A 72,089-nucleotide genomic window follows, 5' to 3' on the forward strand; every position below is an offset into this window, starting at 1 on the left:
TATCTTCAGGCAATCATCATGTCTACTGTTTCCTATTGTCTGCCTGTTTGGTGATTTACAACAAATAAAAGGTGTGAACCACTGAGCCTCAGGTCCATCCTGGACTCCTGGGCTGGATTCACTGCTGCTCTGTGTTTTCACTGTTGAATGCTTTATCGTTTCAGAATGATACAATAAGCCACAGACTCAAAGTGTGCTACCAAGTTTTAAATGGACACACTTCAGCAGCACTCACTGCAATGGCTCTAAAACTCAACCACAACTGGACTCTTGGCTTTACCAGCATTTAGGAACTGCTACAAACAGAAATCCCTCCTTTTTGTGTTCACCTAAACCTGGAATGAACTCCTGCAAGTCATCAGGACTCCAACATCACTAATATGAGGTTCCGTTTGTGCCAAAAATCTGTTTTTGTGTCGACTGTGTACGTCTTTGGTCCACAGTCTGTGTCTACTGACTGAGTTCATTGAACATTGGTCCATGCGTTATGTGTAAAACTTTGCATTTGTCTTTGTTACACCCTGTGTCGTCTGACTTTGTCGTCAGGAAAGTCCTTAGCAACCGTTGCTATTGTCGTTAGCTACGATGTTTCCCCGTGTCTTGTCGTTAGATCTTGTTGTTGTTCAAATTTTGCCAAAGTCGTCAGAAAAGTCCTTTGTACGGCCAGGTAAATTTTTTCCTGTACTACCTCGGAACGAAAAAATAAATGTTTATTAAAGCCGGCGCTAGGGTTAACCATGACAAACACATTTTTTAAAATGACCTTTATTGCCAGAAAGAGGGGGGGTCGCATGCATACAACACTTTCACGTTCCCGCGACTCTTGCTAATTGTTTCAAGTTCGTTAGAGTCTGGCTTCAATTAAATTTTGAGATGAAACTACTATTTAAGTCTTTTAAAAAATAACTGATCTTTATCAAAAATGTCGTCACAAATCGGGTGGATAAACGAGGAGCAGACGGGCCAAAATCTTTGACTGGATTTTGATCTTTTCTTTTCAATCTGTTATGTATTTATATGACCATGAGGTGGCGCTCTCGGGACCAGTATAATGCTCTTGGGCGCCTCTGCTCATCGTTTATCCATCAGATTTGTAAGAACATGTTGGATAAAGATCAGTTACTTTTCAAAAGAAGTTTAAATAATAGTTTCATCACCGGATTTAACTGAAGACATACTCTAAATAACTTAATACTAAATAACTTAAAACGGGAACATGAAACCGTTGTACGCATGCACTCCCCCCCCCCCCCCCTTTCTGGCAGTGTGCGTTTGCAGGAATATCAATAAAGTTTTGTTTTTTTAAACGTGTTTTGTTCCGTGGTAGTACAGGAAACAACTTTCTGACAACTTTGACATGACATGGTGAGACGACATAGCTAACGTCACTAGCAACGGTTGCTAAGGACTTTCCTGACGCCGTAGTGCAGTGGCGGTTTTTGATATGGGCGATGTGGGCGGTCGCACAGGGCGGCACTTCATAGGGGGCGTGTCCGATGAGTAATGTGCTACATACAATATTCAAAGAGGTAGCTTGAAGTTTTAATTTGCAATTACTTCAGCAGCCGACACTTAATACTTTTATGTTGACACATCAGACTCTTAAGAATGTCTTCCTCCTATTTGCTCTTCACACTTATGGTGCAAAAAAAAAAAAAAAAAAAAAAAAAAAGAATAACTCAGAGTGAAACAACGTAAAACAGGCACATGAAAAGGAATTAGGTAGAACAAACATCCGTGCTCAACCCAATTTCGAAAAAAGCAGGCAATGGAGATTATTTCCCACAATTCTTTGCTCCGACACAGCAGACCCGATGCGCACGTGACCACCGCCCTCTGCTGCAAGACGCTTGCGGCCACACCTCTTTGCGCTAGTCTTTGGAACACAAGTCAAAAAACTCGAGAGGGGAGCGCAACTCGCCGGTGGCTGGCTGAATCACACTAACAGGTGATTGGGAGTCTTTTTCTATCTGACAATCAACTCTGGGCCGCAGCTGCGCCTCCCGTCATAGAGACGGAGCCGCGTGTGAGAGGGAAGGGGAAGGGGGGGGGGGGGGGGGGGGGGGAGCGCAGACCATTTTATATGGATTGAGGTTTTTTGGAGGATTTCTACTGTTGGTGTTGCACAAATTTAGGGAAATGCCAAACATTTTTGGAGTAATCCCACTGATGAGTTCTAAGATTTAGTCTTTAATGTTTTATAAGACCTAAACATATTAATCACAATAAGTTTTATTTTTTAGATCTAATCCCTCTGATATGTTTTACAAAGACACACACAGGACGTCACTCATTAAGAAATTATTGCTAAAAATGAAGCAGGAGTCCAGCTCTAAAAAAATGCTCTAAAGAAGGATGAAAGAGCATAAAAATGGAATTATTTGATATGTAATTTCTTATTATTATTTCCAGGCTTTCTTTGTTTTGTCCTGCAGCATGTTCATATTTGTATAATTTTGACAGAATATATTTCTATGGAGAACAAAATATTTCAAATTATTTAAGGTTTAACTGGAGTTATTCTGGATTAATGTTCCTGTTTTTATTCATATTTATGTTCAAAAAGTTCAGTTTAAAAGGTTTAAAAGTTTAGGTTTAGTGTGTTCAGTAAACATTTATCTTCTTCGGCCCAAAACCTTAAGCGTGTTTTTAACTTAGGCCCCTGTGTGACTGAGTTTGACCCCCCTGTAATACGAGTCTAGAAAATTCATGCATATTTTGAGTAAAATGGCTAAATAGAAGATAGGGAACACAGCAGGATGTTGTCAAATTTTGTGTGCGGGGAGGGGGGGGGGCGCTGGTGGGGTTACTCGCCCAGGGAGTAAGTTAGTGTAGAACCGCCACTGCCGTAGTGAGATGACATGGGGTAAGGACAAAGACAAATGCAAAGTTTTAAGCATAAAGCAAGCATATACATCACAAAGTAAAAACAAAGTATTAATCAAAGAAGCATGGGCATGCAGAGGATATTGCTTAGTAGTACATAGACATGAACCAAAGACATAACAGTGGACGCAAAAACCCATTTTGATATTTTTGGCACAAACAGAACCTCATACACTAAGACTATTTCTACTTTGTTTGAAGGAAATCCAGCTGCAACCACTGACGTTGCTTCTAACTGCCCCTCATGCTGTCTCTTCTTGAACTGTTTATGATTGTAGGATTGTTCTGTTTTGTCTTGGTATGTGTGATGAATGAACATTTTCTCTCTATCCAGCACTCTAAACCCCAAACTTTTTACTTTGCTAACAACCTACATGTAACTTTACAGATATTTTTTAAACGTTAAAACTTGATTTTTCATTTTTTTTAAAGAACCACACGTGGCTCCGGAGCCTCAGGGTGCAGACCCCTGAGTCAAATGATCCTCTCCATGACTTTTATGCACAAGAATTAAACATTTCTGTGTATTTGGCATTTTAATGCATTGCATCAGAAAGAGACACAGAGTGCTGAGGATCAAACAACACATCTCACATATAGATTATCTTGTGTGAGGGGAATCAGCGTTTCAATATTCTGCAGCTAAAATCTGGAACAGCTTCCCTGAAGTCGTAAGACAGGCCTCTTCTGTGTTCATGTTCAAATCTAGACTTAAAACATTTCTGTTTAGCCGTGTATCTGACTGAAAGGTCCTATCTGCAGTTTTCTTTCCTTTACTTCCTTTATTTTTAAATCAATTTTCAAATTTTTTCTTTTCTTTTAAAATAAATTTTACGTTGATTATTTCTATGATGTATTGTGATTTTAATACATTTTTCTGTTTTGTGAAGCACCTTGAATTACTTTGTGTACGAATTGTGCTATACAAATAAACTTGCCTTGCCTTGTACAGTCCATTATTACTAAAATGCAGTTTTCCCTGTTTTTTTCCTTCCTGGAATAAACCAGACTAATTTGGTTTGCCTTTTTGCTTTTCCTCTTCCAGGTTTGCTTTCCGTCTGTGCTGACCTGTGGCCTCTCTCAGAAATGTTTGGAGTTATGAATTTGTTTTCTTCCCCAAGTGTTTTCTAGAGGAGAGACTTGCTGATGTCAAGCAAAACCCCAACAAGATAATCCTTCTCAGTCTGTGGTCCGGCCTCACGCAGTCCTTCACTTTCTCTCCCTTGGACTCCTGCTGCCATGAGCGTCCCTCACACAACAAAGTCAGCCCCCCTGTCACTATCCACTGTCATGGTTGGACATATTAGAACTGACTTCTCTAATGCAAACTGCTGCTCCACCTGCTGGTCTATGACAGTGTTGCTCCCAGAGGCTCCTTTTTCTCATGGTGACCTCTGTCAGGTTGCAGACCCCTGAGTCAAAAACTAAAAGTCAGAATGGTTAAAAGTTGTTGAAGGCTTTTGTGCGGCCAACAGCAATACTAAAGGGCATTTTCCCAACAGAATGAACAGAGCAAAAGCTATTCCACTGTATGAGTTTGAGGATGAGCACAGCGTCACAAATCACAGACCTGTCTCTACACTGCAACAACATTTGAACATTTTAGAGAAACTTTAGACATTTATGAGGTTCTAACTGACTGACAAGAGATCTGAAAAGATAAAACTAGAGCTAAGTTCAAAGAGAAATAAGCAGTGGGGATGATGACAATGATGGAAAATTCTTTAATGGATTTATGCGGAACGTGCATTTTTTTCCCATCCTTTTTATTGTAATAAAAATTAGCATATCTGCAGGCTCATACTTAGACATATGAGAGATCGAGAATTATAATTAATTAAGATGGAAAAAATATTAATTGAATTGGAGTAATATGACATTTAGTTAGATAAATACATAAATTTGAGTTGTATAAACAATTACTGAGTTTTATAGACGTAAGAAATTAGGTTGAATAAATTTAACTCAATTATCTGTTACCAATAGAAGTAATTCATTTACGTTGGCAAAATTGGATAAGTTATATATATATGCGTCACAAGGAAAATGGAAATAAGATCAGAAACTTGTGCGTTTACTTTCTCTGTTCTTCTACTGCAAGCAGAAACTCTTTCTTTTGCTGATGCAGCCGTATTACTTTTTGATAGACGTATAATCTTCATACGTCGTCATTAAAAGCTCAGACTCCGTCTCACTGAATTATAGCGCTCTCTTTTTTCTCTCCACGCGTTTCCATGGTGACTCCGGAAATCGGGGATCCATTGAGAATGTCTTTATGTACCTTCTGTGCACGTGCAATAACCCAGGGTTACCAAGTCGAGCGTAATTACGCCAACTCATATCCGGTCTTTTGGAACCGACATACCCAGAGTAAGCAAGTTCAGGCGGATTTCAGCCAGAGTTCAGGCTTAAAGTCAGGCTAGTTTAAACATGCTTCCTGGAATACCCCATGGGCTGGATTCACAGCTGCTCTGTGTTTTCACTGTTGAATGCTTTAAAGCAGGGGTCGGGAACCTATGGCTCGCGAGCCATGTATGGCTCTTTTGATGGTCACATGTGGCTCGCAGACAAATCTTTAATTATACTTTTTTTTTTCTTTTTTTCATTAGACCAGTCCTTCTCGGGCGCGATGCGATGCCAGAGGCGCGCAGTAGTAGCGGTGCTTGGAGAGAAAACTATCAGTTTACTGTTATCTATTATTTCACAGAGTTTGTACCACCCGGAAACCTGTGAATTGCCGTGCCTAAAACTGCGCGCTCCCGTCTCTGAGAAAGAGCGCGCAGTTGTGTGAGGAAGAAACCAGAGGGTGGGGGTGGGGGTGGAGTTGTGGGCACAGGTAGCAGGTGAATCGCGCAGGGATTGTAATAACGTAAAACCCGCTACCCGTCACTCACTGCAGCGTGGGTGGGTGTGTTTGGCTCCACGTCTGCATGTGAGCAGTCTTTCTCACATCTACAGAACATTCAGACCAACCTACGATCACGTTTAAAGTCTCAACGCCTCATTTATCAGCAAAAGCATAACAATATTATTAAAAAGAATCCACAGACTTATTGTACTTTAAAAATGTTGAAATTACATCAAATGCACACATTCACTTGTATATTTAGTTTTAAACATATCGTTGCTTACTGATTTGGACTGGGTGGCTGTTGGGCCGCGTTAAAAGTTCTGGAGTTCATTGAACGCATCAAGCAGAGATCTGATTGGCCCTCAGTTCTGTCGCTCAGCCTGTTAGGTAATTTGGACCAATGGGGTTCAGCTATGGGCCGAATAAGGGAAATGGGAGGGCTGGAGCGGGAGGGGGGGGAATATAAAGTTGGGAGAAGCGCTCTTGTCTCGCTGGAGAGAATAAGGATTTGCTGAATTAATTGTACGGCGTTTGTTGCGGTCTGCAGTAACCAGAATAAAGAACCTTAAAAGAGGTTACGTCTCAGTGCCTCAGTATGGGAAAGGAACACTACGGCTGTGTCCGAATTACCGCCCTAACCCCTAACTACTAAAACCCTATATAGTGCGGCACTATATAGTTCTCTATATAGTTCTCTGAATTTTCAAAGCAATTCGGACACCCGTGCTCACTAGTTTTCTCTTTCGGGTGTTTTCAAATGGCGCTCGGCACGAAAACAAAGTGGCGCATTACCGCCACCACCTGGTCTGGAGGGGAACTACTTCTATTTAACGGCGAGAATGACACCCATTTGTCAAAGTAAAAATATAATAAATATAAACATTTTATGAAGACTATTTATGAATCTGCTGTGTTCTGATCATGGAAAACGTGGCTGATTTATAAATAATAAAATTACAAACAAATTGGTGTAGATTTAATGTATTAGTTGATAAATAATCCCTCAAGTCATTAGTCCATGGCAATATTTATTTTTGTGGCGCTGAACAATTTACGGGCTCTTGCGAGGAAGCATTTTTTTTCTGTAGTTTTATCTTCTACGTTACTGAAAATAGCTTTATATATGAATCTGTCCGTGTTCCTGGCAATAATTCAACCGTTTTTCGTGAGATCAAACCAAAACGAGCAGATATGCAGCATCACAGGACAGCAAGGAGGAGAAGCAGATGTCTCAGAAGATTTCCTCTGGATGCCCCTGACCAGACATGAACAACTTGTGTGTTAAACTTAAAGTTTTTTTATTAGTTCAATTTAAGCATTTGTTACCAATTGTGCTCAAGGTTACACAGTCTGCTGGGTAAGACTTTTTAACATTATTTTTCAACACTGGGCTATGAACTGTATAGTCTAACTACATGAAACACTTGTGAGATCAAAGTTTAGTATTTTTTATTCAGAGTCAAACCATATCACTTGTTTTAAACAAAAATACTTTAATTTTTAAATATTTATATAAAAATCCAAAAACCCAGCCAAAAAAAACCCACGAGATTTTCCAGCATTTATAAATACGTCATAAACTAAAATGTAAGACATCAGAATAAAATGAAACATTAAAAAAAATCAGATTTAATTTTCTCAATGAAATAATTATTTTTCTATTTTACAGGGTCTTCCATGACTCTACTGCTTTGCCAACATAAAGGTGTCTGTCGTGGCCCCTCACACTGATGGTCAGTCCGACACAAAACCAGATCGGCAGACCCGCAGATCGGCTGACCCGCAGGACCATTGAGCATCTGGTGGAGCAGCTTCGGGTTCCTCACACCCTGGGAGGGGGGGGGGGGCAGGTACAGGAGACTGAGGTCCTGGTGTTTCTTTTCTGGCTGGCGTGTGGCACATCTTACGGTGTGGTAAACAGAGCCTTTGACATGCCACGGTCCACTGTGAGCGACATTGTCCACAGGACGGCAGACCGCATCCTCCAGCTGATGAGCAGGGTCACCCAGCATCCAGTGGGAATGAACTGCCATTAGTCACATCTGGTTTTTTAGCAGCTCGCTTGGTCTTCCACCTTCCAAAAGGTCGTAGGGAACACTGATGGCTGCCACTTAAGAATAAAGGTCCTAAAAGAAAATGCAGCTTGTTATTTTAACAGGAAGCTTTTTTATTCCATTCAACTGCAGGCTGTACCTGACTAATGCCAAATTTAGAGATATTTTTGTTGGGAATCAAGGATCAGTCCACAGTTCACAGGTTCTACGTAAAAGCCCAATTTATGTAAATAAAACATTACCCACCTGAAGGATCCTTTTGGGTGATGGTGGGTATCCCTGCATTCTTCATCCCATCGTGCTGCTGACACCCTACAGGGAACCCATGAGGAATGCGGTTCAGGCCCGTTAAAACCAGCACCACGCCAAGGCATGCTCTGTGGTGGAGAGAGCATTTGGCATTATGAAGATGAGGAGGAGAGCAATATTTCTGGGGGCACTGGAAGTAAAACCAACCTTTGCAATGAGAATCATTGCCTGCAGTTCAGTTCTGCACAATCTGTGCATCAGCGAAGGGGACTGCTGGGAGCCACAGATGTTGAGCCACACCAGGAACCAGTAGGACGGGTAAAGTGGCGTCTGTCTGCGAGGACAAATCTCTGCTTTCCTTTCAGCTCCAACTGTGACACACATGACTCTACAAGACCAGGATTATTGTTAAGATGTATAAAAATAAATGTTAACATATAAAACGAAAATGTAAATATGTACATTTGATATTTATATGAAAATTCTTTTGAGATTGTTAAAAATGGCTCAGATTTAAATAATACATGTAAATAATTCATTTTTGTTACCGCATTTATTAAACAAATGGCAAAAACAACGACAACGTTACATTTTGTGAACAATATTTTAAACTCAGGTAAGCTTAACAGACTCTCCTGTCACTCTTTGTCCCTTCGTGCTCTTTCCTCCTCTCCTCTTTCAACAACAACCTTTACCCCAACATGACAACGATTACAGTTTAATGATAAATAAATACAAATCTGATCAAGTGTCTCTTACTCCCATCCGGCACGAGCTTGCCTTAAACAAACAGGCTATCTTTCTCCATCCACAGATGGATCACATTTTCTTTATCCTCGTCAGTCCCTACATATATAAACACATTTAAAAAATGTGTTAATAACTTATTACTACGGTTAGAACTCACTGCTTTTTTTATGTAATATCAACAGCGTTTGTTTTTAGCATTCGGCGCTAATTCGCGCTAGCGTTAGCTTTAGCATTACCGAAATTGATGAGCTTCCAAACAATGTAGATAGTCGATTGAGGAATATAACATATTAAACACATCATCTTACGTATTTACAAATATATTTTACAACAGATACTTGATACTTTTAAATATACTTACATTTTTGAGTCCTCTTTCTCGCGCAACCGTCCGCCATCTTCGAATAATTCAAGCGCAGTGTATTGTGGGTCACACGCAATGCATTCTGGTATGAACGCAGTGCATTCTGGGCAATATTCGCCGATCGAGTGAGCATCGATCCACACTGGTTTTTCGTAGAGAATTCTGGGAAATTTCTAGTGCACATGATTTTTGAACTGTAGATTCGGACAACACTACAAAATGGCGACCGCACTATATAGTGCACTATATAGGGGTTAGGGCGGTAATTCGGACACAGCCTACATTATTGTATGGCTCTTTTGAAATTACATTTCAAAATATGTGGCGTTTATGGCTCTCTTGGCCAAAAAGGTTCCCGACCCCTGCTTTAACGTTTCAGAATGATACAATTGTCACGGCGCCTGTCAGTCACCCCCCCCCCCCCCCCCCTGCATCTGCTCCTGCTCTGCTTCGAACCCAGAGAGGGGCATCCCGAGTGAGCCCCGCCAGCCAGGGGTATGCTGGCGGGGCTCACTGGGGATGCCCCTCTCTGGGTTCGCGTTGGCACCCGCCCTCCACCCCGCTTTTTACTTGCATATTAGACACTGATTCATCTAGGGCCTTGTGGAGAGGGTCTGGTGGAGGGGGCACGGTGAAACATCCGTGCTCACCTTTCGCTGGCCCCCCCCACAATTTTAACTTCCTCTGTAGACACACACACTGCATGCTAGGAGCACACACACAGCAAATACACACCACTCACAGAGGGAGTGGGGGGCTCTGCGGCTTAGCAGCTTAGTGGCCCCCCACACTGGAGACCTCCTATTTTACCTGCAGCACACACACAGCACTCCCACACCTCCATACATGGGTAGGGTCGGGGGGGGCGGCCGGTCTTCACCCGCCTGGTCCTCTCAGGGCGGCCGGGCTTATGGGTATCCTGTCGGCTGCGGAATAGTCGGGCATACGGCGCTGGGAGTTGGCCGGCTGGGGGGGGGGAGGGTAACCAGATGATTGTGAGTACGTGTGCGTGAGTCCATGGGTGGGACGGACCTGGGGGCTGGCTCGCTGGGCCCCTCTGGGGCTTTCCCTCCCCATCACAGAGAGGGGAGGGCACTGAGAGGGTTGGGAGGGGGGCTCAGATATTATGGCGGGGGGGGGGGGGGGGGGGGTTGTAGTGTGTAGGGTTGTAGGGTTATGGGGGGTGGCTGTGGGTGCGTGGCGATCCTTGGGTTGCTCAGGTCGCTTGCCTGGGCTGGCTTGCGTAGACAGGGTAGACAGGGCGCCGGTCGGGTGGTGGACGGCTCATGGGTTCTGGGGGCCCTGGCTTCGTCCTTGGCCCTTGTCTCGGTGTCCGGCTGCCGCCTGGTACGGCTAAGCGCTCCTGTCCTGTGGCCTGGGGGCCGGACACTGGGTTCACTTATGCCTCTGGGCATTGGGGGGGGGCCCTGTAGGGGGGTCCTCTCTGTGCCTGGCCGGTGGGGTGGGCGGTCCCTTCCCCCCCCCATCCCAGGCTGCCTGGGTCCGGATGCTGGGGGGGCTCCTGGCCTGTGGGGCTCTCCTCCCATCTCCTGGTCTGGCTGGGTAGGTTCCCCTTATGAACACACGGTTCACGTCGGCAGCATGCATGTATCTCCACCCCCACGTGCACGTGCACACTGCTCCCTGTCTGCTTCATCCCTCCTCCTTACCCACAGTGTATTGATGGACATGTTTTTTTCGCTCATCTTAGTGTCAGATTTTCACCTTTGATGTAATATTTGTCTTTCCAGCAGATCTGGTATAATTGTTACAGCTTAAAATAATAACTTATTCAAATCAGTGTTTGTATCCCCCACCTTTTCACCTTTCTTCCTTTTACTCTCTTCCACCCCCCCTCACATTCTTCCCCTCTCCCTCCCCACACACACTAAATGTAACAAATAAATAAAAGAAAAAAATATGACAAAAAGGGGTTTATACAAATCTACACTCTAGTTTCTCGAAGCAATATAACCTCTTTTTGTGATAGTAAAACCTGTCCAACACAAAAAGCCTTCAGCTCTAATCTGTTTGCTCAGCTGTTGGACAGAACAAGTTAAAAGAAAGAAAGAAAAAAAAAGGAACCACCTTTCCTGCATCACCGATCATCCTGACTGCCTTCATAAGGGTTCTACTCACCAGTATACAGTGCCAGTTTGTTATACTCACTCCGGTGCTTATGTCTGGCCTTGTAGTATCTGTTAATCAAGTTAAGTTACTTAACTTACCTCGCCTTGTGCTCACCTTTCGGTTCTTCCACCACTGGTCACGCTGGTTCCTCCGTCCAGAGCCTCTCTCCACACTCCAAGCTGGTTCCGCCGTCCTCGGCGTCCGTGCCTCGCCTCACGTCACTCCATCGTCCTCGACATCCATGCTTCGCCTCAAGCCGCTACGCCGTCCTCGGCGTCCACGCCACGTTCCTCAGGATCCACGGTTCCAAAGAAAGTAATAATCAAAGAAGCATGGGCATGCAGAAGATATTGCTTAGTAGTACATAGACATGAACCAATGTTCAATGAACTGGTTCAATAGACATAGACAATGGCCCCAAAACATAGACAGTGGACGCAAAAACACGATCAGTAGACATAGACAATGGACCAAAGACATAACAGTGGACGCAAAAACCCATTTGATATTTTTGGCACAAACGGAACCTCATACACTAAGACTATTTCTACTTTGTTTGAAGGAAATCCAGCTGCAACCACTGACGTTGCTTCCAACTGCCTGTTACATCCAGGCTCAGTGGGTGCAACATAAAAGACACAACCAAGGGCTTACGGTACGAAACAGCCAGGTTTATTCCCACTCATGTGGAAACACTAACAACAAGTATCTGAGAAGGGACAAAGGCTGCTGTCAAGCATGAGTCATCCTGCTAGTGTGGCTGCCAGCCATGGGAGAAGGGAGGAGCCAGGGAGGAGCCAAAAAGGGCCTTTTAAACCCTCCTCAATCAGGTGCTTCTGGGGCAGGCTGGGAAACCTGGAGCTGGAATAAAGATACTGAAAAGACAAGAAAATGGTCACATAACATCCCCTCCCATAAGCATGTTGGTCGCCAACATGCACAACGTTTTCGGCTACTCACGACCTGGAAAGGGCATCCGCAAGGACATTATCACGTCCTCGAATATGGTGGATGTCCAAAATGAAACCTTGCAAAAACAGGCACCACCGCATCAGACGCTGATTAGAATTTTTCATGCGTTGCAGGGCAATCAGTGGATTGTGGTCTGTGTATACCACTACTGTTTGGGTGGAGGAAACGTAGACCTCAAAGTGTTCAAGAGCCAAAATTAATGCAAGGGCCTCTTTTTCTATGGTGGAGTACCGGAGTTGATGGCAGTTAAACTTTCGGGAGAAGTAGCAAACTGGATGCTCAACTCCTGATCGACCCTGAAGAAGGACAGCTCCAGCACCAACCTCACTGGCATCCACTGCCAGTTTAAATGGCAGGTTGAAGTCGGGAGCAACAAGAACAGGGGCACACGCCATCAATGATTTCAGGTTGCTACAGGCCACCTGACAAGCCTCAGACCACTCAAAGGAAACCTTTGGGCTGAGCAATGTGGTTAGCGGAGCAGCCACAATTGAAAAGTTTTTGCAGAAACCCCTATAATAACCGGCCATGCCGAGAAAACGCCTGAGGTCACGTCTTGTGCTAGGAACGCAGAAGTTCACAATGGCCTCAATCTTCGCTTCGACTGGACAGACCTGTCCACAACCAACCACTTTTCCCAAATAGGTGACCGTAGCTTGTCCAAACACACACTTAGCAAGATTCAGTGTTAGATTAGCCTTAGTCAACCTCAAAAATACATCACTGAGTTGTGACAAGTGGTCAGGCCAACAAGAGCTGCTAACCACAACGTCATCCAGGTAAGCTTCACAACGTGATACATCCCTTAGCACTGTGTTTATCAGCCGTTGGAATGTCGCTGGTGCGTTTCTCATGCCAAAAGCCATGACCGTATACTGACAAAAATCATCAGGGGTAGCAAAAGCTGAAATCTCACAAGCCCTAGGGGTCAAAGGAACTTGCCAATAGCCTTTAAGTAGGTCTAGTTTTGTGACATAAGCGGCAGATCCCACACGGTCAATGCAATCATCCAAGCGGGGCAAAGGAAAACAGTCTGGCTTAGTGAACGAATTAACCTTCCTGAAATCAGTAAAAAAACGTGGTGACTTATCAGACTTTTCAACTAGGAGACAAGGAGAGCTCCATGGACTGGAGCTAGGCCGAGCAATCCCATGTTGCAACATGTACAATACCTCCTGTTGCATTATCCGACGCTTCTCTGGGTTTATTCGATATGGATGTTGCTTTACAGGGAGAGCGTCACCAACATCTATGTCATGCTCTAGAACACTGGTGCAAGTTGGCACGTCCGAGAAAAGCTCTAGATACCTGTGAAGGATAGCAACAATGTCAGCACGCTTTTCACAGTCCAAATAAGCCAGATGTACATCCAAACTTGAAAATAATTCAGAGTTCAAGAGTCTTCGTTCAGGAATGCCCCTTAAAGCCACATTGGAGGTGTCCACTGGGTCTGAAACTGACACAGACAATGACATAATAGGCCTTGACTCTATCTCCCTATCAAAATAAGGCTTAAGTAGATTCACATGGCACCGACGTTCTTTTCTTTTTCGGTCAGGAGTCCGAACCAAGTAATCAGTGTCACTTATTTTGCGCACAACTGTGAAAGGCCCACTGTACTGGGATTGCAAGGTGGACCCTGGGAGTGGTAAGAGAACCAACACCTTATCCCCTGGGGAAAACACCCTGTACTGAGTGTGTTTATCATACCTCAGTTTCATTTTTTCTTGAGCCTTCTCTAAGTTCTTCCTGGCAAGTTCACATGCCCTCAGAAGTTTGGACCTGAAACTACAGACATATTGCATTAAATCTGTCTTGCAAGTGGGCTCCTCCAACCACCTCTCTTTCAATAGCTTCAAAGGGCCCCGCACTGTATGTCCAAACACTAACTCAGCCGGACTGAAACCCAGAGACTCCTGAGTTACTTCCCTAGCTGCAAAAAGTAGCAATGGGATCCCATTCCTTCCCAAACTCCTGACAATAAACCCTCAGCATGGTCTTTAATGTTTGATGACAACGCTCTAAGGCTCCTTGGGACTCGGGATGATAGGCTGAAGATGTGCAGTGCTTGATGGAAAACTGCTGCAACACCTGCAAAAAAACCCTGGACATAAAGTTTGTCCCCTGGTCTGTTTGAATCACACGTGGGAGTCCAAACAGTGTAAAGAACTTGACAAGGGCCTTAGACACTGCAGTGGCTGTTATTGTCCTCAAGGGAACAGCCTCAGGGAAACGTGTTTCTGTGCACATCATAGTTAGGAGGTACTGATTTCCAGACTTGGTGCGAGGAAGCGGACCCACACAATCAACCAAGACATGCTCGAAAGGCTCTCCAATAGCTGGAATGGGATGTAAAGGAGCCCTGGGAATGGTCTGATTAGGCTTCCCCACAACCTGGCAAACATGACAGGTTTTACAGTAGCCTGTCACATCAGATTTAACACCAGGCCAATAGAAATTCCTCGTAACCCTGTCTAAAGTCTTCCTCACACCCATATGACCTGCTAAACCATGATCATGGGCAAGGCAAAGAACTTCAGTACGAAAAATGACTGGGACCACAACCTGAAAGAAACTCCCCCAGCAGTCTTCACAGGTTAGCTCAGGGGGCGTCCATTTCCTCATCAGTGCTCCATTGCTGATGAAATAAGCACGGGAGAGTTTTTCAGCTTCGCCCTCCGGGACAACATTATCAAACAAAGAGCATAAACTTTTGTCAGAAGCCTGGGCAGCTTTAAGGTCCTCATGAGAAGGAAAAGAATCACCAAAACCAAACGTGTCACATTTAGCTAAGAAGGTGTCTGACAAATCAACATGGGGGTCCATCTCTTTCTCTAAGGGCTTCTTAGACATGGCTCGGGTGACAGCACACACAGGGAAAACATCCGGGTACTCCTGCTCCAACTTATCTGGACACTCCAGCTCTGTAGGGGTGGAAGTAACCACAGGAGCGGCTAACACTCTGTCCCCAGCCAAATCGTTGCCTAGAATCAGAGACACACCATTTATGGGTATAGACGGACAAACAGCCACAGAAACCTTCCCAGAGACTAAAACACTATTGAGATTGATTGAGTGCAATGGGAGTGTCATAAAACCACAAAACCCCTGCACAATGGCACTGCACTTCAACTCAGACTGCTCAGAAAAGGGGAGAACATCACGCAGAATTACAGACTGAAAAGCGCCACTGTCTCTCCAGATTTTAATTGGACGGCTATCCTCTTGATTCGAATTCGAACCAAGAGATACATACCCATCCATCAAAAAAGATGAAGTGCATTCAACCCCACCTTCTGTTGCTGTCCCCTTACTCACTCTTGGCCAAGGTCTGTATGGAGAAGGCCAATAGGTTTAGGCTGCTTTCTACTCAAAACAGGGCAATCAGCAATAAAGTGACCAGGCTTCCTGCAGTAGAAACAGACACGTTCAGTTGTTTCAAATGACCTTTTAGAGCTAGTCATGCGGGGAGGTGAACTCTGTTGACGCGTCTCTGGTCTAGATTCTCCCGATGGTCTCTGATAGTCAAATTTATGTATTAACATAAACTCATCAGCCAAAACTGCGGCTCTAGACAGAGTGGTAACTTGTCGCTCATTCAGATAAGTGCATATAGTCGGAGGAAGACAATTTTTGAATTCCTCGAGTAAAACAAGCTGTTTAAATTCATCTAATGACTCTGCTTTCTGGGATGTGCACCATCTATTGAAGAGTGTCTCTTTCTCCTTTGCAAACTCCACATAAGGCTGGTTGCCCTGTTTAATTAGCCCCCGAAACCGTTGGCGATAGGCCTCAGGAACCAACTCATATGCTTTTAAGATGGCTTTTTTTACAATTTCATAGTCCCCACTTTCTTCCACTGTTAGAGAGGAATAGGCCTCTTGAGCTTTCCCGACCAAAACACTTTGTAGAAGTAGTGTCCAAGCTTGTTTGGGCCACTTAGACATGATAGCAACACGCTCAAAGTGTGGAAAATAATTCTCCACATCTTTTTCAGCAAATGGGGGAACCAATCTAATATGTCGGGCCACGTCAAACTCTGATTGCTCCAAGCTAATGTGCATTGAAGCCCTCCTAAATTCTAAATCTGCTAGAAAACGTTCATGTTCCAACAGAATTTGCTTTTCTTTCAGCTGTATCTCCCTTTCCTGCATACTTAATTCTCTGAGTCTCACCTCCAGAGCCAAATCTGTTGAAACTGTGTCAGGTGAAATTGAAGTAGGAACACTTACAGGTGCCAAAGGGTCAAGGGTGGATGTTTTCAGCAGCCCCTCCCCAACCAAGGCAATTCGAAGTAGATCCTTAACAGGTTCCTTTCCACGTTTACTCCAACCTCCAGTCTCAATACCATAATGTGAGGCCAAACTTAACAACTGTTCTTTAGTAAACTTCTGAAGGAGCTCCTCAGAAGGCGACTCTATGAAGTCAGCAAGGGAAGCCATGCTACCTGCTATTAGCAAACAATCAGGATGCTTTAGCAAACAAAAAAAACAGCAGGCCAAAACCACTACTTAGAAACCACGAGCAAACCCAAAGCCCAAACTGCCACAAGAAAACAAGAGCACTAATTACAGATCTCACACAGCTTATTCTCCCTAAACAAACAAAGGGGCCCCTGGTACCTGCCTGATTAAAACTAAAGCCTAAACTATCTTCTGAGGCGTACCGGGCTTGAGGTGGCTTTAAAAGCAAAGCGTCAGTGACCGCTAAGGTCCTGACTTGCTTACCCCTGACAGGGACAAAATCCCCACTCAGGATAACCTCAAAAATAAAAAAGGCAAAATAACAAATGAGTGAACCGATGGCAGATGAGCAAATCAAACCTGCTGGAACACTCTCTATTCTAACCAGGGAACCCAAACTTAACACCCCAAACAGATGCAGAAACCAAACCGGCAGCCAATCTCACACCAAATCCCACAATGACCAACAAAGCATCACAAACCTCACACCTGGGGCAAGAGGATCCCGGACGAGCGCCCATATGTTACATCCAGGCTCAGTGGGTGCAACATAAATGACACAACCAAGGGCTTACGGTACGAAACAGCCAGGTTTATTCCCACTCATGTGGAAACACTAACAACAAGTATCTGAGAAGGGACAAAGGCTGCTGTCAAGCATGAGTCATCCTGCTAGTGTGGCTGCCAGCCATGGGAGAAGGGAGGAGCCAGGGAGGAGCCAAAAAGGGCCTTTTAAACCCTCCTCAATCAGGTGCTTCTGGGGCAGGCTGGGAAACCTGGAGCTGGAATAAAGATACTGAAAAGACAAGAAAATGGTCACATAACACTGTCCCTCATGCTGTCTCTTCTTGAACTGTTTATGATTGTAGGATTGTTCTGTTTTGTCTTGGTATGTGTGATGAATGTCTTGAGTTAATTGTTCTGCAGAGCAAGAACCTCCTGAAAACCAGTTTTATACGGAGTCAGGTCTGTTTCTCAATGCCAGGACTTGCCGGCTTGGTCGGTGGTTGTTACTGCTCATGTTGCTTTTGCTGGATGGGCACTGCGGCGATGCTCCTACGGCTGAGCTGCCTCTTGGTATGAAGAGATTCCCAGATACTGTTGTCTCACAGCAGAGCCAAGCCTTCCTGTCCTTTTAGAAGTTCTGTTGGTGATGGACCTTCCCCAGCAATAGTTTTTAGTTCATTACCAACAGTTGTGTCATTGGGTCTGTCTGATGGAGATGAAGTTCTTCTGAAGCTCCTTCCAGATTCATGGAAACCTTTGAGTTTTGTTCCTCTTCTTGAAGCTCTATACATGTGTTGGAAAGGAAACTGCCTTTTAAGATCTTTTCCTGAATCTCACTCACCATTTTTCCAGCTGACTATTCAGACAGCAGAAACATTCTTCTGTGTTTTCAGAGGTCAATAATTATCAATATTTACTCAAATTAGTTTAGCTTCCAGCTCAGTTTCCAAAGACCTGATCCTGGAATTCTCACAAACAAACTTGTCTCTAGTCTAAGTTGCTCCAATGTACAGTGGTTCTTTTTCCCAGTTCTGCTGCTCCCCGCATGCCGGCTGTGCGGTGTGTCTCCTGATTTGTCTCTTGTGTTGTCTTCGGTTTCTGGGATTTTCTTTGTCTCTCAGGTCCTGACCCCTTTCGTTCTCCTGGGGTCGGTTGCATCTGTTTTTAGTTCTTTCATTTGTTCTCATTATTTAAAGAGCTGTCTTTTTGTGTTCTTGTTTTTGCCCAGTCCTTGGTTCATGTTAACCCTTGTGCTATCTTAGATGACCCCACCCTTACTTTGACGTGTTCTCCCTACCTTGATAAAGGTGGAAAGATTCATGGACACCAGTGAGGTTCACTAATCATTGAAGAAAAAAGGTTCAGCGCACTGTCTAGTGGGTCTAGATGACCCGACTCCAAATGTTGAAGTGCCTAGGATAGCACAAAGGTTACATGTTTTGGAACATTTTCGGTCATGTTTTAAGTCCTTCCTGCATCTGGGTTTTAACCTGTTTGCCTAACCAGTACACTACGCTCAGGATAACATGCTTTTAGCAAGTTTAGCTCTGACGAGCTTTATTTGTGGCTTCCAGCTTATTTTTTTGTCCAGAATTACTCAGAGGAACTCGTTTCACTCACTCTTTCCAGAACATGATTATCAATAGCAGCTTTTATTTCTAAATCTGCAGGAATGTGGCGATTTTCAAAAATCATGAATTTAGTTTTAACATTGAGTCAGTTTATTTTTGTCAAACCATTTTTTTAGTTCTCCTAACTCTGTATTTACTCCTTTTACTACCTCCCTGAGGCTCTCCCCTGTACAGAATAAACTTGTGTCGTCTGCATACAAAAAGAATTTGAGAGTATTTGATACCAAGTGGATGTCATTAATGTATAGGATGAACAGTGTTGGGCCTAATATTGACCCTTGTGGTACTCCACAGCTTAAATCTAGCAGGGATGATTTACAATCTTCCAGATGTATAAACTGCTGCTGGTTCTTAATGTAACTGTTTAACCAGTTTAATTCCAGTCCTTGTATTCCATTTCTTTCCAGTTTCTTTCCTAAAATGTTATGATCAAAAGTGTGAAAAAGCTTTTTCAGATCCATGACCACTCCTACTGTGAACTCTTTATTATCGGTGCCATTTATCATTTCTTGAGTTAGTCCCGAGCAGGCTGGCGCTGCTTCGGGTCTCTTTCTGGCCGCCAGCTCGCCTCCCGGGAGCCGCCACAGCGATGGCGTGTGAGGGAAACAGATGTGACGACAGCTGTGTCAGCTTACAGAGCAGAGAAGAGCTCCCGGATAATAGCGAGAGTCTTTTCAAATAAAACCTCTGCATTTTCCAATGCAAAAAACATTTTGCATTTTCATTTATGACCCTCCATGGTCCGGTTTTAAAAGGATCAGGATTTTTTTTTTTGTCGGGTCTGACGGTTTTTAGGTGACTTTTGGGCTGGAAAACTGGGACACTAGCAATCGTGCACAGAGAACGAGAGTCTGGAGTATTTCAACGGGAACTTCAAGACGTGGACGACCGGCGCTTAAAGAAAGTTCCTCTGTGGTTCACACAAACCCTCAAACTAGAAAATAGAGTCGTGGATGTTTGCATCTTCTGCAGCAGACAGGTTGTCTGTCTCTATTTGATCAGCTAATGTCAGCAAAGCCGTGCAGATGTCGCTGAAATATGTCATCTCTCTGAGTGGAACACCACAGAGCGCGTATCCAGGAATATGAGTCAGTCCCCCCTTCCTCATATAACCTCATATTAGGGTGAGGGGATGGGGGGTCTAACCTGCGATGCGCCTTGGGGGGGGGCTACTTGGCAGTGGCCCCCCTCCTATGGTTGCCGTATGGAGTGGGCCCCCCCTCTTTTGGTTTTATTTGCACCTTAGACATGTAGGGTCCTTGGTAGGGGGGGTGCTTGGACATCACTGCAAGCAAGCAGCAGATGTCCTCCTGGCACCCTACCCGCCAATTTTAACCGCACCTTAGACATTTAGGGCCCCTTGGTGGGGAGGGTGAGGGGACATCACTGTGAGAAATCAGGAGATGTCCCCTTAGTGCCCTACTCGCCAATTTTAACTGCACCCCCCTTAGTACACACACCCCTCCCCTTTCAATATATACATTCCAACATAAACACACACACATGCACACACATTTCACACACCCTTTCAAACACACATACACGCACACACATTTTACAAGGAAGGTGGGACCTGGGTCCATCTGTCCCCTACCCCTTCCCTGGTGGGGGGTGCGGGCCCCTTGGCTATGGCGGCCGTGTCCCTTGGGTGCCGGCTCCTTGGGCCCGGCGGTGCTCTCTCCGCACGGTGGGAGGGTTCATATTACACCTGAGCCGGGGGTGTTCGTGTCCCTGGGGGGTGGGTCCTGGTCCCTACCCCTGAGCGCTGGTCCCCGCCAAACTTCCAACATGGCCGAGCCTGGTCGGGCCATATTTATAACACCCCTTGTGGGCCACCCTTTTTTCCCCGGGGTTCCCCCCTCCTGGGCAGGGGCGGCGGTCCCCTGCCTTGCTCCTACCTGGACCAACCGTGGGCCGGGTGGGTGGCTGCCTGGAGTGCGGAGCGGGTCTCCCTTGGGGGGTCCCGGCTCGTACCTGGGGTTGGGGCGGGGGGATGCCCGGAACTCCTGGGTGGTGGTGGGGTGCTCGTCTGGGGCTGTGGGCGTCCTTCTCCGGTGGGGCCCTGCGTTGGGCTCTTCCGGCGCGGCGGGGGGGCTGCTTTCCTGGCTGGGCTGGGGCGGCGCTCTCTTTCCCTCCGCGCCTCTCTGCTCTCTGGCTCTGGGGGCCTCGTGGCGGTCCTGCTGGCCCTGGCCTGGGTGGCGGTCTTGGTCGCCCGGGGGGCGGTTGTTCCCTGCCTGTTCCCGTGTGGCGTTGGGGGAATTCCGGCAGCCGCTGCTGCTGCGGCGGGGGTCTGGGTGTGGGGGTGGCTGGGCGCTCCTCCTCCTTCTTTTCACATTCCACCATCCATTTTAGAAGAACATAAACACTCACCTGAGCACAGGTGTTAGCTCACCTTTGCACTTATAGTTTGAATGATTGAATGAATGAAAGATTTCACACTAGTTGGTTTAAAGGCATAGGTAGGCGTTCGTGAACACTATCTGTTTTGTGTACATGTTGACATGTGAACATTTTTTGCAGCTAGCAGGTGTGTTGATAATATTTGAGTGTGTGTGGACAGGTCCCGCCCTTTTTGTACTACATTTGAACCATACCGTAATGATAAACAACCAGTAAACCTGTCTGCTCTATGCTGCTTCATGGTCTTACCCCCCCCTCTCACTATCACCCCCCCCCCCCCCCCCCCCCCCCGACATCCCTCCCTCTTCTTTCCTTTTCCGTCCAGTCCAACACCAAAGATTTTCAATCACGGTTGAAATGAATAAAGTTTGGCCTCAATTACAAAAGGGGTTTATTCAGTCATACCTTTGGTTTGTCAGAAGATTAATAACCCTTCTTGTTAAAGTAAAATATGTCCAACACAAGAGGCCCTCAGCTCTCATCTGCCTGCCTAGCTGTTGGACAGGACAAGTTAAAAAAAAAAAAAAAAAAAAAAAGGAATATGAGTCAGTTCAGGGTTCAGCCAATGAATGTTTAGACCCACCCACTTTCAGTGATTGACAGACAGACTCATTCTGCTGAAAAAGGTCATTATGAAATGAGTAATTCTGAAAAACAGCAATGTGAAATAAAAGCAAAGCTACTTTGGAAAATATTGATTCTGAAATGTGAGATTCTGAAAAAAAACAGAATTATAATAATATGCAACATGATTAAAATGAATATTTTAAAATGCTGTTTTAAAATAATGAACAGGTTTTTAAAGCAAAATGAAATATATTTAATAATATGACTAATTTAAAATCTGTGTGCAGGTTTTTCACAATTTCATGATCTTTTTATATATTTGAGAAATTTATTGATTTGGTATGTAACCACTGCTAGTTTCTGCTCTGCGTTGTTATTTTGTGAACCCTAATGGCATGCAACTCAACTGCCAGATATAAAATACAGTGATGAAAGTCAGGTAAGGAAAAAATCCCTGAACTTTTCTTTGAGCGATATGGCGGGCACAGAGCGAAATTTTGGAAAAATACGTGGTCTTAGATGCATTCTGGTGCATTCTGGCAGCTAGTTATTCACTTCTTTATCAAGAAACTAAGACTAATTGGAGCATCATGATTTGTCATTCAAACCATGTATATATGGAGAGTCAAACCCCTAGTTTGACTCTCCATTAAGGACTTGCTGGTCCTAAAAAAGAATTTGGAAAATTGCTCAAAGTAACACAATCCTACAATCTACGCTTTTCCTTAAAGCTACAAAACATACAATTGCTAAAATATAGTAACATCAAAGCCCCAAATGGCAAAAAGAACACCAGTAACTATGATATTCTATGAAAATACCTCAGTTATTTATACATTATTTCTGCTTTAGAAATGACTGATGTACAACATCCACTTGCACTGTTTTCTCAAACTATAATTACATCAAAATATGGGATCTGCTTTAAACTTTAATTCTATAACATAATACATCAATTCTTTAACACCAATACTAAGTAATCTGGGAAATATCAAAACAAACATACAAACTAAGCTAAACATTGTAAACATTATTTTTTAAGGGAGTGCGGGTCCAAACCATCAAATACTTATAATTAATGTCAACTATACTGAACTAAATCATGGTAATTAGGAAATACAAATAAATTAGATAGAGAAATTTATTCAAAATAAAAACTGAAACTCAAAACTAAAATTGAAATTATTTCAAAATGTGGTTTTGAGATTATTTTACACAAAAAAGTATTTGACCTACACTACCTTAAAAATCTTTTTTTTCCAGCCAAGACCACTTCAATTTGTTTTTTATCGTCTTCTCACAACTGAGGTCGTGACCACGCTCAATAATGACGATGCCTGCCATTATTTTAACACAAATTTGATCGCAAACTCTTCAGATGTGTTTGTGAAAATTTAGCGTGGGTCCGCCAGTTTTGGTCTCTAGGGAAGCGAGTCACGCTGACCACGTGGTGCAGACAGAGCCAATCAGACCCGTCGACGCATCCGAAAGCAACTAAAACGTCCCGTCATTGGTCAATTAGGCCGGGAAGACGAGAGATGGCCACGACCATAGAGGAAGCGATCTGCGGAGAAATATAGAAAATAAAGCTAAAATTAGCTGATTTCAGACCATTTTTTAATCCAGAAAGCGATTTGTCCGTAGAGATCAGGTCTTTATTTCCCGGAAAGTACGTTCGGTTTGCTCAAAAACCCGGATTTCCGGGAATTCCCGGAAGACTTTCATCACTGAAAATAAAAAAATAAAATGTGTGATTATTCAATACTTTGTGAACCCGTTACATGTAGTTGCACAAGCTCCTATTTATTTATTTAGTTATGAACAGTTTGGGACTCCATAGCAGACCACCACTGACATCTATGAGACCAGATGCAGGAAACGAGCCTCCCCCATCCTGAAAGACCCCACCCACCCCTCACCCACTCTGTTCCCCCTGCTCCCCTCAGGGAGGAGCTGCAGAGCATAAAGAGCAGGAACACCAGATGAGGAATAGTTTCTTCCCAGAAGCAGTCAGATGCTGAACTCTGGAAGATCACTGGAACCCCCCCCCCCCCCCCCCCCCCCCCCCCCCCCAGTGCAGTACTGTCATATCCTCTGTGCAATTCTCTATAGAAATCATATTTCACATTCACATGTCTCTTCCTGTCTGTCACTAAACGGCTGGCCCGGGACCAGAGACACAAGTTTCCTTTCATCTCTGTGGTGAAATGACAAAGAATCCTGAATCCTAACAGATCAGGGACCAGTTCCATGGAATAACCAACAAAGACCTGATGGAGAACTTCAGAGCAGGTCTTCCTCGGCACATCCTGAGACTTGGACTATCAGGAAAAGAGGACAGCTTCTACCGCTGGGATGGAACAACTTCTGAAGGGACTGGATGGACAGCTGACTTTAGATTTTATCCTCTCTTTATTTGAATCCATCACAGACTGGATGAACATTTATTTTTCTATTCATGAAAAGCAGTAAAGTTGATTTTCTTTATAGCAATAGTTTTAATACAGACTTCATATAAACTGATGATATATTCATACAATAAATCTACAGAATGAAACAATAAAACCTTTATTAACTTTTTGTGATTTTACACATTTAGACATTTGATGGAACTATGAGAAACAACAACACATTTATACACACAAACACATAGTGGGGCAGTTTAATACATGAAGTAAGAAATGTACAACATTATTTAAAATGTACGCACATACACATAATTTAACTGGGATTAGGGGTGGGGGGTGAGGTTTCACTAGGGTTGGGGTTAGGATTAGCGCCAGGTGGGGGGTAGGGTTTGGTGGAGGTTAGGTTAGGGTTAAAATGAGGGTCAGGTGACGGCGTCAGTCAATGCAGATTTGAGCAGATCTTTGACACCCCCTACTACAGGGGTCACCGTCGGGTCAATCTTGGTCAGGGACCCCATTCTTCAGCTCCACCTGGAAAATGGTGAGGACACCATCAGACCTACTTCCTGTTCTTCAGACTTTGATGAAGACACTAAACCACCTCCAGGAATCTAATAATGACCAACTGATGGGTCGTGGTGGGACTTTTCAGCGATGACTAATGGTCATAATTTAAAATAGGCCACACCTCCTGATGGCCTACCTGATTGTTTGTTCTCTCTTCCATTGACGTTTTAGGAAAACAACAATGCTGTAACTCACCTGCACCCTGGAGCTCTTTTTGATGACATGGGCGTTGGTCAAAATGTGGCCATCGTACGACACCACAAACCCGGATCCACTGCTGAACGGCACCCCCCTCCTGGAAGCTCCCATCCTAAACAGAGACAGAGGGGACAGCTGATTTAAAGGACATATATCTCAGGCTATACGTATATGATAATATATTACTTTTTTCTGAATATCTTACTGGGTTGCCATCCTATTGTAGGAATGGAATCGGAGCTGCTGACTGACGCCGCCATGTTCTCTGGCCTCACTGACTGAAGCTTGAGGCACTTCTGTTTTTATTCAAATACAAACCACGTGGGCCAGTTTACAAGTTTTTATAAACGGCACCCCCCTCCTGGAAAACACCATCCTGCAGACAAATAGATCCATGAACGTCTTTGTTTTCCTGGTCTGAGCTGGAATCTGCATCCAAACTGTACGGCTGCATAGCTCTAATATTTCTGGCTGTTTTTGTTGCTAGGGGAAGGGGGCGAGGTGGCTCCATGCTAATGGCCCCGCCCACAGCTCAGAGGTGAATTTCTAATGAAGTCCTGCTGCTCTGCAGAAACTATGTCCTAGAAAAAGACAGGTTTAGTGATTTTAGCTAAATAATAGTGAAGAGACCACTGGAAACTCTGAAAATGAATGAAAAGATGATCAGAGTGGGACTTTAAACCTTTGATAAAATCCACTACAGGATATTTAATGTCATTTTTAATGAGAAAGATTTCTACATGATGATCAGTTTTTGTTCTCAATAATGTCAGTTTAAGAGGAAAAAATATTCAGAAAAAAGGCAAATCTTTAGAAAACATGGACCACGTTCTACACAATGGAGTTTGAAGGAAAGTTTGGATCCTGGTTATTAGATAGAGGTCTCAGAAATGTGTGGATGAAATATAATATCAATGGTTAAACAGGGTTAGTGACTAAACCAACAAGAAGCATCCAGAAATTATTTTTTCCCAAACACAGGTGTGCACACAGGATTTGTTAGCTGTCCCATGAACTCTGGACCACAGAACAAATCTTGAAAGTTGAGTTTTTTCAGAAAAAAAAAAAACAACACTTATGGGGAAAAAAAGTAAAAATCTATTTATTTAAAGGACAAAATGATGAGAATCTTTGTCCTGATAGCAGCAGAAGCCAGCCAGCCTTCAGCTCAGTGAACAGAGACTCAGACACTTTCAGAACAGCTCTATGTGAACCACAGCGCCCCCCCCCGCGCGATTAACGAAAATCCACGAATTGTTGACGCTGTTTTAAAACTCCCAGAGCCTCTGCAGAATCAGAACCTTTTTCTGTTGTTTGGGTTCATTTCCAGAAGCTGGAGATGATGAAGGGCGTTTGGATGGAATCTTAAACGCGTAAAAAATACTTGGGGGATTAATGTACTGTTAGACCCCTAAAAAATAGTGCAGTATTTGTTCACTAAAGTGATATCTCTCAATTAAATGTGTTGAATATTTATATTTCTATAATCCATTTTGCGTATCTTACTGCCTTACCAACCTGTAAGACTGGAGAGCAACAAAGTCGACAGACGATGACTCTGGTCCTTCTGCCATTTTGATGCTGGCTAACGTCTCCATACCGCCTCACAGACTCAAACGCCACCTGCTGGTGGAAAGGTGTAACTTCACCTGTAAGGCACTTAAACATTAGGGAAAACATTTGGTTGAATGCTATAAAGAATTCAACTAAATGCTTTCCTGTTTTTATTTATTACAGCTGAGGAAACTAATGAGAGCTCAAAGGCCACTTTAACATGTTTTACTTTTACAACAGGGATTATGAATCTTCCGACACACCAGATATATATTTGAATTAAGCCATTTTAAAATAAAAAAAAGCATTTCTGGTATTGACGTATATTTTCAGTCATGCTACAGAAACGCTTCCATTCCTACCAGTTCCAGCAGAGAAAGGGTTGTCCAGTGTCCAGCAGAGGGCGCTTGGTGCTTCGCTAGGATCACTTTCATGGTTCAGGGTTGGTTCGCCATCTTGTTTCTTCCGCTCATGGATCTCAGAAAAGAATCCGCTTTATTCGGCCCAACCTTCATGGCCCATCAGACAAACATAAAATACACTCAAATAAGCTAAATAAAACATCAGGCAGTCAGTACGAATAAATAAAAATAAGGTCGCCTTGTTTTTAATTTTATTTTTTAAACAGAACTATTTCAAGTTACGCATCACGTAATGGCGGTTGGATGTCCGCGCGAGGCCTACATTAACGCGCCAAAACATCTACAACTTGACAACTAAATCATAAAACAACATAAATTCACTGCCTTAGTCTGCTATTTCACGACATTTACTAATAAAACATTGTTAAATATGAAATTTATGCAAATAAAATATATTTTTAACACACTCACCAAGTCCCGTTGAGTACATGAAAATAGTATTTTTTACTTCAGGCAAAACCCAACTTCACCACCGAGTAAAATGAACAAAAACCAAACTTTTATCGATCTCTGATCATCTCATCTTCTCCCTCGTTTGATAAACTGCATAATAGCCGCTCTGCTAACGTACAGGAAAGCTCTCACATCTGCAACAACCTGATTGGCTGTTGTTGGTCACGTGGATCGCGTCACCCAGAGACTGCAAAACTTTTCAAAATAAAAGAGAACAAATATGAAATAACATTTTGAACAATTTCCCATTTATGTTTTTATTGTATTTTAATATATTTTTCTTTTTTGGATTATTTATTTTTAAGGGTATTTTAACCTGGGTTACATTTAGAAGGAATTGTTTTCTCTTCAAAAATTAAGTAAAATGAAATTAAAAATAGAAAATTAATTTCATGCTTTGGTTGAGACATTGAATGGAACTTTATTTATCTCTCAGGGAGAAATTTACCCATCAAGGAAGCCCAAAGAAAAATAAAGTGATAGTACAATTGCAAATCACCAGATATCAGATCAAACAAATCAGTAAATAGGTACATTTATATATGTGCACATTTTTGATGACCTGATAATACAGAGTTGTGCAGTCTGATAGCAGTGGGAATGACAGACCTGCAGTAGTGCTCGTTTCTACACTGTGGGTGTCTTATTCCACCCACCCATCCATCCATCCATCCATCCATCCATCCATCCATCCATCCATCCATCCATCCATCCATGCTGGACCGCTCTGCACAAGGCGGCCACAGTGCGTGCATGCGAGAAATCCTGGTGGCCCTGCACAGTAAGAAGGAAGAAGCTGGAGGTCTGGGCGTGCGCGGAGAGTCTACGGTGCATCAGCTCACACTGCAGTCGTTGGTTTGATGATGAGGACTAACAAGAACTTAGTTTTCCTCATTGATTAAAGCTGTGATCGCGGTTGAACCAGCGTCTCCTACAGATTTTTAAACCGCCTTTATAGTTAGGATGATAAACAGCTCTAAATAAAGTGATTCTGGCTCCTCCCACCACAGAGACTGCAGGATCTGTCAGACTCACCTGTCCATTTCCTCATCCTTGGATGAAAGGCTGATGTTGGCGTCTGACTAAAAGAGTCAAGAAAACACTTATTGAATTGTAAAAGAATAAAACAAAAAAAGACCCTTTAAGACGAGGCAAGCATATTTCATGAACACACAAAGGCAATTGCTTTACATAAAACATTAAAAGAAACATTCAACAGAAGTGTGATTTAAATGAGATTGAAAGAACATCAACATGGGGCGACAGTGGCTCAGGCGGTTGAGCGGGTCATCCAATGATCAAAGGGTCAGCGGTTCAATTCCCGCTCCCACCAGTGAAATGTTGTTGTGTCCTTGGGCAAGACACTTCACCCTCCTTGACTCCAGTGTGGCTCCACTAGTATGTGAATGTGCATGAATGATCCCAGTGATGGTCAGAGGGGCCGTAGGCACAATCTGGCAGCCAGACCTCTGTCAGTCTGCCCCAGGGGCAGCTGTGGCTACAACAGTAGCTTACCACCACCAAGTATGAATGAGGAGTGAATGAATAATGGACACAATGTAAGTGCTTTGAGCATCTGGAAAAGTGCAGAAAAATCCAATCCATTATTATTGTTAAAAAGAACAGAATTTAGATCAAGCATAAACTCCACGGGTCATTTCTGTTGGCTCCGATGTAAAGTTACCAAAGGACACAAAATATTTTCTGTTTTCCAAGCATGAACCAGTAAAGTACTGGCCCATTGAGACCCACCACGATTTCCAGACATTTGAGTAATAAAACATGCTCAACTGTAACAAATGCAGCAATGAGATCCAATAAAACCAGCACTGACACATTTCCACTGTCCATGTTCAAATGTATATATTAGTCATTGGGAGCAGGCAGCTTGTGGCCCACTCGGCGTATTTTCTACGTGACAAATAAGCTCTTTTTCAAGCAACATTTTGTCGTCTGCTCCGGATTCCCAACAATTTGACTAAAGAAATATTCCAAAATGCAAATTTGTTCTAAATTTTCTTTATATGTGTCCTCCAAAATGCTACAAGATTATGTTAAAAACAGCAGTGGATCTTTAGATTCTATCTAGATCAATTCTATCTTTCAGTAGATGGTAGGACAGGCTGAAACTTGTTCTAGTCCAACATCCCCACCTCCTGTACAGCTAAATCAAGACATCGTGCATTTGACATGAACTTTCTGGCCATTTTAAAATAAATCTTTCTGCTATGAATTTGTTTTTTTCAAAAATATGCCCCACTTTTCAGAGAGTTTTCTCATTTCTGCTTGTTTTTCATTGTCTAAATGTCTCTCTGCATTTGTTTCTGTGTTATGTCGACATTTAAACGTCCCTAGAAGTGCAGCCGCCGATCCCATCAAGCCTCGCCGTACTCATGTTTCCATCTTGGTTCCCTACCACAGCCCGCTCCTGCAAAAGAGTTCCAGCTTTGGTGAACGCTCAAACCCACCAGGGGGAGTCTGCTTGTTACCTGGCAGCGCAGCAGGGGCATGGGGGAGTGGTCCGCCTCCTCCTGAAAGCCCACGCCGACATCACCAGATGACTTGTCCTGTCCTCTGTATGCAGGTGAAGCTGCTACCTGCCGCTGACAGGTGCTGTCTGCTGTTTTTGTAGCAAAGGTGTAATTCCCTCAGCTGTAGACAGGGGGCACATGGACATGGTTGACCTGCTGGTGTCTAAGGGCGCAGAGGTGAACAGGACACACACGGCGTCCACACACAAACAGCTGTAAATGCACCGTCTCTCCTCCAGGGTCACGGCCAAATTGTGTCCATCCTGGTGAAGGTCTGTAACCGGGAGGTTCTGGACAACCATGGCATCTCCCCTGTGTTTGTGGCGGCGCAGTACGGACAGAGGGAAAGCCTGGAGGCTCTCATTTATGCTGGGGATCAGCTGTTTCTGTCTTTGCATTATTGTGTTTTCAAACCTGGAGGAAAACTCCAGATGGCATTTAGACATCAGCTAAACTCATCCGTTCCTGATCCTCTCCCTGCATTTTCCTTTTTTTCTCTTTTCCTGGTGCAGATGTCAACAGCCCAGCCGCTGATCTAGCCACCCCCCTCCGTATTGGCTCACAGGAAGGTCACATGGCATGCGTCGACCTTCTGTTAGACCTTGAGGCAGATCTCAACCAGGCCTGCAGAAACGAATGGCCTCAGCTTCCCATCCATGCAGCGGCTGAATTCGGACGTACGGGGTACGGAGCCCTGACCCGTCTCCCGCCGGGACAGGTGTGCATCCATGAGGTTTCACTGCAGAGGGCTCCCTGTCCAATAATCCAGCCTGGATGTCTTTCAGGGAGTGTGTGGGTCTGCTGGTGGCTGCAGGAGCTGAAGACTGGATCCAGGTCTTTGTCTCTGACAGCTCACAGCTGCTGCAGCTCATCCTCCAGCATCAATGCTTTCTACGAAACGAGTCTCCAACCGCAGAGGGCTCTGGAAGGAGAACGCTGACGCTGCAGGAGCTGAGGCGCATGCTGAGTGTGGCTGGAAGCTGCAGCGGTTCTGCCTGCCTTTGGCTTCCGGTGCTCCTGAGTTCAGGGCTGGAGCCGTCCTTCCTGCTTCAACCTCACTTGTAAGCAGCAGGAGCAGCAGGAGAAGCTTTTCAGCGTGGTCAGGTTTTGTTCAGTTGTGCTCAGAATACTTGAATATGTGTATATTTGACCAAATCTGTCTTCATACATGGAGGGTCTGAGCTGCACCTCAGTGTGCAGAAACTTAACAGAACCGCTCGATACTTAGAATTCATCTAGTTCTGGAGAACTGGATGGACTGCGGGACCCTTAACCTGGAGAAGGATGGCGGGTGCGGAGTTGTGTACTTCGTCTTGGCCTGATAGGGAAACTTAGAGCCACTTGCATGAACGGGACGTATTCAAAACAGTCTTGCAGTAACAGCAGCAAAGTTACAGTCACATCACCGTAAAACACCATGTATGAAGAAATCCCCAAAGGTTCATGTTTGCAGAAACAAATCACATCATGCTGTAAACACAATGCTTTAGATAGAATAGTAATGCCCCCCACCTTCCAAGAAATTAGAGTAAAACAGTATCTGGGATTTACTTTTTGAGACAACGGGTAAAAATGATCTTGTGTGCCTGATCCAACCTGTACAGGATTCCCTGGAAATGTCACCATAAGCCATGTCCGTGGCCTGGAACCAGTTTTCCTGAGTGGATGGTTTTCTCTTTTATACCTTCCAACGCCCAGCTGATACAAATCCAATTAGGTTAAAGAATGGAGACTAAGGTGAAAACAAGACTAATGCAAATAGGGGATTTGTGTTAAACCACTGTCTGAAGAGAAGACCTTTGTGAGAATTGAAACTGTCCCAGACAACAAAAACGCTACATCTTCTCTGACATTTTCTTGTTGAATGTCTGTATTATTGATGAAACAGTGAACCTGCTGAGTTGGCGGTTGACCTTTTGACCTTTTTCCTTCATGGTTCACTCTTCTTGGTCTGACTTGCTTTGCTCCGTTATCCATCTTTGAAAAGCCGCTCAATATTTCCAGGACTGCCCTGCCATTGATCAGTACTGTGTTAATGGTAATAGAAGCCGTTTTGCCAATTTGTGTTTTGGCATCTTGTACATTGGTATGAATAGCAACCATGTTTGAAAGGGCCTATACCATGCTATTCTTAAGCCTTTCGCTCCTTGTGGGTGCCGCCCATTTCATGACGCCAACTGTGTCTGCGTCTCGTCTACGTTAACAGACAACATCCGAACTTTTGCAAAGATGGATGTGCATGTGACATGAGAGCGTTTAGCCGATTATTGCTACCTGAAAGTGGGCCTGTGTGTGTAAGTCTGGGGGCGGTGCTGGCAGCCCTTCCTGGAAGGGGCTCTTCCTCACTTTGTGACATCACAATGTGAGGACCCACTCGCTTTCGTGGATTAGGAGGGGCTGGTGCTCAGAGAACAGGGTTTTAGAGGAATACTCAGAAATGCGTGAATGGATCAAAATACCACTTTGGGGTTCATATTGAGAAATCAACATAATAACACACTTAAAGCTAAAACAAAGTTGCTTTTGCATGATGAAGGTCATTTAAAAGTCAGAATATATCATGCATCTTGCAAAGCTTAGACTCAGAGTTTTGCTAATTGTGCCTGAACTGCAAATTGTGTTTTAGGTTTGGACCAAAGAACGATGTTTTTAGGAAAAGAATTAAAGCTGTTGATAATCTGGTTTACAGAATGGCACTTAGAGTTTTTCCAATTGGGAGCCTGAAACTTTTTTCTTCAATGATTTGTGATATTTACTGGATTCCAGGAATAACATGAAATCCTCTCCATCTTTTCTCACCTTTGTCATAGTAGGAATAACACGTCAATGTTCATCTTGACCCCATAGGATAGCACAAGGGATCATAGCTCTCTTTTAGTTGTCTGTCAGTCTGACTTCATATGTGCTGTTCTAGCAGAAAACAGGAAGTGCTTCTCACAATCTTTAGTCATCTAAACATCAAAATACTCTTCAAAATTAAATATAATCACTCCTTCACCTCCATAAATGTGGTATAAAGTGTAGAAAACACAAATATTCAAATATAAAAAGTTAAAGAAAAAATAGGTAAAAACGTCTTTCAGTATGAATACAGGCCCTCCCCCGGTTCAAGTCCCGGCTGGGGGACCTGAAAAACAACATCAATGGGGGATCTTTCTGTCTGGAGTTTGCATGTTCTCCCCATGCATGCGTGGGTTTTCTCCGGGATCTCCGGCTTCCTCCCACCGTCCAAAAACATGCTTCATAGGTTAATTGGCAACTCTAAATTGTCCATAGGTGTGAGAATGAATAGGTGTGTGATTGTGGACATTCTACCCTGCGACAGACTGGCGACCTGTCCAGGGTGTCCCCTGCCTTCCCCCACATGTGGCCGGGATAGGCTCCAGCAGCCCCGTGACCCTGAAAGGGACTAAACGGAATACAAAAAGGAATGAATGAATATGAATACGGCAGAGTTTGTTGATGCGTTCCTCCATTTTGCTGTGCTGCTGTGTCACGTACAGTTCTGCAGGCTGCAGCCAGGGGCTTCTGTCATCTGTGGATACAGTTATTTATTTATCCAGCAGAGGGCGCTCTGCAGTATGTGACAGCACAAACCCATCCGTGTCGTTCCTGCTTTCAGGGAAGTGGAGGTTGATTCCTATTTAGCATCATTTGAACGCATCGCTGGTACTTTGAAGTGGCCCCATGAGATGTGGCCTTTGTTGCTCCACTGTAAGATGAGTGGAAAGGTCCAAGAGGTTGTAGCGTGGCTCCCTGAGGATTCACTCAGTTATGATATGGTTAAAATGTCTGTTTTACAGGCATATGAACTCGTGCCTGAAGCCTATCGCCAAAGGTTGGAGGAGGAGGAGTCCAAAAGAAGTTTACCCGAGAGGCTTGTGGTCTATCTGAATGAGCAGAAAGTTAACTCTGTGACATCAGCAGCGGTGCTGGTTGATGAATACGTGTTGAGTCATAAAACATCCTTCCCTGTGCCAAACAACCACCTGAGAGCCGCTTCTGTACCTCAGCCGACTCACACTGAACTCCATGCATCCAGAGAGACACCCGACTGTTTTTATTGTCATAAAACTGGACATGTCATCGCTGACTGCACTCTCTTATGAATCTGAAAATGCTCAACAGAGTCCTTCCAGTCCAAAAGGGGTTGGAGTCATCTTAAAGTCAGGTGAAGGTAAGAAACACCCAGCCACCTGCTTTAAACCTTTTGCTTTTGAAGGTCTTATCTCCCTGAGCAGAAACCGCATTTTGAGGGTTCCCAGACTGTGATTTTAGCAAATGCACCACCGTTTTCTGTTTCATCCTTCTGTGGATATAACTGTATGCTTCGTGGTATTGGCATGGAGATTTCTCCTCTCCCAGTTCACCTTGTCCACCTGAAGTCTTAGTTAATTACAGGTATTCTACAGGCAGTTTGTCTGGACCCGCCCATAAAAGGTGTAACGCTTTTGCTGGGAAATGATGTGGCTGGCAAAAACTGTCTGACAGTTTTTCCATGCCTGTTATTTCAGGAGTCTAGACATAAAATAACATTGCTGCAGAGAAAAAACAGTTCAGGAAGCTGACTGTCTGAGTGAACATGACAGGTTTTCTCATAAACAGGTGACAAGGAGAAAGGACCACACGTCTGTTTTGGAGCGCTCCAGGAAGTCCAAGCTACCTATACGTCTGCAGAACCCGGGGCGTGCAGGTCGGATAGCAGCCGACCCTTCTCACCCTGGACATGGATTACGCAGGCTAAGGTCCATCAGGACCAGAACCTCCAGACATAAGAACAGTTTCTTTCACTCTAAGGTCAGACTCATGAACACCTTTTAACTCCTCCCCCCTTAAACTTTTCACATAAATGTTCAGTCACCAGTCCACTACCCGCACCTTCTCCATCCTCAGTTTGCACTGTTTGCATTTCTTTTTTCGTTCCGTGGAAGTACAGGAAACAATTTACCGGCCGTACAAAGGACTTTTCTGACAACTTTGGCAAAATTTGATATACAACAAGATCTAAGGAAACGACATGGTGAGACGACATAGCTAACGACACTAGCAACAGTTGCTAAGGATTTTCCTGACGACAGGGAAACGACGTAGCAAACGACACTAGCAACGGTTGCTAAGGATTTTCCTGACGACAGGGAAACGACGTAGCAAACGACACTAGCAACGGTTGCTAAGGATTTTCCTAACGACACAGGGAAACGACGTAGCAAACGACACTAGCAACAGTTGCTAAGGATTTTCCTGATGCCGTAGTGAGATGACATGGGGTAAGGACAAAGACAAAGACAAATGCAAAGTTTTAAGCATAAAGCAAGCATATACATCACAAAGTAAAAACAAAGTAATAATCAAAGAAGCATGGGCATGCAGAAGATATTGCTTAGTAGTACATAGACATGAACCAATGTTCAATGAACTGGTTCAATAGACATAAACAATGGGCCCAAAACATAGACAGTGGACGCAAAAACACGATCAGTAGACATAGACAATGGACCAAAGACATAACAGTGGACGCAAAAACCCATTTTGATATTTTTGGCACAAACGGAACCTCATACACTAAGACTATTTCTACTTTGTTTGAAGGAAATCCAGCTGCAACCACTGACGTTGCTTCTAACTGCCCTCATGCTGTCTCTTCTTGAACTGTTTATGATTGTAGGATTGTTCTGTTTTGTCTTGGTATGTGTTATGAATGCCTTGAGTTAATTGTTCTGCAGAGCAAGAACCTCCTGAAAACCACTTTTAAACTGAGTCAGGTCTGTTTTTCAATGCCAGGACTTGCCGGCTTGGTTGGTGGTTGTTGCTGCAGTTGTTGCCCTTGCTGGGGCAGCTGGAGTTTAACATTGCAGCCTCCCGGCTGTGAATTGGACCCCTTGCTGTCCCGGTCTGGATGGGCACTGCGGCGATGCTCGTACGGCTGAGCTGCCTCTTGGTATGAAAAGATTCCCAGAGACTGTTGTCTCACAGCAGAGCCAAGCCTTCCTGTCCTTCTAGAAGTTCTGTTGGTGATGGACCTTCCCCAGCAATAGTTTTTACTTCATTACCAACAGTTGTGTCATTGGGTCTGTCTGATGGAGATGAAGTTCTTCTGAAGCTCCTTCCACATCTTCCAGATTCATGGAAACCTTTGAGTTTTGTTCCTCTTCTTGAAGCTGGATCTCAATGTCAGTTGATTTCTTTTAACTAGTGTTCTTTCCACAGGCGGCAGTAGTCTTTTTTTTAACATCCATTGGAGATGACTCTCAGAGGACAGATTAAGAACAAGAGCTGTTTGCAAACTCTGCAGCAATTGTGAAGCCACACGGGAGCTGTCCAGTGCTGAAAATCAATCCAAAGCCTGCAGTGATCTTTGGTAGAGATGCAGAGCTCTATACATGTGTTGGAAAGGAAACTGCCTTTAAGATCTTTTCCTGAATCTCACTCACCATTTTTACAGCTGAATATTCAGACAGCAGAAACATTCTTCTATGTTTTCAGAGGTCAATAATTATTAATATTTACTCAAATTAGTTTAGCTTCCAGCTCAGTTTCCAAAGACCTGATCCTGGATTTCTCACAAACAAACTTGTCTCTAGTCTGAGTTGCTCCAATGTACAGTGGTTCTTTTCTGTCTCACAGTTCTGCTGCTCCCCACATGTCTGCTGTGCAGTGTGTCTTCTGATTTGTCTCTTGTGTGTTCGGTTTCTGGGTCTTTCTTTGTCTCTCAGGCCCTGACCCCTTTGGTTCTACTGGGGTCAGTTGCATCTGTGTTTAGTTCTTTCATGTGTTCTCATTCTTTAAAGAGCTGTCTTTTGTGTTCTTGTGTTTTTCAACGGGAACTTCTAGACGTGGACGACCGGCGCTTAAAGAAAGTTCCTCTGTGGTTCACACAAACCCTCAAACTAGAAAATAGAGTCGTGGATGTTTGCATCTTCTGCAGCAGACAGGTTGTCTGTCTCTATTTAATCAGCTAATGTCAGCAAAGCCGTGCAGATGTCGCTGAAATATGTCATCTCTCTGAGTGGAACACAGCAGAGCGGGTATCCAGGAACATGAGTCAGTTCAGGGATCAGCCAATGAACGTTTAGAACCACCCACTTTCAGTGATTGACAGACAGACTCATTCTGCTGAAAAAGCTCATCAAGAAATAAATAATTCATTCTGAAAAACAGCAATGTGAAATAAAAGCAAAGCTACTTTGGAAAATATTGATTCTGAAATGTGAGATTCCGAAAAAATGAAAATGAAAATAAAGGCTGCAGCGATCCTCTACACCCAAACGTGTCTCTGAGCTCCTTATTTTACATATGAAACTCCGCTTTACCGACACCGAACCCCAGAAAGACTGCTACACGGAAAATAATCTGATTTTGAGTCGCCAAAAGGTTCAGAATCTCTTTGTTTTAAACCTATAATAATCCGGAAATAAAGCTTTACAAAAGGCTCCACATATTTTATCTTCAAGCTAGATTCCGATAAACGGACAACTTCGGTGTTTTCTCCTTAATCTACAACTTTTCTTCTCGTAAATTTAGGAGATAAAAACTCGTAAATTTACTTTTTTTTTTTGGTGGGTCTAAAACTCTGTCGTATTTAACAACCCCTCACAAACAAATTAAAAGAAAAAAAACATTAGAAAGTTAATTTCTTCTTGCTTTGTTTTAATAATAGAATGGAACTTTATTTATCTCAGGGAGAAATGTAGCCATCAGCAGCCTAAAAGAAAAAAAAGTGATAGCACGATTGCAAATCACTAGATATTGGATCAAACTAACAAATCAGTAAATAGGTACATCTACACATTTACATATTTTTTAAGACCTGGTAACACAGAGTTGTGCAGTCTGATAGCAGTGGGAATGTGAGACCTGCAGCTCGTTTCTACACTGTGTGTGTCCAAATGTCACTGCAGGAACTTCTCAGTCATTTTGCAGTCGCCTGCAGTGGGTGAGAGCTGCTGTCTGTGATGGACAGCAGCTTGATCAACATCTTTCTCTTACCCACCTCCTCCACAGAGTCCAGCTAGCAGCCCAGGACAGAGCTGGACCTCCTGACCAGCTCATTCAGTCTCTTGTCCCGGTCGTGCTGCTTGGTCCCAGCAGACAACAGCATAAAGAAAGGCAGAGGCTACCAGAGAGCCAGAAAAGGTTCTGAGCAGAGGTCTGCACACTCCAAAGGACCTCAGTCTCCTTAGAAGATGGAGGAGACTTTGGCCCTTCCTTTACAGGTCATCTGTGTTGAGGGACCAATCCAGTTTGTTGTACACCTCCTTGAAACTGTCGACCATGTCAATGTCACTTCCTGGATGTTCTCCGGGAAGTGGGCCACCGTTCTTGGTCTTCTGGGGTCAACCACCATCTCTTTGGTCTTGCTGGTGTTTGAGCACAAGTCATTGCTCTCACACAAGCTCACAAAGTTCCTGATGGTTGACCGTTCCTCCACAGCACCTCCTTCAGACTCACAGTACTTCTGGAGATGACAACTGGTGGTTTTTTACATGAAGTTCAAAGTGTAGATAGGGACGAAGAGAACAGAGCACAGTTCCCTGGGGGGGGGTCCTCTTTGCTCCACTCGTTACCAAAAATCCATTTCATGTGTGTGTGTGTGTGTGTTGGAGCATACTTTTTGCGGGGTAAAGGGTGTGTCTTCTAAAGGGTGCAATCAGAACTGGAGGGTGGAGCACTGAGAAGACATCTGCTGCTTGCTGGCAGTGATGTCCAAGCAACCCCCCCCCCCCACCACCACCACCAAGGGTCCTACATGTCTAAGTTCAATTAAAACCGAGAGGGGAGGAGCCTGTTACCACACGGCAACCATGGGAGGCGGACCATTACCAGGTAGCTCCTCCCCACAAGGTGCATCGCAGGCTGACCCCCTCCCCCCCATCACCCTGATAAGTGATTATATGAGGAAGGGGGCAAGTCTGGGACAGCAGGTAGACTGGTGAAAAAACTGTCCCCCAGCCCCCCTTAGAACTGGGCCAAGGTCTCCCCAGCCCATGGGCCCCATAACCCAAAGCGCAGTGCCCCCATGCCCCGCCACCCCAGCCCACACAAAGAGAGAGGAGAAAAGAAAGCGCCGATCCCCGGAGCAAACCCAGGCCCCGCCCCGAGCACCGCCCCTGGGAAAACCCTGGTTAGGCCTCGACGGGACCGAGGCAGTGCAACAATAGGGTTGACTCTCCCCAGGGCAGCCCCCCTCCCCCCAATAAAAGCCAACCCCCACCTGCACAGGCAAAAAGACTCACCCCCAACTTCAGTGATGGCATCTGTCTGGATATTCCATCTCAGAGTTCTGTAGTTCCATCTTTTCTTGGACTAAGATGCTGTGACTGCAGCCTCTTAGTCCAACAGCTGATCTGTGTTTCCTGCCGGGAGTGGTGGCGCGCGCCTGTAATCTGCGCTCATGGAGGCTGAGGCTGGAGGATGGTTAGAGCTCAGGAGCTCTGAGCTGCAGTGGACTGTGCTGATCGGGTGTCTGCACTGAGCTCGGTACCGATATGGTCTTTCGGGGGGAGCCCGGGGAGACCAGGTCATCTAAGGACGGGTGAACCGGCCCAGGCCGGAAACGGAGCAGGTCAAAGCCCGCGTGCCGCTCAGCAGTGAGATCACACCTGAGAGTAGACGCTGTAGCACAGCCTGAAGAAACATCCAGACCCAGCCTTTTGATCTACTCTGTACTCTTCATCAGAATATTCTGACAAGAACTCCCACAGTTGTTGATCCAGCAGCTTCTGGAAACTTTAACGAGTTTTCTGTTTTTAGTGAAAAACATTGTTTCTTGTTGCTCCTACACCGCCCCCTGCTGGACTGTAGAGGGAATAACAAACAAAACAAACAGCTGTTTTCTCACTAAATGATGAAGAACAGCTCCTGTCCACTGTACCTGCTTGGTGGCGTTGTCATGGCGAGACACGTGAGCTGTGCTGAACAACTTTTCTGCTTTGATGATACCCGATGCTCCCTTTTTTAATAAACATATCTTCTTTGTTCTTGTGCTGTTTTCACTTTATTTATGGTCAACTTTGATCATTTCTTTATTTTTTTAAGTTTCAGAGTTTCAACATCTTCACATTTTCAGCCATTTCTTCAACAAATGTACCTCTGCATTTTCTTCTGGAACATCTGGAGGGCTGATGCAGAGACAACAACCTCTGCATCAACGTGAAGAAGACCAAAGAGATGATCGTGGACTTCAGGAAGGACAGACACCCCCCTCCACCCCATTCACATTGGAGGGGCCGTGGTGGAAGTAGTCTCCAGCTTCAGGTATCTGGGCGTGCACATCTCCAACAACCATACCTGGAGCACCAACACTTCCTGTCTGGCCAAAAAAGCAAATCAGCACCTCTATTTCCTGATGAGGCTCAGGTGAGCTGGGATGAGAATCACAGTCTTGACCTCCTTCTACAGGTGTGTGGTGGAGAGCGTCCTGTCCTTCTACAGGTGTGTGGTGGAGAGCGTCCTGTCCTTCTACAGATGTGAGGTGGAGAGCGTCCTGTCCTGCTACAGGTGTGAGGTGGAGAAGGTCCTGTCCTTCTACAGGTGTGAGGTGGAGAGCGTCCTGTCCTTCTACAGGTGTGTGGTGGAGAGCGTCCTGTCCTTCTACAGGTGTGTGGTGGAGAGCGTCCTGTCCTTCTACAGGTGTGTGGTGGAGAGCGTCCTGTCCTTCTACAGGTGTGTTGGAGAGCGTCCTGTCCTTCTACAGGTGTGAGGTGGAGAGCGTCCTGTCCTCCTCCATCACTGTGTGGCACAGCAGCTGCTCTGCGGCAGAGAAAAAAGCTCTGCAACGAGTGACTAAAGCTGCAGCCTGCAGACCACCACTGACATCTATGAGACCAGATGAAGGAAACGAGCCTCCCCCATCCTGAAAGACCCCACCCACCCCTCACCCACTCTGTTCCCTCCTGCTCCCCTCAGGCAGGAGGCTGCAGAGCATAAAGAGCAGGACCACCAGATGAGGAAGAGTTTCTCCCCAGAAGCAGTCAGACGCTGAACTCTGGAAGATCACTGGAAACCCCCCCCCCCGTGCAGTACTGTCATATATCCTCCTCTGTGCAATCCTCTATAGAAATCATCATATTTCACATTGACATGTCTCTTCCTGTCTGTCACTAAACGGCTGGCCCGGGACCAGAGATACAAGTTTTCTTTCATCTCTGTGGTGAAATGACAACAAAGAATCCTGAATCCTAACAGATCAGGGACCAGTTCCATGGAATAACCAACAAAGACCTGATGGAGAACTTCAGAGCAGGTCTTCCTCGGCACATCCTGAGACTTGGACTATCAGGAAAAGAGGACAGCTTCTACCGCTGGGATGGAACAACTTCTGAAGGGACTGGATAAACAGGTGACTTTAGATTTTATCATCTCTTTGGCTCCGTTGGTCGGGGGGTCGGATCCGGTGCCTGGTCGGGGCGGGCTGGGGCGCTGCGTGGTCCTCTGGGCTTGGGTGTGGGGGTGCGTGGTGGGGGGGTGGGGTGGTGGTCTGGCTTGGCTTGGGGGGGTGGTCCCTTTGCCTGTGCTGAGGGGGGTTGGCGGGTGGCCCTGCTCGGGGGGGGGGGGGGGGCTAGCGGCGCTGGATGGGCTGCCCATCTGCACCTGGGGCTGGGGTCGGCCCTTACCTGGCTCTGGGACGGGACGGGACAACCCTCTCGGGATCCCCGGTCGCTCTGGGTGTCATCCGCTTCGGCTGCGGGGTCTGGGGTGGGGTGGGGGGCTTGTCGGCCCTGTCCTGTGGGGGGGCGTTCTGGGGGGAGGGGGGGCCCACTATTCGTACGGGGCGGGGGGGCTGACGGGTCGGGGTCTCCGCTGAGGCAATCGGTGGTTGCCCCGGCCGGTTGGCTGCCTCGGTCCCGTCAAGGCCTGACCAGAGCTCTTCTAGGGCCGGCGTTTGGGGGTGGGGGCCTGGGCGTGCTCCGGGGGGGTGGGGGGGGGGGCGGTGCTTTCTGGCTCCTCTCTCTCTGTGTGGGGTGGGTGGTGCCGGGCCTGGGGTGTCGGCGCCTCCGGGGGTGGGGCCCCTGGGCTGGGTGGGCCTGGCCCCTTTGCTGGGGGGGAGGGCTGGGGGACGGCTGTTTGACCACCGGGGGGCAGTCTACCAGCTGTCCCCAACTTACCTCCTTCCTCATATAACCTCATATTAGGGTGAGGGGGTGGGGGGTTTAGCCTGCGATGCGCCTTGGGGGGGAGCTACTTGGCAGTGGCCCCCCTCCTATGGTTGCCGAATGGAGTGGGCTCCCCTTCTTTCGGTTTTATTTGCACCTTAGACATGTAGGGTCCTTGGTAGGGGGGGTGCTTGGACATCACTGCCAGCAAGCAGCAGATGTCCTCCTAGCACCCTACCCGCCAATTTTAACCGCACCCTAGACATTTAGGGCCCCTTGGTGGGGAGGGTGAGGGGACATCACTGTGAGTAATCAGGAGATGTCCCCTTAGTGCCCTACTCGCCAATTTTAACTGCACCCCCCTTAGTACACACACCCCTCCCCCTTCAATATATACATTCCAACATAAACACACACACATGCACACACGCACCCTCTCAAACACACATACACGCACACACATTTTGCAAGGAAGGTGGGACCTGGGTCCATCTGTCCCCTACCCCTTCCCTGTTGGGGGGTGCGGGCCCCTTGGCAACGGCGGCCGTGTCCCCTGGGTGCCGGCTTCCTGGGGCCGGCGGTGCTCTCTCCGCGCGGTGGGGGGGTTCATATTACACCTGAGCCGGGGGTGTTCGTGTCCCTGGGGGGTGGGTCCTGGTCCTTGCCCCTGAGCGCTGGGCCCCGCCAAACTTCCAACAGTGGCCGAGCCTGGTCGGGCCATATTTACAACACCCCTTGTGGGCCCCCTTTTTTCCCCGGGGTTCCCCCCTCCTGAGCGGGGGCGGCGGGCCCCTGCCTTGCTCCTCCCTGGACCAACCGTGGGCCGGGTGGGTGGCTGCCGGGAGTGCGGAGCGGGTCTCCCTTGGGGGGTCCTGGCTCGTACCTGGGGTTGGGGCGGGGGGATGCCCGGAACTCCTGGGTGGTGATGGGGTGTTCGTCTGGGGCTGTGGTCGTCCTTCTCCGGTGGGGCCCTGCGTTGGGCTCTCCCGGCCCGGCAGGGGGGGCTGCTTTCCTGGTTGGGCTGGGGCGGCGCTCTCTTTCCCTCCATGCCTCCCAGCTCTCTGGGCCTCGCGGCGATCCTGCTGGCCCTGGCCTGGGTGGCGGTCTAGGTCGCCCGGGGGGCGGTTGTTCCCTCCCTGTTCCCGTGTGGCGTTGGGGGAATTCCGGCTGCCGCTGCGGCGGGGGTCTGGGTGTGGCTGGGCGCTCCTCCTCCTTCTTTTCACATTCCACCATCCATTTTAGAAGAACATAAACACTCACATGAGCACAGGTGTTAGCTCACCTTTGCACTAATAGTTTGCATGATTGAATGAATGAAAGATTTTACACTACTTGGTTTAAAGGCATAGGTATGCGTGTGTGAACACTATCTGTTTTGTGTACATGTTGACATTTTTGCAGCTAGCAAGTATGTTGATAACATTTCAGTGTGTGTGTGGACAGGCCCCGCCCTTTTTGTACTACATTTGAACCTTACCGTAATGATAAACAACCAGTAAACTGGTTGCTTTATGCTGCTTCATGGTCTTATCCCCCCCTCCCCTCCTATTATCACCCTCCTACCCCCCTCTCTAACATCCCTCCCTTTTTCTTCCCTTCCCTTCTTTCCGTCCGGTCCAACACACAAAATTTTCAAACATGGTTTACATTAATAAAGTTTGGCCTTAATTACAAAAGGGGTTTATCCAGACATACCTTTGGTTTGTATGAAGATTAATAACCCCTCTTGTTAAAGTAAAATATGTCCAACACAAGAGGCCCTCAGCTCTCATCTGCCTGCCCAGCTGCTGGACAGGACAAGTTAAAAAAAAAAGATTTTATCATCTCTTTATTTGAATCCATCACAGACTGGATAAACATTTATTTTTCTATTCATAAAAAGCAGTAAAGTTGATTTTCTTTATAGCAATAGTTTTAATACAGACTTCATGTAAACTGTTGATAAATTCATACAATAAATCTACAGAATGAAACAATAAAACCTTTATTAACTTTTTCTGATTTTACACATTTAGACATTTGATGGAACTATGAGAAACAGCAACACATTTATACACACAAACACACATAGCAGGGCAGTTTAATACATGTGATAAAAATGTACAACATTCTTTAGAACATACAAACATACACAAATATACACATAACCTAACTAGGATTAGGGGTGGAGGGGTCACTTGGATTGGAGTTAGGATTAGTGTCAAGTCAGGGATGGGTGGAGGTTATGCTATGGATGGGATGGGATGGGGGGGGGGTTGGTTTGGTGGAGGTTAGGGTTAAGATGAGGTCAGGTGATGTGTCAGTCAATGCAGATTTGAGCAGATCTTTGACACCCCCTACTACAGGGGTCAGGGACCCCATTCTTCAGCTCCACCTGGAAAAGGGTGAGGACACAATCAGATCTATTTCCTGTTCTTCAAACAATGATGAATTGAGGTTTTAGTAAAACATCGTTGCTGTCGCTCACCTGAATCCTGTGGTTCCCTTTCACCACGTGGGCACAGGTTATGATGTCACCATTGGCCGATATTAGAAAACCTGTGCCCACACTCCTAAACAAGCTCAGGAGGGATGCACTTCTAAAGAGAGACAGAGGGGACAACAGATTTAAAGGGGCATGTATGCCATGCAATTATTAAGCCTACATGCATATATATATGACAATATGTTACCTTTGGCTCACTTAAGAACGATTTTTGAAAATATAAAGTTAGTTATTTTCGCAGCTCCATTTTTGCATATCTATGACAGCACGCTCATTTTAATGGATTGGGGGGGCTGGTACTCAGAGAACAGGTTTTAGAAGAATCCTCAGAAATGCTTGAATAGATCAAAATACTGCTTTGGGGCTGTTTTTGGAGAGGAATTAACATGATATTACACTCAAAAAGTAGATTTTACATGATCAAGTCTCCATAAGGAGCTCATCTGTGTCTATGAAAGAAGCACTAGTTTATTTCTGTTAACCCTGTAAAGCCCACTACATCAGAGACTTAAAAAGATCAATAATTTTAAATGAATTTCAAATTCTGATCAGGCCTTGATTCCGATTACTTTTGTCCAGGTAAAACACAGCTGAGGCATCAACCTCCCAACACTACTGCCAGTCTTTTGGGAAGCCTTTTGTTTTGTGATATTACTGATCACTTGCCTGTGTTTGCAGTGTTGAAAAATGTGTCTTCAAAGAAAATGTATACACAGACCCAGGGAAAATGGATAAGGTGTTGCAATCCTGATAACATTGATTCCTTTAGGACGGCTCTATGTAATCAAACATGGAATGAAATATATGCTTCTACCAATGTGAATGAAGCTAATGATGCCTTTCTGCATCGATACAGAGCTTTATAATTTAAACTGTCCAAAAATTAAAATTAGTCATAAAAAGAATAATGAAAAGCCTTGGATAACCAAAGGTATTGAAAAGGCTTGTAAAAAGAAAAATGCACTTTACAGACAGTTTGTAAAAGTAAAGAAGCAGAAAATAGATATAAAAATTATAAAAATAAATTGGTGAATATAATAAGAAATTCTAAAAAAACAGTATTATCATAAGTTAATTGAGCAACACAAATTACACATGCAAGAGACTTGGAAAATAATAAACAAATTAACCAAAAAAACAATAAGAAACAAAAGTATCCAAGTTATTTAAAAACAAATGATATTCATATCAGAAACCCAATGCTTATTGCAAATTAGTTAAATGAATACTTTGCTAATGTTGGAAATAAACTTGTAATGGAAATAAAAGAGCCAATAAAGAAGTTGAAAGAACTTAGTATCCAATCAAACAAGTTCTCAATGTTTCTGTCTGAGGTTAGTTCAAATGAAATCCTAGAAATTGTAAGAACATTTCAAAATAAAAGATCCAAAGATTGGAATGACATTGATATGGCGTTAATTAAAAACACAATTGAGTTCATTGTTGAACCACTAACTCATATATTTAACATGTCTTTTAGGGAGGGCATTTTTCCAAATAACATGAAAATAGCAAAAATGATTCCCATTTTTAAAAATGGAGATCGCCATATATTTACAAATTACAGACCAATTTCACTATTATCCCAATTCTCCAAGATATTAGAAAAACTTTTTGTTAAAAGAATGAATAATTTTATTGGAAAGTTTAATTTATTGCATGAGGATCAATATGGTTTTAGGGCTGGTAGATCTACTTCAATGGCGATAATGCAGCTGGTTGATCATATTTCTTCCTCGATAGAGAAGAAGAAATTTACTGTAGGCCTTTTTGTTGATCTTCAAAAAGCATTTGATACATTAAATCACACTATGTTACAGAAATATGGTTTTAGAGGAATATCATATTCCTGGTTAGAAAGTTATCTTATTAACAGATGTCAGTATGTTTATTTCAAGAACGAAAAATCTGATATGTGTCCTCAGTGGCGGTTCTACCCTGAATTACTCCCCGGGCGAGACCCTCCCCAGCCCCCCCTAGTCACAACAGAACTTTTTTTGTCTTTGTCAACCATAGTCTACAATATAGGCCTTATAAAAACATTTATGAATTGGAAATTTAAATTGTCATGTTCTATATCGATCTCTACTTCAGAGAAGAAAAATTAGCTCATGTTTTCAGTCTTCAATCCTTTGATTGGCACATTTTTAGTTATGACCTGTTACATTATGTTTTGTCCCCATAGAGTTGCAGTAAATGGTAAATATTCATTTTTAAAACTACCTACAGATTTATGGAAATTCTATTGGCTAAAAATATAACCCAACATTTCCAAATTCCAAATAAACTTCATATGCATGCTCAAAATTAACCCCTAAATCCCCAGTTAAATGTAAAAAAAACATTGTGAAAACGTTTAGGCTGCCACAAATGATTATTAAATTAATGACCGATCTCAAATTATTTGCCCCATTAGCATCTTATGGCAGCAGCAGCATGCTGTGTAACCATCACAGCTTTTTTAACATTATGAACTAGTATACAACAACAAAACCTTTGTGTTACAGCAGAGCAGACAGACACATGAATCATAACTAATGTTACAGGTTAAGGCAGAGCAAATTTTTAAGAATAAAATCTAAAAAAAGAATAAAAAATGACGCTATTTGCAACATTTGGGCCTACTTCAGTGTTGGTCATCGACCAAAATAAAGTTTTCATCGGCAACGTTGTTGTAGGGCAGGTAGCATTAGAATTTAGAAAAAACATGCATCAAGCTGTGAGGATTTACCCTTTTCTTTATCTCTTTTCTCCTCTTCTTTTCTTTCTAAATTGGGCACCAGATGGCTTTGACCTTTTTTTCTCCATATTTTAGATGTTTTTGGCGTTTGTTTGGCATAAATGTCCTCAGGTCACGAAGAAGGCATCAAGTCCATCGACTGAACCAACTGTCACCTTAGTGACAGCATTGTTTTGTGTTGCCATTTTTTCATTTGGGCATTTCACACAAAATGAACCCAAAAAAGCAGAATATATTTTTTATACCTTCATTAAAATGTAGGTCATAGAATGTCACCTTATGACTGACTTATAAAAAGGTTGTATAAAGTAGATTCAAACCCTCGCCCTTGTCCCCACCTAGCCACATAATTTGGAAGCGTCCCACAATTGCACTGATTCCCCGCCCCCTCCCTTCTCCTTCTTCACACTCATTTGTGTCTACTTCTCAAAGACAGGAGAGCGCGCAGCTGCGGGGCGAGGGCGGCGGCGCGGCCAGGTTCAGGCTGTTACAAACTCACAAACTGTGACATAAGTAAACCAATAGTGGTGCATATAATATTTTACAAGGGCTGAGCCGCCGGTGCCGCCCCCCTTCAGTTTTCCGCCCCAGGCCACCGCCCGGACGGCCCGTGCCTAGAACCGCTACTGTGTGTCCTGTAACATGTGGAGTTCCCCAGGGGTCCCTATTGGGTCCTATATTATTTATTTTATACATAAACGACTTTTGTAAAGTTTCTGATTTGTTAAATTGTGTTTTATATGCTGACGACAATACTTTGTATTTATCAGGAGATAACTTGGAAAAGCTTCTTTCAGACATAACAAAAGAATTATCCATAATCAAACAATGGTTCGATTCAAACAAACTGTCTTTAAATAAAAATAAAACCAAGTACATTATATTTGGCTATAGAAAACGGGAAAACATCTCTGAGTTAAAAATTGAGGATGTTGTTCTTGAAAGAGTAAATGAAATAAAATTTCTGGGAGGAATTTTGAATCATACATTATCATGGAAACCACACATAACGCATGTTCTCTCTAAATTGTCCAAATCATTAGCCATCCTACATAAAGTTAAATATTTTTTAAACACAGCTACATTGTATATTCTATATTTTTCCCTCATAATTCCTTATTTGACCTATTGTCAGTGATGAAAGTCAGGTAAGGAAAAAATCCCTGAACTTTTCTTTGAGCGATATGGCGGGCACAGAGCGAAATTTTGGAAAAATATATGGTCTTAGATGCATTCTGGCAGCTAGTTATTCACTTCTTTATCAAGAAACTAAGACTAATTGGAGCATCATGATTTGTCATTCAAACCCCTAGTTTGACTCTCCATTAAGGACTTGCTGGTCCTAAAAAAGAATTTGGAAAATTGCTCAAAGTAACACAATCCTACAATCTACGCTTTTCCTTAAAGCTGCAAAACATACAATTGCTAAAATATAGTAACATCAAAGCCCCAAATGGCAAAAAGAACACCAGTAACTATGATATTCTATGAAAATACCTCAGTTATTTATACATTATTTCTGCTTTAGAAATGACTGATGTACAACATCCACTTGCACTGTTTTCTCAAACTATAATTACATCAAAATATGGGATCTGCTTTAAACTATAATTCTATAACATAATACATCAATTCTTTAACACCAATACTAAGTAATCTGGGAAATATCAAAACAAACATACAAACTAAACTAAACATTGTAAACATTATTTTTTAAGGGAGTCTGGGTCCAAACCATCAAATACTTATAATTAATGTCAACTATACTGAACTAAATCATGGTAATTAGGAAATACAAATAAATTAGATAAAGAAATGTATTCAAAATAAAAACTGAAACTCAAAACTAAAATTGAAATTATTTCAAAATGTGGTTTTGAGATTATTTTACACAAAAAAGTATTTGACCTACACTACCTTAAAAATCTTTTTTTTTCCAGCCAAGACCACTTCAATTTGTTTTTTATCGTCTTCTCACAACTGAGGTCGTGACCACGCTCAATAATGACGATGCCTGCCATTATTTTAACACAAATTTGATCGCAAACTCTTCAGATGTGTTTGTGAAAGTTTAGCGTGGGTCCGCCAGTTTTGGTCTCTAGGGAAGCAAGTCACGCTGACCACGTGGTGCAGACAGAGCCAATCAGACCCGTCGACGCATCCGAAAGCAACTAAAACGTCCCGTCATTGGTCAATTAGGCCGGGAAGACGAGAGATGGCCACGACCATAGAGGAAGCGATCTGCGGAGAAATATAGAAAATAAAGCTAAAATTAGCTGATTTCAGACCATTTTTTAATCCGGAAAGCGATTTGTCCGTAGAGATCAGGTCTTTATTTCCCGGAAAGTACGTTCGGTTTGCTCAAAAACCCGGATTTCCGGGAATTCCCGGAAGACTTTCATCACTGTATTGTTTAGAAATCTGGGGGCATAGTTACAAGTCAAATACAAAACCTATTTTTATTCTGCAAAAAAAAAACAATTAGAATCGTAAATCACTCTTCATACAATCAATCTACAAAACAAATATTTCCTAAATTAAGGGCAATTACATTTTTTGATTTAGTAGATCTCAGTACTGGAATTTTTATGTTTAAAGTTAAAAAAGAATGTGTAGCTGCCAAAATACTGAGTTTGTTTGAAATAAAAGTTAATAATTATGATTTTCGAGGTAAAGATATGTTTAAAAAGAAAGTGGTCAGAACTAATGCATTAAGGAATAGTATTTTTGTTCAGGGGGTCAACATGTGGAATTTATTATCAGACGAACTGAAAAATGCAAAATCCATACTGCACTTTAAGAAAATGTATAAAGCTAAAATGTTTCAAAAATATCTTCTGGACTGAGAGACTTTGGTGGTTGTGAGGTCATTTTGAGAAGTGTTTGTTTTTGTCCCTCTTCTTTTTTTTCTTTTCTAATTTAAGGTTCTAACAATTTGTAGGTAGATGTGATGTTTGTGTTCAGGGTTGGGGAAATAAGCCTTGGCTTCACCCAACACCTTTTTAGGTTAATGTTGTTCAATGTTTATGTTGACATTGATCAGTGTCAATGTTTATGTTGATGTTTTTAGTTTGTTTGTTTAACATAACCGAAATAAATGTTTCTCATCAGTCTTTAGCTCAGTGAACAGAGGTTCAGGCACTTACCTCTGTGACGCAAATATGGACACCACAGCAGGAGCTGCGGTGTCCACAATGTCCAGGATAATATCCCGCCTCCTGAAAAGGGGGACGGAGCTCCCTTCAGGTGAGGGGGGGGTTTGAGAATCTATGAGAGTAATGGAAACAAATCAATTTTCCTGTTGTTCAAAATGGATATCTATTATTACACATATTTATTACACTTATCTTATATTACTATTGTAAATGCAGTTATACCATAACATGCTTCGCGTTGGACGGTTCAGGCTTCCACAGCGTTTGTTAGAAAGCGATGACCGGGCCAGCGGGCAAATGGCTGCCGAGCCCTGAGATCAATGGTTAAACAGGGTTAATGACAAAACCAACAAGAAGTCTCCAGAAATGATTTTTTCCAAACACAGGTGTGCATTTCTTAGCTGTCCCATGAACTCTGGACCACAGAACAAATCCTGAAGGTTGTTGAGTTTTTTCAGGAAAAAAAGCAACAATTATGGGGAAAAAACAGCTGTATGTGAACCACAGCCGGTGTGGTGTTCTCCACTATGTCAGCGATGAACTTGATGTTGGCAGTGAATACAAATTATGAGTAGGGCAATAGAATGGACCCCCGCCCCCCTCATGCTCTCCTGTGTGGGAACACTTTGGATTTTTTTGGGGATAAAAAGGAAAAGACAGCTGGAGAAGTTGAATGCTGTGTTTCCACATTTTATTCTTACATGAAGATAGCATCAACCACAGATAACATCTAATCTGTTATCCAACTTGAAACGGCATCACCAGACTGTAAAAATCGGGTCTACAAGAAAGAAAATTGTGCAAGTTAAAATGTTTTTTGTCTTTTTGAGGCCATTGTTAAGTATCCAAAGTTTTTGGTTCCTGACAGCAAATAGTTGTTTTATTTTATATAGCAGATCACCACCATAGGTTAATTTTATTATTCTTATATAAAACCAATAAATGCATTTCGCAAGACTTTTTTTTCTGCCTTTTTGTAGCGAAAAAGGCAGAAAGAAAATGTATTGAGCAGAGTCCATTGAAATTCTGAACTGATTTGAGATTTTAGTGTACTGTTAAACCCCTAAATAACAGTGCAGTATTTGTTCACTAAAGTGATACCTCTCAATTAAATGTGTTGAATATTTATATTTCTATAATCCATTTTGCATATCTTACTGCCTTACCAACCTGTAAGACTGGAGAGCAACAAAGTCGACAGACGATGACTCTGGTCCTTCTGCCATTTTGATGCTGGTTAACGTCTCCATACCGCCTCACAGACTCAAACGCCACCTGCTGGTGGAAAGGTGTAACTTCACCCGTAAGGCACTTAAACATTAGGGAAAACATTTGGTTGATGCTATAAAGAATTCAACTAAATGCTTTCCTGTTTTTCTTTATTACAGCTGAGGAAACAAATGAGAGCTCAAAGGCCGCATAAACATGTTTTACTTTTACAACAGGGATTATGAATCTTCTGACACACCAGATATATATTTGAATTAAGCCATTTTAAAAGAAAAAAAAAGCATTTCTGGTATTGACTTATATTTTTAGTTTTGCTACAGAAACGCTTCCATTCCTACCAGTTCCAGCAGAGAAAGGGTTGTCCAGTGTCCAGCAGAGGGCGCTTGGTGCTTCGCTAGGATCACTTTCATGGTTCAGGGTTGGTTCGCCATCTTGTTTCTTCCGCTCATGGATCTCAGAAAACAATCCGCTTTATTCGGCCCAACCTTCATGGCCCATCAGACAAACATAAAATACACTCAAATAAGCTAAATAAAACACCAGGCAGTCAGTACGAATAAATAAAAATAAGGTCGCCTTTTAATTTTATTTTTTAAACATAACTATTTCAAGTTACGCATCACGTAATGTAATGGCGGTTGGATGTCCGCGCGAGGCCTACACTAACGCGCCAAAACTTCTACAACTTGACAAATAACACATAAAACAACATAAATTCACTGCCTTAGTCTGCTATTTCACGACATTTACTAATAAAACATTGTTAAATATGAAATTTATGCAAAAAAAGATATTTTTAACACACTCACCAAGTCCCGTTGAGTACATGAAAATAGTATTTTTTTCTTCAGGCAAAACCCAACTTCACCACCGAGTAAAATGAACAAAAACCAAACATTTATCGATCTCTGATCATCTCATCTTTTCCCTCGTTTGATATGCTGCATAATGGCTGCTCTGTTAACGTACAGGAAAGCTCTCACATCTGCAAGAACCTGATTGGCTGTTGTCAGTCACGTGGGTCACGTCACCCAGAGACTGCATACCTTTTCAAAATAAAGGAGTTGAAATATGAAATGACATTTCGAACAATTTCCCATTCATGTTTTTCTTGTATTTTAATATATATTTTCATTTTTTATTATTTATTTTCAAAGGTATTTTAACCTGGGTTACATTAAGAAGGAATTGTTTTCTCTTCCAAAATTAAGTAAAATTAAATAAAAAATAGAAAATGAATTTCTTGCTTTGGTTGAGACATTGAATGGATTTTTATTTATCTCTCACGGAGAAATTTACCCGTCAAGGAAGCCCAAAGAAAAATAAAGTGATAGTACAATTGCAAATCACCAGATATCAGATCAAACAAATCAGTAAATAGGTAGATTTATATATGTGCACATTTTTGATGACCTGAAAATACAGAGTTGTGCAGTCTGATAGCGGTGGGAATGACAGACCTGCAGTAGTGCTCGTTTCTACACTGTGGGTGTCTTATTCCACCCATCCATCCATCCACCCATCCATCCACAGGACACACACACGGCGTCCACACACAAACAGCTGTAAATGTGCCGTCTCTCCTCCAGGGTCACGGCCAAATTGTGTCCATCCTGGTGAAGGTCTGTAACCGGGAGGTTCTGGACAACCATGGCATCTCCCCTGTGTTTGTGGCGGCGCAGTACGGACAGAGGGAAAGCCTGGAGGCTCTCATTTATGCTGGGGATCAGCTGTTTCTGTCTTTGCATTATTGTGTTTTCAAACTTGGAGGAAAACTCCAGATGGCATTTAGACATCAGCTAAACTCATCCGTTCCTGATCCTCTCCCTGCATTTTCCTTTTTTTCTCTTTTCCTGGTGCAGATGTCAACAGCCCAGCCGCTGATCTAGCCACCCCCCTCCGTATTGGCTCACAGGAAGGTCACATGGCATGCGTCGACCTTCTGTTAGACCTTGAGGCAGATCTCAACCAGGCCTGCAGAAACGAATGGCCTCAGCTTCCCATCCATGCAGCGGCTGAATTCGGACGTACGGGGTACGGAGCCCTGACCTGTCTCCCGCCGGGACAGGTGTGCATCCATGAGGTTTCCCTGCAGAGGGCTCCCTGTCCAATAATCCAGCCTGGATGTCTTTCAGGGAGTGTGTGGGTCTGCTGGTGGCTGCAGGAGCTGAAGACTGGATCCAGGTCTTTGTCTCTGACAGCTCACAGCTGCTGCAGCTCATCCTCCAGCATCAATGCTTTCTACGAAACGAGTCTCCAACCGCAGAGTGCTCTGGAAGGAGGACGCTGACGCTGCAGGAGCTGAGGCGCATGCTGAGTGTGGCTGGAAGCTGCAGCGGTTCTGCCTGCCTTTGGCTTCCGGTGCTCCTGAGTTCAGGGCTGGAGCCGTCCTTCCTGCTTCAGCCTCACTTGTAAGCAGCAGGAGCAGCAGGAGCAGCTTTTCAGCGTGGTCAGGTTTTGTTCAGTTGTGCTCAGAATACTTGAATATGTGTATATTTGACCAAATCTGTCTTCATACATGGAGGGTCTGAGCTGCACCTCAGTGTGCAGAAACTTAACAGAACCGCTCGATACTTAGAATTCATCTAGTTCTGGAGAACTGGATGGACTGCGGGACCCTTAACCTGGAGAAGGATGGCGGGTGCAGAGTTGTGTACTTCGTCTTGGCCTGATAGGGAAACTTAGAGCCACTTGCATGAACGGGACGTATTCAAAACAGTCTTGCAGTAACAGCAGCAAAGTTACAGTCACATCACCGTAAAACACCATGTATGAAGAAATCCCCAAAGGTTCATGTTTGCAGAAACAAAACACATCATGCTGTAAACACAATGCTTTAGAAAGAATAGTAATGCCCCCCACCTTCCAAGAAATTAGAGTAAAACAGTATCTGGGATTTACTTTTTGAGACAACGGGTAAAAATGGTCTTGTGTGCCTGATCCAACCTGTACAGGATTCCCTGGAAATGTCACCATAAGCCATGTCCGTGGCCTGGAACCAGTTTTCCTGAGTGGATGGTTTTCTCTTTTATACCTTCCAACGCCCAGCTGATACAAATCCAATTAGGTTAAAGAATGGAGACTAAGGTGAAAACAAGACTAATGCAAATAGGGGATTTGTGTTAAACCACTGTCTGAAGAGAAGACCTTTGTGAGAATTGAAACTTTCCCAGACAACAAAAACGCTACATCTTCTCTGTCATTTTCTTGTTGAATGTCTGTATTATTGATGAAACAGTGAACCTGCTGAGTTGGCGGTTGACCTTTTGACCTGTTTCCTTCATGGTTCACTCTTCTTGGTCTGACTTGCTTTGCTCCGTTATCCATCTTTGAAAAGCCGCTCAATATTTCCAGGACTGCCCTGCCTTTGATCAGTACTGTGTTAATGGTAATAGAAGCCGTTTTGCCAATTTGTGTTTTGGCATCTTGTACATTGGTATGAATAGCAACCATGTTTGAAAGGGCCTATACCATGCTATTCTTCAGCCTTTTGCTCCTTGTGGGTGCCGCCCATTTCATGACGCCAACTGTGTCTGCGTCTCGTCTACGTTAACAGACAACATCCGAACTTTTGCAAAGATGGATGTGCATGACATGAGAGCGTTTAGCCGATTATTGCTACCTGAAAGTGGGCCTGTGTGTGTTAGTCTGGGGGTGGTGCTGGCAGCCCTTCCTGGAAGGGGCTGTTCCTCACTTTGTGACATCACAATGTGAGGACCCACTCGCTTTCGTGGATTAGGAGGGGCTGGTGCTCAGAGAGCAGGGTTTTAGAGGAATACTCAGAAATGCGTAAATGGATCAAAATACCACTTTGGGGTTCATATTGAGAAATCAACATAATAACACACTTAAAGCTAAAACAAAGTTGCTTTTGCATGATGAAGGTCATTTAAAAGTGAGAATATATCATGCATCTTGCAAAGCTTAGACTCAGAGTTTTGCTAATTGTGCCTGAACTGCAAATTGTGTTTTAGGTTTGGACCAAAGAACGATGTTTTTAGGAAAAGAATTAAAGCTGTTGATAATCTGGTTTACAGAATGGCACTTAGAGTTTTTCCAATTGGGAGCCTGAAACTTTTTTCTTCAATGATTTGTGATATTTACTGGATTCCAGGAATGACATGAAATCCTCTCCATCTTTTCTCACCTTTGTCATAGTAGGAATAACACGTCAATGTTCATCTTGACCCCATAGGATAGCACAAGGGATCATAGCTCTCTTTTAGTTGTCTGTCATTCTGACTTCATGTGTGCTGTTCTAGGAGAAAACAGGAAGTGCTTCTTACAATTTTTAGTCATCTTAACATCGAAATACTCTTCAAAATTAAATATAATCACTCCTTCACCTCCATAAATTTGGTATAAAGTGTAGAAAACACAAATATTCAAATGTACAAAATTAAAGAAAAAACAAGTAAAAACGTTTTTCAGTATGAAAATCCCTGAGGATTCAGTCATGATATGGTTAAAACGGCTGTTCAAGTCCCGGCTGGGGGACCTGAAAAACAACATCAATGGGGGATCTTTCTGTCTGGAGTTTGCATGTTCTCCCCATGCATGCGTGGGTTTTCTCCGGGATCTCCGGCTTCCTCCCACCGTCCAAAAACATGCTTCACAGGTTAATTGGCAACTCTAAATTGTCCATAGGTGTGAGAATGAATAGGTGTGTGATTGTGGACATTCTACCCTGCGACAGACTGGCGACCTGTCCAGGGTGTCCCCTGCCTTCCCCCACAAGTGGCCGGGATAGGCTCCAGCAGCCCCGTGACCCCGAAAGGGACTAAACGGAATAGAAAATGAATGAATGAATATGAATACGGCAGAGTTTTTTGATGCGTTCCTCCATTTTGCTGTGCTGCTGTGTCACGTACAGTTCTGCAGGCTGCAGCCAGGGGCTTCTGTCATCTGTGGATACAGTTATTTATTTATCCAGCAGAGGGCGCTCTGCAGTGTGTAATGACACAAACCCATCCGTCTAGTTCCTGCTTTCATGGAAGTGGAGGTTGATTCCTATTTAGCATCATTTGAAGGCATCGCTGGTAATTTGAAGTGGCTCCATGAGATGTGGCCTTTGTTGCTCCACTGTAAGATGTGTGGAAAGGTCCAAGAGGTTGTAGCGTGGCTCCCTGAGGATTCATTGGTTAAAATGTCAGTTTTACAGGCATATGAACCCGTGCCTGAAGCCTATCGCCAAAGGTTGGAGGAGGAGGAGTTCAAAAGAAGTTTACCCGAGAGGCTTGTGGTCTATCTGAATGAGCAGAAAGTTAACTCTGTGACATCAGCAGCGGTGCTGGTTGATGAATACGTGTTGAGTCATAAAACATCCTTCCCTGTGCCAAACAACCACCTGAGAGCCGCTTCTGTACCTCAGCCGACTCACACTGAACTCCATGCATCCAGAGAGACACACGACTGTTTTTATTGTCATAAAACTGGACATGTCATCGCTGACTGCACTCTCTTATGAATCTGAAAACGCTCAACAGAGTCCTTCCAGTCCAAAAGGGGTTGGAGTCATCTGAAAGTCAGGTGAAGGTAAGAAACACCCAGCCACCTGCTTTAAACCTTTTGCTTTTGAAGGTCTTATCTCCCTGAGCAGAAACCGCATTTTGAGGGTTCCCAGACTGTGATTTTAGCAAATGCACCACCGTTTTCTGGTTCATCCTTCTGTGGATATAACTGTATGCTTCATGGTATTGGCATGGAGATTTCTTCTCTCCCAGTTCACCTTGTCCACCTGAAGTCTTAGTTAATTGGTTGAATGCTGTAAAGCATTCAACCCTTTGTTTTCCTCTTATGCTATCTTCCGCCATTTTTCGGTACTTAACTCCTTCTACAATTTTTAACCTATTTTAACCATTCAACTTTTAAAATGTTCAGCTCTTTCAGCTTATTAATGCTATGACTTTTGGTTTTTCAATTCCTTCAACTTTTTAAGATATTCCAGGTTTTCCGGGATTTTTTTGCCCTATTAAAATACATAGGAAAATTATGGTGCATGAGGTGCCCGGTTCGACACCCCGTTCGGACACTTCAAATTTTTCAACCTTAAAATTATTAAAATCTTTAACTATTTAACTTTATTTCATCTATGAATTTTGACCCTTCAAATCCTTCAACTTTTCAAGATATTCCAGGATTTTCCAGGGTTTTCCAAGATTTCTGCTCCATTAAAATACATGGAGAATCCTTGAAACCTTTGTTAATAACTTCAACATGCCTTTAGCTAGAGACACCGTTCAAACATTAAACTGCACACAGGACTTTGGACTTTAATATGAGTTTTGAAATTATTATGGGATGGCAACACCAACTAAGCTTTGGCTGCCATTTTGTGCTTAAATGTGAGGCGATTTTAAACTTCAGTTTTTACCTATTTTAACGATTCTACTATTAAAATGTTCAACTCTTTAAGCTTAATCCTTTCTGCTATAACTTTTGGTCCTTCAAATCCTTGAACCTTTCAAGATATTCCAGGATATTCCAGGATTTTCCAGGAGTTATGCTCCATTTAAATACAAAGATAATTCTTGAAAACCTTTGTTTGTTGTAACCATTGTAACTTCAACATGCTTTCAGCTAGAGACACCGTTCAAACATTTAAATGTTCACAAGGCTTTGGACTTCAACATAAATTTTGCAATTATTATGGGATGGCAACACTACCTACCTAAAAGCCATTTTTTTACAAAATCTGAAGCAAATATTGCAAAAAAATTCATCCATGGATAGAACTGAACATATTGAAATACATATAAGGAATGTGGGCGTGGTTAGCAAACAAACTTCGTTGCTAAGGACGTCCAAAGGTTTACTTTTTCCAATTTGTCTGAAACTGACGTTGATTTGTTCGTCATCCCCAGGCGACCCAAACATAAAGGCAAGTTTATTTGTATAGCACAATTCGTACACAAAGTAATTCAAGGTGCTTCACAAAACAGAAAAATGCATTAAATGGTTGCTATGGAGATAAAATTAATAGAAAAGCCGCCATTTTAAAAAAAAGTGGATTTTCTGTCAACTTAGACATGTAGCTTTTACCAATATGATATTCTCAAAAAATTTGTTTTTTTGAGTCAGTTGATGATACTGATTCCAATGCTAGCACTTTTAGCCATTTTAGCATCATCTTCAATTTTTCAACAGTACATCCATTTTTTCAACATTTCCAGCTTTCATGCTTAACTCCGTCTACAAATTTTGACCTGTTTTGGTCATTCTACTTTTACAATGTTCACCTTTGACTTGTGGTCCTTTAACTTTTCAAAATATTTCAGGATTTTGCAGGACAGTTCAGCCATTCTTTTGAACAATTTCAACTTTCATGCTTAACTCCTTCTACAATGTTTGACCTATTTTAGACATTCTACTTTTACAATGTTCAGCTTTTTCATCATATTTCTGCTTTCATTCAGCAATACAGCATTCAACCCTGCATTTTCTTCTGGAAATGCAGCTCCTTCTAGTTACAGGTATTTTACAGGCAGTTTGTCCGGACCCGCCCATAAAAGGTGTTACGCTTTTGCTGGGAAATGATGTGATTGGCGAAAAGATTGTGCCACGTCACAAGGTAGCGCCGAAACCCAACTTGGTGAAACCAAAATATCGCCACAACCCCCCAATGCCGATATTTACCCAGACTACGCCATCACGCGCACAGCTCAGTGCTGACCTGTCTGACAGTTTTTCCATGCCTGTTATTTCAGGAGTCTAGGCATAAAATAACGTTGCTGCAGAGAAAAAACAGTTCAGAAAGCTGACTGTCTGAGTGAACATGACAGGTTTTCTCATAAACAGGTGACAAGGAGAAAGGACCACACGTCTGTTTTGGAGCACTCCAGGAAGTCCAAGCTACCTATACGTCTCCAGAACCCGGGGCGTGCAGGTCGGATAGCAGCCGACCCTTCTCACCCTGGACATGGATTACGAAGGCTAAGGTCCATCAGGACCAGAACCTGGAGACATAAGAACAGTTTCTTTCACTCTAAGGTCAGACTCATGAACACCTTTTAACTCCTCCCCCCTTAAACTTTTCACATAAATGCTCAGTCACCATTCCACTACCCACACCTTCTCCATCCTCAGTTTGCACTGTTTGTACCATTGTACTTCTATTTATTGCTGTGTCCTTTGTGTTGTTATTTTTTTGCTCACTGTTGTTTATTTTTTTATTCTTAAGTGTTTTTTGTCGCACATTAGCACCACAGCAAATTCCAAAACTGCCCTGTTCACTGAAAATGGCAATAAATAATCTTTGAATATTTGACATAAAAAGATCTCAAAAATTGCTGTAATTTGCGTATTTCCTGTTCTGTTTAATGGCTTGCTACGTGTAAAATCAGACCACATTTGTCCGTGTCAGTTTCTGAAACATATCTTCAGGCAATCATCATGTCTACTGTTTCCAATCGTCTGCCTGTTTGGTCATTTACAACAAATAAAAGGTGAGAACCACTGAGCCTCAGGTCCATCCTGGACTCCTGGGCTGGATTCACTGCTGCTCTGTGTTTTCACTGTTGAATGCTTTAACGTTTCAGAATGATACAATAAGCCACAGACTCAAAGTGTGCTACCAAGTTTTAAATGGACACACTTCAGCAGCACTCACTGCAATGGCTCTAAAACTCAACCACAACTGGACTCTTGGCTTTACCAGCATTTAGGAACTGCTACAAACAGAAATCCCTCCTTTTTGTGTTCACCTAAACCTGGAATGAACTCCTGCAAGTCATTAGGACTCCAACATCACTAATATGAGGTTCCGTTTGTGCCAAATCTGTTTTTGTGTCGACTGTGTACGTCTTTGGTCCACTGTCTGTGTCTACTGACTGAGTTCATTGAACATTGGTCCATGCGTTATGTGTAAAACTTTGCATTTGTCTTTGTTACACCCTGTGTCGTCTCACTTTGTCGTCAGGAAAGTCATTAGCAACCGTTGCTATTGTCGTTAGCTACAATGTTTGCTACTGTCGTTAGCTACGATGTTTCCCCGTGTCTTGTCGTTAGATCTTGTTGTTGTTCAAATTTTGCCAAAGTCGTCAGAAAAGTCCTTTGTACGGCCGGTAAATTTTTTCCTGTACTACCACGGAACGAAAAAATAAATGTTTATTAAAGCCGGCGCTAGGGTTAACCATGACAAACACATTTTTTAAAATGACCTTTATTGCCAGAAAAAGGGGGGGTCGCATGCGTACAACACTTTCACGTTCCCGAAGCGATTCTTGCCAATTGTTTCAAGTTCGTTAGAGTCTGGCTTCAATTAAATTTTGAGATGAAACTACTATTTAAGTCTTTTAAAAAATAACTGATCTTTATCAAAAATGTTGTCACAAATCGGGTGGATAAACGAGGAGCAGACGGGCCAAAATCTTTGACCGGATTTTGATCTTTTCTTTTCAATCTGTTTTTATATATATGTATTTATATGACCATGAAGTGGCGCTCTCGGGACCAGTATAATGCTCTTGGGCGCCTCTGCTCATCGTTTATCCATCAGATTTGTAAGAACATGTTGGATAAAGATCAGTTACTTTTCAAAAGACGTTTAAATAATAGTTTCATCACCGGATTTAACTGAAGCCATACTCTAAATAACTTAATACTAAATAACTTAAAACGGGAACATGAAACCGTTGTACGCATGCACCCCCCCCCCCCTTTCTGGCAGTGTGCGTTTGCAGGAATATCAATAAAGTTTTGTTTTTTTAAACGTGTTTCGTTCCGTGGTAGTACAGGAAACAACTTTCTGACAACTTTGACACGACATGGTGAAGGCCTGTTCACACCGGGACGAATTTCGCCGGCGATTTTCGCCGACGTTTAACGCCTCGTGACTAAACAAAGGGCACCAACGAGAGTGTGCACACCGACGCGAAAAAACGCCACGCGTTAAAGCGTCAAAAAAAAAAACGCCTCGGGTTCGTTTTTTTTTTCGACGCGTCGCGTCGAAAACTACTCGACCAATGAGAATGGCGCTTTTGCTCACGTGTCTGGAGCTTCTGAAGTTACAGTAAAACACAACTTGGGGGCGCTCAAACACAAAACTGCCTTGCTGAGCACACATAGCAGCGAAGAAGATAGACGCCAAGTAGCGTCTACACAGCCGCGAAGCAATAATGACGGACATTCTAAAATATCCCCGAACCAAGAACCAGTTGGAGCTACTGATGCTTGAAATATTCATGTTTTCTTTGTTTGATTCTGACAAGCGTGTAAATACTTGCTCTCTTCTTCTGAGTGAAAAGCGACTTTAAGAAGCGTAAAGTTGCGCAGCGCCACCTTGTGTACAGGAGTATTTCTGTTTTACATTAAGCGCCATCTAATGTCAGGGAATGAAATTGCATGTTCACTCCACTCATCGTCAGCGAAAATCGCCTGGGTGTGAACACAAAAAACGTGGCGAAAAACGCTGGCGAATAACGCCTGGCGAATATTCGTCCCGGTGTGTACGGGCCTTGAGACGACATAGCTAACGTCACTAGCAACGGTTGCTAAGGACTTTCCTGACGCCGTAGTGAGATGACATGGGGTAAGGACAAAGACAAAGACAAATGCAAAGTTTTAAGCATAAAGGAAGCATATACATCACAAAGTAAAAACAAAGTAATAATCAAAGAAGCATGGGCATGCAGAGGATATTGCTTAGTAGTACATAGACATGAACCAATGTTCAATGAACTCGTTCAATAGACATAGAAAATGGGCCCAAAACATAGACAGTGGACGCAAAAACACGATCAGTAGACATAGACAATGGACCAAAGACATAACAGTGGACGCAAAAACCCATTTTGATATTTTTGGCACAAACGGAACCTCATACACTAAGACTATTTCTACTTTGTTTGAAGGAAATCCAGCTGCAACCACTGACGTTGCTTCTAACTGCCCCTCAGGCTGTCTCTTCTTGAACTGTTTATGATTGCAGGATTGTTCTGTTTTGTGCTGATTTGTGCTGTTCTAGTAGAAAACAGGAAGTGTTTCTTACAATTTTTAGTCATCTTAACATCAAAATACTCTTCAAAATTAAATATAATCACTCCTTCACCTCCATAAATGTGGTATAAAGTGTAGAAAACACAAATATTCAAATGTACAAAATTAAAGAAAAAATAAGTCAAAACGTTTTTCAGTATGAAAATCCCTGAGGATTCAGTCATGATATGGTTAAAACGGCTGTTCAAGTCCCGGCTGGGGGACCTGAAAAACAACATCAATGAGGGATCTTTCTGTCTGGAGTTTGCATGTTCTCCCCGTGCATGCGTGGGTTTTCTCCGGGATCTCCCGCTTCCTCCCACCGTCCAAAAACATGCTTCATAGGTTAATTAGCAACTCTAAATTGTCCATAAGTGTGAGAATGAATGGGTGTGTGATTGAGGACATTCTACCCTGCGACAGACTGGCGACCTCTCCAGGGTGTCCCCTGCCTTCCCCCAGAAGTGGCCGGGATAGGCTCCAGCAGCCCCAAGACCCTGAAAGGGACTAAAAGGAATAGAAAATGAAGAAATGAATGAATGAATATGAATACGGCAGAGTTTGTAGATTCGTTCCTCCATATTGCTGTGCTGCTGTGTCATAAGAACAGTTTCTTTCACTCTAAGGTCAGACTCATGAACACCTTTTAACTCCTCCCCCCTTAAATTTTTCACATAAATGTTCAGTCACCAGTCCACTACCCGCACCTTCTCCATCCTCAGTTTGCACTGTTTGCACCATTGTACCTCTATTTATTGCTGTGTCCTTTGTGTTGTTATTTTTTTGCTCACTGTTGTTTATTTTTTTATTCTTAAGTGTTTTTTGTCGCACATTAGCACCGCAGCAAATTCCAAAACTGCCCTGTTCACTGAAAAATGGCAATAAATACTCCTTGAATCCTTGACATAAAAAGATCTCAAAAATTGCTGTAATTTGCGTATTTCCTGTTCTGTTTGCTACGTGTAAAATCAGACCACATTTGTCTGTGTCAGTTTCTGAAACATATCTTCAGGCAATCATCATGTCTACTGTTTCCTATTGTCTGCCTGTTTGGTCATTTAAAACAAATAAAAGGTGAGAACCACTGAGCCTCAGGTCCATCTTGGACTCCTGGGGGGTATTCCAGAAAGCAGGTTATGCTAGCTCCCACGGTAAGTTTGAGGTTAAGGAAGTTGATAACCTCAGTTTTCGGTTCCAGAAATGGAGGTATGTTTCAGGGTATGTCAAGTTGCCATAGCAACTCATGCTCTGAACATAACCTGGTCTGGAGCAGGTTTAGTTGAAGGTTAGTTTGTTTACAGAGAGGTGAAGCAGCATGGCGCGTCCATTTGAAGATGATTTAGTGGATGAAGAAGCTCAGATAATACTTTTTCCACCGTGAGAAGGTGATAAGATCACCCCATGGATGTTGGAAAATTAAACTTTTTTACTTTTATCTAATGTAGTTATTTGCTTCAGTTAAGATAAATCATTTTTTTGTTAAGCCAGCTTAAAAATAACACGTAGTTTTCGGACAGTTATTTTACTTTCATTCAAATTAATTCAATTAAGTAGGTGTAACTTGGGTGCTGCTGTTAGAGCGGCACCGCAAGGGATTGTGGGATACCATTTCCTTTGCCTGTCTGGATGGATTTTGGTGTAAGTTTGGGTTTTTGACCAAATGTGTTTAGTTGTTTAGCTGTTTTACTGTGTTTTGCCATGTTCTGCCGAGATATTTTGTCCTACTTTGCTCAAGTCTCTGCACCATGAGTGAGAGTGAAGGAGAGGATGATGAGTTTATATAGCACACACACCAATCAGCGTTGTAATGACAATAATGGAAAATTCTTTAATGGATTTATGCGGAACGTGCATTTTTTCCCATCCTTTTTATTGTAATAAAAATTAGCATATCTGCAGGCTCATACTTAGACATATGAGAGATCGAGAATTATAATTAATTATGATGGAAAAAATATTAATTGAATTGGAGTAATATGACATTTAGTTAGATAAATACATAAATTTGAGTTGTATAAACAATTATTGAGTTTTATAGACGTAAGAAATTAGGTTGAATAAATTTAACTCAATTATCTGTTACCAATAGAAGTAATTCATTTACGTTGGCAAAATTGGATAAGTTATATATATATATGCGTCACAAGGAAAATGGAAATAAGATCAGAAACTTGTGCGTTTACTTTCTCTGTTCTTCTACTGCAAGCAGAAACTCTTTCTTTTGCTGATGCAGCCGTATTACTTTTTGATAGACGTATAATCTTCATACGTCGTCATTAAAAGCTCAGACTCCGTCTCACTGAATTATAGCGCTCTCTTTTTTCTCTCCACGCGTTTCCATGGTGACTCCGGAAATCGGGGATCCATTGAGAATGTCTTTATGTACCTTCTGTGCACGTGCAATAACCCAGGGTTACCAAGTCGAGCGTAATTACGCCAACTCATATCCGGTCTTTTGGAACCGACATACCCAGAGTAAGCAAGTTCAGGCGGATTTCAGCCAGAGTTCAGGCTTAAAGTCAGGCTAGTTTAAACATGCTTCCTGGAATACCCCATGGGCTGGATTCACAGCTGCTCTGTGTTTTCACTGTTGAATGCTTTAAAGCAGGGGTCGGGAACCTATGGCTCGCGAGCCATGTATGGCTCTTTTGATGGTCACATGTGGCTCGCAGACAAATCTTTAATTATACTTTTTTTTTTCTTTTTTTCATTAGACCAGTCCTTCTCGGGCGCGATGCGATGCCAGAGGCGCGCAGTAGTAGCGGTGCTTGGAGAGAAAACTATCAGTTTACTGTTATCTATTATTTCACAGAGTTTGTACCACCCGGAAACCTGTGAATTGCCGTGCCTAAAACTGCGCGCTCCCGTCTCTGAGAAAGAGCGCGCAGTTGTGTGAGGAAGAAACCAGAGGGTGGGGGTGGGGGTGGAGTTGTGGGCACAGGTAGCAGGTGAATCGCGCAGGGATTGTAATAACGTAAAACCCGCTACCCGTCACTCACTGCAGCGTGGGTGGGTGTGTTTGGCTCCACGTCTGCATGTGAGCAGTCTTTCTCACATCTACAGAACATTCAGACCAACCTACGATCACGTTTAAAGTCTCAACGCCTCATTTATCAGCAAAAGCATAACAATATTATTAAAAAGAATCCACAGACTTATTGTACTTTAAAAATGTTGAAATTACATCAAATGCACACATTCACTTGTATATTTAGTTTTAAACATATCGTTGCTTACTGATTTGGACTGGGTGGCTGTTGGGCCGCGTTAAAAGTTCTGGAGTTCATTGAACGCATCAAGCAGAGATCTGATTGGCCCTCAGTTCTGTCGCTCAGCCTGTTGTTAGGTAATTTGGACCAATGGGGTTCAGCTATGGGCCGAATAAGGGAAATGGGAGGGCTGGAGCGGGAGGGGGGGGAATATAAAGTTGGGAGAAGCGCTCTCGTCTCGCTGGAGAGAATAAGGATTTGCTGAATTAATTGTACGGCGTTTGTTGCGGTCTGCAGTAACCAGAATAAAGAACCTTAAAAGAGGTTACGTCTCAGTGCCTCAGTATGGGAAAGGAACACTACGGCTGTGTCCGAATTACCGCCCTAACCCCTAACTACTAAAACCCTATATAGTGCGGCACTATATAGTTCTCTATATAGTTCTCTGAATTTTCAAAGCAATTCGGACACCCGTGCTCACTAGTTTTCTCTTTCGGGTGTTTTCAAATGGCGCTCGGCACGAAAACAAAGTGGCGCATTACCGCCACCACCTGGTCTGGAGGGGAACTACTTCTATTTAACGGCGAGAATGACACCCATTTGTCAAGGTAAAAATATAATAAATATAAACATTTTATGAAGACTATTTATGAATCTGCTGTGTTCTGATCATGGAAAACGTGGCTGATTTATAAATAATAAAATTACAAACAAATTGGTGTAGATTTAATGTATTAGTTGATAAATAAACCCTCAAGTCATTAGTCCATGGCAATATTTATTTTTGTGGCGCTGAACAATTTACGGGCTCTTGGGAGGAAGCATTTTTTTTCTGTAGTTTTATCTTCTACGTTACTGAAAATAGCTTTATATATGAATCTGTCCGTGTTCCTGGCAATAATTCAACCGTTTTTCGTGAGATCAAACCAAAAACGAGCAGATATGCAGCATCACAGGACAGCAAGGAGGAGAAGCAGACGTCTCAGAAGATTTCCTCTGGATGCCCCTGACCAGACATGAACAACTTGTGTGTTAAACTTAAAGTTTTTTTATTAGTTCAATTTAAGCATTTGTTAATGCCTGGTGTTTCTTTTCTGGCTGGCGTGTGGCACATCTTACGGTGTGGTAAACAGAGCCTTTGACATGCCACGGTCCACTGTGAGCGACATTGTCCACAGGACGGCAGACCGCATCCTCCAGCTGATGAGCAGGGTCACCCAGCATCCAGTGGGAATGAACTGCCATTAGTCACGTCTGGTTTTTTAGCAGCTCGCTTGGTCTTCCACCTTCCAAAAGGTCGTAGGGAACACTGATAGCTGCCACTTAAGAATAAAGGTCCTAAAAGAAAATGCAGCTTGTTATTTTAACAGGAAGCTTTTTTATTCCATTCAACTGCAGGCTGTACGTGACTAATGCCAAATTTAGAGATATTTTTGTTGGGAAAATGTAAATATGTACATTTGATATTTATATGAAAATTCTTTTGAGATTGTTAAAAATGGCTCAGATTTAAATAATACATGTAAATAATTCATTTTTGTTACTGCATTTATTAAACAAATTGCAAAAACAACGACAACGTTACATTTTGTGAACAATATTTTAAACTCAGGTAAGCTTAACAGACTCTCCTGTCACTCTTTGTCCCTTCGTGCTCTTTCCTCCTCTCCTCTTTCAACAACAACCTTTACCCCAACATGACAACGATTACAGTTTAATGATAAATAAATACAAATCTGATCAAGTGTCTCTTACTCCCATCCGGCACGAGCTTGCCTTAAACAAACAGTCTATCTTTCTCCATCCACAGATGGATCACATTTTCCTTATCCTCGTCAGTCCCTACATATATAAACACATTAAAAAAATGTGTTAATAACTTATTACTACGGTTAGAACTCTGCTTTTTTTTATGTAATATCAACAGCGTTTGTTTTTAGCATTCGGCGCTAATTCGCGCTAGCGTTAGCTTTAGCATTACCGAAATTGATGAGCTTCCAAACAATGTAGATAGTCGATTGAGGAATATAACATATTAAACACATCATCTTACGTATTTACAAATATATTTTACAACAGATACTTGATACTTTTAAATATACTTACATTTTTAAGTCCTCTTTCTCGCGCAACCGTCCGCCATCTTCGAATAATTCAAGCGCAGTGTATTGTGGGTCACACACAATGCATTTTGGTATGAACGCAGTGCATTCTGGGCAATATTCGCCGATCGAGTGAGCATCGATCCACACTGGTTTTTCGTAGAGAATTCTGGGAAATTTTTAGTGCACATGATTTTTGAACTGTAGATTCGGACAGCACTACAAAATGGCGACCGCACTATATAGTGCACTATATAGGGGTTAGGGCGGTAATTCGGACACAGCCTACATTATTGTATGGCTCTTTTGAAATTACATTTCAAAATATGTGGCGTTTATGGCTCTCTTGGCCAAAAAGGTTCCCGACCCCTGCTTTAACGTTTCAGAATGATACAATTGTCACGGTGCCTGTCAGTCACCTCCCCCCCCCCCCCCCTGCATCTGCTCCTGCTCTGCTTCGAACCCAGAGAGGGGCATCCCGAGTGAGCCCCGCCAGCCAGGGGTATGCTGGCGGGGCTCACTGGGGATGCCCCTCTCTGGGTTCGCGTTGGCACCCGCCCTCCACCCCGCTTTTTACTTGCATATTAGACACTCTGATTCATCTAGGGCCTTGTGGAGAGGGTCTGGTGGAGGGGGGCACGGTGAAACATCCGTGCTCACCTTTCGCTGGCCCCCCCCACAATTTTAACTTCCTCTGTAGACACACACACTGCATGCTAGGAGCACACACACAGCAAATACACACCACTCACAGAGGGAGTGGGGGGCTCTGCGGCTTAGCAGCTTAGTGGCCCCCCACACTGGAGAGCTCCTATTTTACCTGCAGCACACACACAGCACTCCCACACCTCCATACATGGGTAGGGTCGGGGGGGGCGGCCGGTCTTCACCCGCCTGGTCCTCTCAGGGCGGCCGGGCTTATGGGTATCCTGTCAGCTGCGGAATAGTCGGGCATACGGCGCTGGGAGTCGGCCGGCTGGGGGGGGGGGGGGGGGTGTTACTGCGTGGCGGCGGGGGGTGGGGAGGGTAACCAGATGATTGTGAGTACGTGTGCGTGAGTCCATGGGTGGGACGGACCTGGGGGCTGGCTCGCTGGGACCCTCTGGGGCTTTCCCTCCCCATCACAGAGAGGGGAGGGCACTGAGAGGGTTGGGAGGGGGGCTCAGATATTATGGCGGGGGGGGGGGGGGGGGGGGTTGTAGTGTGTAGGGTTGTAGGGTTATGGGGGGTGGCTGTGGGTGCGTGGCGATCCTTGGGTTGCTCAGGTCGCTTGCCTGGGCTGGCTTGCGTAGACAGGGCGCCGGTCGGGTGGTGGACGGCTCATGGGTTCTGGGGGCCCTGGCTTAGTCCTTGGCCCTTGTCTCGGTGTCCGGCTGCCGCCTGGTACGGCTAAGCGCTCCTGTCCTTTGGCCTGGGGGCCGGACACTGGGTTCACTTATGCCTCTGGGCATTGGGGGGGGCCCGATAGGGGGGCCCTCTCTGTGCCTGGCCGGTGGGGTGGGCGGTCCCCTCCCCCCCCCATCCCAGGCTGCCTGGGTCCGGATGCTGGGGGGGCTCCTGGCCTGTGGGGCTCTCCTCCCATCTCCTGGTCGGGCTGGGTAGGTTCCCCTTATGAACACACGGTTCACGTCGGCAGCATGCATGTATCTCCACCCCCACGTGCACGTGCACACTGCCACACTGCTCCCTGTCTGCTTCATCCCTCCTCCTTACCCACAGTGTATTGATGGACAGATTTTTTTCGCTCATCTTAGTGTCAGATTTTCACTTTTGATGTAATATTTGTCTTTCCAGCAGATCTGGTATAATTGTTACAGCTTAAAATAATAACTTATTCAAATCAGTGTTTGTATCCCCCACCTTTTCACCTTTCTTCCTTTTACTCTCTTCCACCCCCCCTCACATTCTTCCCCTCTCCCTCCCCACACACACTAAATGTAACAAATAAATAAAAGAAAAAAATACGACAAAAAGGGGTTTATACAAATCTACACTCTAGTTTCTCGAAGCAATATAACCTCTTTTTGTGATAGTAAAACCTGTCCAACACAAAAAGCCTTCAGCTCTAATCTGTTTGCTCAGCTGTTGGACAGAACAAGTTAAAAGAAAGAAAGAAAAAAAAAGGAACCAGCTTTCCTGCATCACCGATCATCCTGACTGCCTTCATAAGGGTTCTACTCACCAGTATACAGTGCCAGTTTGTTATACTCACTCCGGTGCTTATGTCTGGCCTTGTAGTATCTGTTAATCAAGTTAAGTTACTTAACTTACCTCGCCTTGTGCTCACCTTTCGGTTCTTCCACCACTGGTCACGCTGGTTCCTCCGTCCTGAGCCTCTCTCCACACTCCAAGCTGGTTCCACCGTCCTCGGCGCCCACGCCTCATGTCAAGCTGGTTCCGCCGTCCTCGGCGTCCGTGCCTCGCCTCACGTCACTCCATCGTCCTCGACATCCATGCTTCGCCTCAAGCCGCTACGCCGTCCTCGGCGTCCACGCCACGTTCCTCAGGATCCACGGTTCCAAAGAAAGTAATAATCAAAGAAGCATGGGCATGCAGAAGATATTGCTTAGTAGTACATAGACATGAACCAATGTTCAATGAACTGGTTCAATAGACATAGGCAATGGCCCCAAAACATAGACAGTGGACGCAAAAACACGATCAGTAGACATAGACAATGGACCAAAGACATAACAGTGGACGCAAAAACCCATTTGATATTTTTGGCACAAACGGAACCTCATACACTAAGACTATTTCTACGTTGTTAGAAGGAAATCCAGCTGCAACCACTGACGTTGCTTCCAACTGCCTGTTACATCCAGGCTCAGTGGGTGCAACATAAAAGACACAACCAAGGGCTTACGGTACGAAACAGCCAGATTTATTCCCACTCATGTGGAAACACTAACAACAAGTATCTGAGAAGGGACAAAGGCTGCTGTCAAGCATGAGTCATCCTGCTAGTGTGGCTGCCAGCCATGGGAGAAGGGAGGAGCCAGGGAGGAGCCAAAAAGGGCCTTTTAAACCCTCCTCAATCAGGTGCTTCTGGGGCAGGCTGGGAAACCTGGAGCTGGAATAAAGATACTGAAAAGACAAGAAAATGGTCACATAACATCCCCTCCCATAAGCATGTTGGTCGCCAACATGCACAACGTTTTCGGCTACTCACGACCTGGAAAGGGCATCCGCAAGGACATTATCACGTCCTCGAATATGGTGGATGTCCAAAATGAAACCTTGCAAAAACAGGCACCACCGCATCAGACGGTGATTAGAATTTTTCATGCGTTGCAGGGCAATCAGTGGATTGTGGTCTGTGTATACCACTACTGTTTGGGTGGAGGAAACGTAGACCTCAAAGTGTTCAAGAGCCAAAATTAGTGCAAGGGCCTCTTTTTCTATGGTGGAGTACCGGAGTTGATGGCAGTTAAACTTTCGGGAGAAGTAGCAAACTGGATGCTCAACTCCTGATCGATCCTGAAGAAGGACAGCTCCAGCACCAACCTCACTGGCATCCACTGCCAGTTTAAATGGCAGGTTGAAGTCGGGAGCAACAAGAACAGGGGCACACGCCATCAATGATTTCAGGTTGCTACAGGCCACCTGACAAGCCTCAGACCACTCAAAGGAAACCTTTGGGCTGAGCAATGTGGTTAGCGGAGCAGCCACAATTGAAAAGTTTTTGCAGAAACCCCTATAATAACCGGCCATGCCGAGAAAACGCCTGAGGTCACGTCTTGTGCTAGGAACGCAGAAGTTCACAATGGCCTCAATCTTCGCTTCGACTGGACAGACCTGTCCACAACCAACCACTTTTCCCAAATAGGTGACCGTAGCTTGTCCAAACACACACTTAGCAAGATTCAGTGTTAGATTAGCCTTAGTCAACCTCAAAAATACATCACTGAGTTGTGACAAGTGGTCAGGCCAACAAGAGCTGCTAACCACAACGTCATCCAGGTAAGCTTCACAACCTGATACATCCCTTAGCACTGTGTTTATCAGCCGTTGGAATGTCGCTGGTGCGTTTCTCATGCCAAAAGCCATGACCGTATACTGACAAAAATCATCAGGGGTAGCAAAAGCTGAAATCTCACAAGCCCTAGGGGTCAAAGGAACTTGCCAATAGCCTTTAAGTAGGT

At 43.8% G+C, this 72,089-nt stretch overlaps 1 protein-coding gene and 2 long non-coding RNA genes across 12 annotated transcripts; all 3 read right to left on the reverse strand.

The window, feature by feature from the left end:
- Positions 1-7,501: 7,501 nt before the first annotated feature.
- Positions 7,502-9,536, reverse strand: LOC144988036 (uncharacterized). Its single transcript, XR_013651760.1, has 3 exons — positions 8,248-9,536; positions 8,038-8,168; positions 7,502-7,863 (listed from the first exon to the last, which is right to left on the reverse strand). It is a non-coding gene; the product is annotated as an uncharacterized LOC144988036 (long non-coding RNA).
- A 14,840-nt stretch (positions 9,537-24,376) lies between these two features.
- On the reverse strand, positions 24,377-27,572 carry LOC144987885 (serine protease HTRA1-like). Of its 7 annotated transcripts, none has more exons than XR_013651566.1 (6): positions 27,385-27,572; positions 26,914-27,060; positions 26,516-26,620; positions 25,203-25,293; positions 24,995-25,109; positions 24,377-24,763 (listed from the first exon to the last, which is right to left on the reverse strand). XR_013651566.1 is itself a non-coding variant. In XM_078937628.1 (5 exons), the coding sequence occupies exons 3-5, from the start codon at positions 26,593-26,595 to the stop codon at positions 24,728-24,730; spliced, it is 231 nt and encodes a 76-aa protein (XP_078793754.1). In that variant the 5' UTR covers positions 26,596-26,620; positions 26,914-27,060; positions 27,385-27,566; the 3' UTR covers positions 24,377-24,727. The 7 variants fall into 7 exon arrangements, 2 of the variants coding, with proteins under 2 accessions (XP_078793754.1, XP_078793753.1); XR_013651565.1 differs by having other exon boundaries at positions 25,203-25,373; positions 27,385-27,569; XR_013651563.1 differs by having other exon boundaries at positions 25,203-25,373; positions 26,512-26,623; positions 27,385-27,564.
- A 16,445-nt stretch (positions 27,573-44,017) lies between these two features.
- Positions 44,018-52,628, reverse strand: LOC111946474 (uncharacterized). Of its 4 annotated transcripts, none has more exons than XR_013651762.1 (7): positions 52,469-52,628; positions 51,998-52,144; positions 51,600-51,707; positions 50,652-51,210; positions 50,421-50,541; positions 44,517-44,628; positions 44,018-44,423 (listed from the first exon to the last, which is right to left on the reverse strand). It is a non-coding gene; the product is annotated as an uncharacterized LOC111946474 (long non-coding RNA). The 4 variants fall into 4 exon arrangements; XR_013651763.1 differs by having other exon boundaries at positions 50,652-50,730; positions 52,469-52,624; XR_013651761.1 differs by having other exon boundaries at positions 50,652-50,740; positions 52,469-52,624.
- Positions 52,629-72,089: the final 19,461 nt, after the last annotated feature.

This window comes from Oryzias latipes, chromosome 19 (assembly GCF_053564925.1).
Source record: "Oryzias latipes strain Hd-rR chromosome 19, Olatipes_Hd-rR_3.1".
Lineage (NCBI taxonomy): Eukaryota > Metazoa > Chordata > Actinopteri > Beloniformes > Adrianichthyidae > Oryzias > Oryzias latipes.

Bases quoted from the DNA above. Each gene is read 5' to 3' on its own strand.
- LOC144987885 (XM_078937628.1), bottom strand. From the start codon at position 26,595: ATGGAGACGTTAGCCAGCATCAAAATGGCAGAAGGACCAGAGTCATCG. The intron at 25,110-26,515 runs GTTGGTAAGGCA...GTCTCTGTTTAG, and splicing joins GTTGCTCTCCAGTCTTACAG to GATGGGAGCTTCCAGGAGGG. The intron at 24,764-24,994 runs GTGAGTTACAGC...ACCATTTTCCAG, and splicing joins AAAAGAGCTCCAGGGTGCAG to GTGGAGCTGAAGAATGGGGT.